This window comes from Silene latifolia, chromosome 8, assembly GCF_048544455.1.
Source record: "Silene latifolia isolate original U9 population chromosome 8, ASM4854445v1, whole genome shotgun sequence".
In the NCBI taxonomy this organism is placed as follows: Eukaryota; Viridiplantae; Streptophyta; class Magnoliopsida; order Caryophyllales; family Caryophyllaceae; genus Silene; species Silene latifolia.
Window position 1 is genome coordinate 106,416,416 of NC_133533.1, and position 72,089 is coordinate 106,488,504.

Genomic DNA, 72,089 nt, shown 5'->3' on the forward strand with positions numbered 1-72,089 from the left:
CTTTTAGGCGTCCTCAACCGTTGAGAAATTTTATCGATGTGATATTCGTATGTATATCCAAGCACCTTTAGAGAGAACACTTCAGGTGACAAGAATCTGTAGTCATGAGAAACGTAGTTCCCCTCAGCGATGTGTGTAAACAGGTACTTGTTACGTTAAATGGAACAAAGAATGTTATTTTCATTGATGATTTAAATAAACATCATAATTCGTAAAACCAAATGACAACTTTTATTAATGAACTTACTTCATCCAAATTAAATTGTGCATAGCATCTAACTCGTCAAGGTCGAGAAACTGACACAGTGATTCCCTATCCATCATAACAACTGTACCTTCGCTCACAACATCCTCTTCGATCTCAATAATGAGTACATCCTCGGTAGCTCCCTTCCTTTCAGCCAGCTGGTGCAAAGCTATGAGCGTTGGAATATTCAATTTTTGCTTATAATCATCGCTCTGATATTTAGCTTTAAGAGGAATATCAGGGTTGTGTGCAGCAAAATTAGATGGCTTATAATATACGTCGTCTGATTTAAGCTCGGTCTACAATTTAGAAAAAAAAAATATATACATTACACGAGACGTCATATATAATTTAAATAACAAAATAAAAAAAACTCACAATCTATTTTTCAAATTATTACTACCTCTTGAATTTTGGGTGGAGAGGCAGTCGAATCAGTGACTTTGGGTGTTGACGTAGTAGTCCTAATTTCAGCCATAATAGCTTCGTGTAATTCCTGCAAATGTAAAAATTAAAATACTTACTATATGTTAGATAAGGTTACCCTAATAAATTTAAAGGCGATCATTATATAAAATGCGTTAGCTTTAGCATAACTACCCCGGAGATGTCAACATTAATGAATGCATCAGGCCATTGCACAATAGAACCCACAACATCTTGCAAACACCAATAATCACTAAGTGATACTATTAAAGTACCATACTTCTCCAGATACAAGTGGGCCACTTCCACTTTCCTCCAATTCTGACGGAGGGCAATGCCTTGAACCTCAACTTCTTGAATCTGGTCGTAATAGAACGCGGATCCCCTAGCAACAAAAATTTTGCTTGATGGTACTATAGGGGCATTGTACTAAAGAACACAAGGCTTCTTGCAAACGCCCTTCACATTTTTAATTAATTAGTATATATACATGCACTACTTTAATTAATAAATTTAATTAACTAGTATATATACATCAATTATAAACTAGTCGTAGTAGCTAATACCTCGTCAAAAGCCGGATTTGGAGATGATAAAACATGTCATCATCAACTACCTCCACCTCCTCTCTCACGGCCTTCATAGCTTCCTCTTCAACTACCCGATCTTGATCCTTTGACATGTCTTTGGCTCCCACCTCATTCTCCTTTGCCATGTCATCCTCAGTTCGCATGCCCGCTTTTTCCTTTTCCTCCTCTTCTTCCTTATGACTTGACGAACCATAACCAAATCTTCTTTAGATGGCTTATCCCCCGTTTCCACCATTCTGAGTATCAACCTGGCCATTGTTAGTAGGTGTGTAGTATAAATTAATATGATGACATTATTCCTTTAACCTTAGCTAAGTCCAACCTGGTGTATGATTCATCAAGTGCGTCTCAAAAGCACCACCATTAAGGCTATGAATCATACAACGCCATAGGAATAGAAGCTTTTAGACCTAGTCAAGTCTCACTCTTGACCTAAGGACTTAAGCCCCATTCCCCTCAACGTATCAAAGACTAGTCTCCTAGCTAGCCCTTTAGTAAAGGGATCAGCAAGATTGTTTTCGGACTTCACATAGTCCAAAGCAATCACTCCGTTGTCTTGGAGTTATCTAACTGCAGCGTGCCTTATTCGAATGTGTCTCTTCTTTGAATTGTAGACACTATTCTTTGCAACACCAATAGCAGCCTGCGACTCACAGTGCAGGGAGACCAGTGTTAGCCGTCCGCCCCACACTGTTATATCAGCTAAAAGGTTTTTCAACCATTCAGCCTCTTGTCCTGCCAACTCAAGAGCTATGAACTCAGATTCCATGGTAGAGCGTGCAATACAAGTCTGTTTAGAAGACTTCCATGATATAGCACCTCCACCCATGGTAAAGACATAACCACTAGTAGAACAGATCTCATCGTTACCTGCAACCCAGTTCGCATCACAATATCCCTCTAACACAGCAGGAAATTTACTATAATGCAAACATAAGTCAACTGTTCCTTTTAGGTATTTTAGTAAACGATGAAGAGCATTCCAGTGTTCATTGCTAGGGTTATGTGTATAACGACTCAGTCTACTAACTGTATAAGCAATATCTGGTCGAGTACAGTTCATTAAAAACATCACACTACCTAGGATTTTAGCATACTCTTCTTGGGAAACACTCTTGCCCAAGTTTTTACACAATGCTACACTAGGATCATAGGGTGTTCTAGCAGGCACATCATCAAAGCAGTTAAACTTTCTCAACACTTTTTCAACATAATGAGATTGACTTAGACAGATTCCATTGGGGTTTCGGATGACCTTAACTCCTAGGATAACATCAGCTTCTCCTAAGTCCTTCATCTCAAAATGTGATGACAAAAATTCTTTGGTTCTAATTATCACCTCTAAATTATTACCAAGTATTAACATGTCATCAACATAAAGGCATATAAGCACACAATCAGATTCTATTACTTTTGAATAAACACATGAATCAGAATTGTTAACCACATAGCCATTACTTATCAAAGTGTTGTTAAATTTCTCATACCACTGTTTAGGTGCTTGTTTCAGTCCATAGAGTGACTTGTTCAGTTTACACACTTTACTCTCTTGACCCTCAATCACAAAACCTTCAGGTTGAGACATATAGATCTCTTCCCTTAGTTCACCATTCAAAAGGCGCTTTTAACATCCATCTGATGTATAATAAGGTTATGAATAGCAGCTAAGGCGACAAGAGTCCTAATAGTCGAAATTTTGGTCACAGGAGAGTAAGTATCAAAATAATCAATACCCTTCTTTTGTGTAAAGCCTCTAACTACAAGTCTAGCTTTGAACCTCTCTATTGTACCGTCAGGTCTCATTTTCTTTTTAAAGATCCATTTACTTGTAATGGGTTTACTACCTTTAGGTAAATCAGTCAACTCCCAAGTCTGATTTGACACAATAGAGTCAAGTTCACTTTAATAGCATCTTTCCAAAAATTAGCATCAATGGATTTCATTGCCTCACTATAGGTTTTTGGGTCATCTTCTATTAAAAAAGCTGAAACAAACTCATCACTAGCACAAACAAGTGTATCCAAGTTCGACAAATAGTTGTATCATAATCATCACCAAAGTTCTTTGGGCATCTAGGTCTTTTACTTCTTCTAGGTTCAACAGTAACATCAATAGAAGTGCTAGTACTAGCATGTGAAGACAAATCAGAAGATGCAACAGATAAACTAGGAGATGGTACAACAGTTTTCTGAAAAGGAAAAACATGCTCAAAAAAATCGGCATCTCTAGCCTCAGATATAGAAGGGTCACTCAAAGACATAAATCTATAAGCAGAGCTATTTTGAGCATAACCTATAAACACACAATCATAGGTCTTAGGTCCAACGGTAGGTCTCCTAAAATCAGGTAAACCCACTTTAGCTAAACACCCCCATACCCTAAGGAAGCTCAGGTTAGGAGGATAACCCTTCCAAATCTCGTAGGGTGTCTTGTCAAGTTTCTTATGAGGTACACGGTTAAGAATGTGACAAGCTGAAAGAATTGCTTCCCCCCACATATCGTCAGATAGGCCAGAACTTAAAAGCATAGCATTCATCATTTCTTTTAAGGTTCTATTTTTACGTTCAGCTACACCATTGGATTGGGGTAAATAAGGTGGACTAGTCTCATGTATTAAACCGTTTGCAGCACAAAAGTCAGCTAGATTGCTGGATTTATACTCACCACCTCTATCAGACCTTACCCTTTTAATTTTTCTGTCAAGTTGATTCTCAACTTCATTCTTAAAGTTTATAAAAGATTGTTTTTCTTCATCTTTAGTCTTAAGCAAATAGACACGGGTGTATCTAGAACAGTCATCTATAAACGTAACATAATAATTTTTGCCACCTCTACTTGCAACATTTTTGAAGTCAGCTAGGTCGGTGTGGATTAACTCAAGAAGACTCGTGTTCCTAGTAGTCACAAGTTTACTAGGCTTCTTTGTAAACTTAGCCTCAACACAGCTAGCACATTTAGAGAATTCTTGACTCGTCATACTCGGAATTAAACTCATTGTTCTAAGTTTTTTAATGTAATCCACATTCACATGACCTAACCTACCATGCCAAACATCAATAGACTCAGCGATATAAGCAGAAGAAGATGCAATATTATTAATAGCAGAATCAGAGTTCAATACAAAAAGACCCCTAGAAAGATAACCCTTGCCCACAAATTCCCCATTACGCGACATTACCACCTTGTCGGCCTCAAAAACAAGTTTCAAACCAGCTTTGTTTAACAAGGCACCAGAGACAAGGTTTTGACGCAATGAGGGTACAAATAAAACATTACTGAGAGCAAGTGTTTTCCCCGAGGTGAGTTTGAGAAAGATCTTGCCTTTGCCTGTGATCTTTGCAGATGAAGAATTACCCATGTAGACGCATTCCCCATCAAAGAACTTCCTCGAACTCGGCAAATAAACCCCTATCAAGACAGAGGTGTCTCGAAGCTCCAGATATCAAGACCCATTCAAAGAACATTACCCACCATATTAGCTTCCACAACCACAAATTTGCAATAACATCATCATCCACAAAGAACATTGGCCTCAGCAGATTTCTTCTCAGAGCATTGGTAGGCTTTGTGCCCAGGTTTTCCGCAAACATAGCAGACAATAGGACCCTTAGAAGCTTTCTGAATCTTAGGAACCGGTTTGGTATGCTTCCCTGGACCATTCTTCTTAGCAGGACCCTAATTCTTACCCTGACCAACCTTGGCCTTACCCTTACCCTTATATTTCTCAGCATAAGACGGACCACCAGACTCAACCAGATTAGCTTTAACAGCAGCAACAGTAGGAGTAATCACAGATTGACTAGCAGGAAGGTCTTTAAGGCGATTAGCCTCCTCGGTCCTCATATGTCCTATAAGTTCCTTAAGGGACATGTCTTTCTTTTTATGCTTAAGTTGGTTTCGGTAATCAGACCAGGAGGGAGGGAATTTCTCTAGCAGAACATTAGCTACGAAAATATCATCAAGTTTCATGCCTTCATTCACAACATCAGCACATAAGTTTTCATAGACATGGACTTGATCCATGATAGGTTTCTCGTCAGCCATTTGAAATCCCAGCCATTTTTCCACAACATACTTCTTTTTCCCCGCATCATCAGCCCCATACTTAGTTTCTAAAGCCTCCCAAATAAACTTAGCCGACTTATTCACAGCAAATAAATCGAACAAGGTGTTTGTCATATTATTCAGAATGTGACACCTAGCAGTTTTGTTGTCCTTTATAAATTTTGCAATATCCTCTTCATTGGACTTAACATCTTTAGAGGGAGGAGGGGTTTTCTCAGCATCAGTAGGAGTGATAGGCTTAGGCGGGTCACTAAATAAAACGTAATCAATTTCTAGCTGCTCGAAATACATCAATAATTTCTGGGACCAACGCTTATAATTGTGACCGTCTAATGACTCCAGTTTCGACATATCAGGAACAATTTTCGACATAACAGACATAGTTACAGCAACTAAATAGTTTTCAAATTGTTATTCGAAACAATGCAGAAACAGAAGAAGAATTGAAATACCAGACGAAGATGAATAATAAGCGATCAGAAGTAAACCCGAATGTAGTGTCGTGGTAGAAGCCACTGCCTTGAAAACTATTTCTCTGGTTCGACCGTGGTGGCGATCAGCTAGTGCCGGTAGTTCCCCAAGGTTAACACTACAGTCTCCACGTAGTTCCGCCCACTCGGAACTGTGAGACTTGGAACGATAAAATCAGCAATACCCAGAAATTATGAGAGAGCAGAGAAGAGAAGAGAGTTTGATTTTTGTTGTGTTTTGATAGAGAGGTCAGGCTCTTATTTATAGCCAAAACCAGAAGCAACAGAAGCAGTTTTGTTTAGTAAAACCCTCCTGTTGACAGTCAGTTGGACTGACCCACAAGAACACAGTCCAAAACAAAACTCGGATGCGGCCCAAAAAGATAGGCACAGCCCGCCGCGGGCGATTGCCAAATCCCAAACCCCGAATCCGGATCCGGGCCGGGCCCGGGCGCGTGAGCTGAATTAAGCACCTCGCAAGGCTTCCACAAAAGCCTCCCTTGACCCACTAGTGATAGTGTAAGGCAAGATGAGATATATAAACACATACATCTTTCTTTTCCTCACCAATGTGGGACAAGATGGAAAAATGACTTTGCTAAATAAAGCCCCTATTTCCAACATTATCCACTCCATGGGATGTTTTTTTTTTTTTTTTTTGGTACGTCCACTCCATGGGATGTAGCAGTAAACAATACACAATATTGATAATTTAAAGCCAATTGATTAGAGAGATCAATAACTAATTTAAAGCCAATTGATTTAATTTCTGAGTGATACAAATGTAAAGTTACTACTAGAACAAAATGATTCATCTAATATTTGTGGCCCGAATCTAACAGTGATCGATTATCGAAGCTTCGATCACATCTAACGTTAATATTTGGCAAATAATTTTGTCAATAAATAACTTTGTTTACCTTTCTACCCCTTGAAATTTGTATTAATTATATTAAATGAACTTTTTAATTAGTAATTTAAATTATTATTTTATTTGGGTGGCACTGAGACTTATGACATCCGGTGGCGTCATATCATCACCCAAATATATAAGACTAATCAAGTTCGGCTTTTGTTATGATTCTTGGTTCCGTAATCAAATTAGAAACTCCCTCCGTGCTGGTCATTTATTTGCCTTTGGTTTTGGCACAAAGACCAAGGAAAGGAAAGGAGCCAATTATTAGATGATAAGTGGATTAAATTGAGTGTGGATGATTCAATTGCCCATCCAAGAAATTCCTAAAATATAAGACACCCTAAAATAAAATAGGCAAACAAATGACGAGACGGAAGAAGTATTTCATTTATTGTTCATAATAATATGATTTTTCAATTTGTGTATAAACCTATCGAGTACATCGATTTATTTAATTAAGGATCGAGCATGCATGTAGAGTATAGTACGCTCTCTATGCCATTTATCAGCAAAGATTACAATATATAATGTGGTGCATATTATTAGTTGTCAAGTCTGGATATCTTCCTTGAGTGTTTCCCCATTTAAGCCCTGCATGAATACAAGAACGCTGGTTAATTTAAATACAATTTTAACCAAACACCAAATTCAAATCAAAATAAAATGGAAAATGAGATGGTGTTATCTCATTTTCCATTTGGTTTATCGCGTTAATATGTTTTGCTTATGGTCCTAAAAAAAAAAGCAAAAACTCTCATATGAAACAGTCTCATGATAATGCTATTGTGAGACTTACATGAGACCATCTTCTAAAAGACTTGCTTGGTCGACATGTGATCGGTGGCCGCCACATACACTTGACAACTACGGAGTAAGTAATTATTTACCTAAAAACCCCCACTAAAATAACTTTCACCAATTACTACTTTCCATTTTCTTCCATAATAAGGGCGTTAAGATCTTTCATTGTATGGTTTTACAATATGATATTGTAAAACCGTTAGCCGGACTACAAAGGCCAACCTAGTTACTTAATTATATATTTAGGGAATAGGAGGGAGAGACTTACGGGGTGTAGTTGATGTTAATCCTACCGGCGTTAGGGTCAGCAATGGCGGAAAAGGCTTGTTGGGAAAGATCGAAGCCATTAGCTGAGCAACCGGGACAAAGATCGACAACCTTGACAGTAACACTACCGCCACGACAAGGCATGGGAACTCCTTGGTTGGTGCCACTGACGCAAGTCACGGTGTACATACTCCCGCAAGCTGCCTTGTTTTGAAATATATCCGCACTTACGGCTGCTATATTCGTACCCATGTCTTGGAACCCATAGCAAGATGATGCTATACACCAAAATACAAATAAAAATTAGTAAAACTTACCGAGTTAAACTATACTTAAATATAGGTTTAAGGACCCGAACTTCAAAAGTTAATTGTTAAGGACCTCACAATCCGTTATTATCAAAATTACTCGTTTATTTTACAATTTGTTTGTGTAAGGTCGTTGCGTTAACTTACGGGTATATGTAGTGTAGTATGTGGCTTGACCAGCAGTACCAAATGCCACAGAAACACACGACGCAAAAACTACCATAATGATCAATGCACGCATAAGAGCTGCCATTTTTCCTTTGATTTTTGAGCTTTTTTTATGAATTTAATTTGTATTGTGGCAGAAGTGTAAGTTGTTACAAAATGTGAGTAAGATTATAGCATATTTATAGTAGAAAATTTTGATGGTCAATTGGATTAAGCCACCGCTTTATTTGCCTAAACTTGGTTGAAATTATGGGAGTGTTAGGCCATGACTTGAATGTTGAAAATTATAGTGAAAGAATTCTAAATAGAGTACAACTTCTAGATTATTACATCGAAGAAAATTCATGTTTATATCGCTATTTGATTTATGTAAATCTTGGACGTAACCGTTGTATTTGACAAATTAGAGACATTAATATGGGTTTGAACATAAAAGCTTGAGGGTTAAGACAATGTTAGGTCATGGATTAAAATAGGCTTTTACAAAAGGTCTTTGAAAAAATCCTAAGAGGGTTATATATATCATATCATTAATATCATAACTCGTAACGACAATATTTTGAGGAATACTGTTCGACCAAGATCTATAACATTTACGCCACGGACTCGTATGTGTAATTGTACAAGCTCATGTGCCACCTTATTACACTTTCTATTAGAAAGGGCGATGGAACATTGGAACCCTGGCCTTTTGTTTTAAGCAATGTTGTTTTGGTTTTTTGAAGGGAAAGTATGGAATAAAGATGAATTGACTAAAACTTAATATGTATGGAATTCAGAAAAATGGAGAGAGTATTAATTAGTCGAGATAAAAAGTCTCTCAGTGATGTTATATCAGATGATCAGGACATTTTCGTACGATGGAAGTATGGTGTATATTTTTGAAAATTCAATAACCAAATCTTGACGGTACGTGGCCCATTTTGTCAAAGGTCGTGCTGGTGTATAATGTTATTGTGTTGTTGACAAACTTGTTGTTGCGCCTATGTTTGAGTGTTTGAGTGTGTTGAGTCGTACTTAGTGGCGGAGGTAGTACACGGGCTATATGAACTTTAGATATTTGTTTTTGTAAGACTAATAATCAAATTTTACTTTCTCATTATTCACCTTATTACTTTCTCATTATTCACCTTATTATTAGCATACTCCACAGCATAAATGAGATTTTGCCTATGTTAGGCCTAAATTCACTAGTTTGTTAGAGTGGAGGTCTCTGAGTTATGTCATCTTAATGTTAAGTTTACTCAATAACTCGGTAATTGTTACCAGTGGATTAATTGCTTAAGAAAATACTAGTTTAGACCACACGGGATATAGAGTTTTTTATTTTTAAATAAATTATCCACTCCCTCCATACCACACCAATGGTAACATTGAGAATCTTGGCACTATTCATTGTCGTAGGGAATCTTCGATATTATTCTTAATCTATAGGACAAAATATAGTCATGTGAGATCTTGTTTGATTTATCGTTATGAATGCTATAAGAATATCAAATTTTTATAATTTTTAATAATGTGTAACGAAAGATATTCACGTTGCAAAACGTGTCTCGACAAGTGTGAAAAGTCTCAATATTACCATTGGTGTGGTATGAAGGAAGTATATAATAGTGTCAATAATTGTTCGTATTTCTTGTCATTATGTTTTGTATAATTTTAAGGAAAAAAAGTTGAAACTAAAATTGATTGAGAGGATTTAGTTATGTGTTGAAAGTTAATCTAAAGAAAATATTTTTTATTCCGTAAAACAAATTATTTCAATTTATCTCAATTCTTTTTCGTGAAAACAAAATTAGTGATTTACGGTTTTGTTTGATACGTAGTATGGGTCAAGTCCTTCTCAAATAATATCATCAATAAAATATTTAACAATTTATAATTTTTTATGAATTTTATTAATATTTAATTAAAAGATTATAGTTTAAAGTTTAGTGAAAAAGATATAATTTGATGAAAAGATATATTTTAATGAAAAGTTATAAATTAATGAAATAAATTATAATATATAAGTAGAATCCTTATTTAGTAAATGAATTTAATTGTGATTAACTTTCTTAATAAGAATATGATTTTTGGATTGAAAAATCATGAGTTCACCGATTCTTTTAGTTGATAAGGGATTACATTAAGATGGTCTCAAAGAATAGCTAATGTTCAATTGGTTGGATATTTTTTCAATCTATTATTTAGCTAAAACTTAAATCATATCATATTTTAATGAATCTTACACTTACTAATGTAAGATCATATTTTGTTAGAAGTTTGATTGGCCTTTCCCTCAAAAAAATGGGGGAGGTGTCAATTCACATGAATTTTAGAACGTAGCCATGTATATATGTTCTAATTTTGGTTCTGCCCCTGATCGTACTAGTGCGATGATACACTGACTCATGTTCCAAACTCACATGCTTTATGGAGTACTCCGATTAGCTATAACCTATAAGTTTGTAACTACGAAATTTCAGTACTTGAATTTGACGAAGAGCCAATAACATATCAGCATATTGTATTATAATTATTATACAATGAGTAACTAGTTTTTATTCGATTATTACATGTTTGTGCAAGGTACAAATTATTATACTTAAACTTGTTAGCTAAAGACCAAATAGATTTTGTATCTATTGCTTGATCGTCCCCGTATTACGTACGTCCTTATATCCTGCAATTAATAAAGTCAAATTAACAAAAATCAAAGTACATACACAACAGAAAAAATGGCTCAAAAGAGTGAAATCTCCATTAAGAGGTTTTCTCTAGATTAACTCAATGCAAAGAAAAAAAAATACTATACGGTTTTTCAAATAGTTAAATACCAGGAAGATGTGTATGAGACGACCTTATACTATTACATGCAGTGGTTGATTGAAAGATTTCATATGTACTATCTACTCATAAAATTCGCGTCAAAATCAATTTTTCATCCTTTAAGTCATACCGAGTAATTACTTCATTCCCGCTATAAATGTATAATTACGATCTAGAATCTAAACAATTTTAAAGCTCTGTATTTAACATTTATTTGAGAGAACGGGGAATAAACTACTTTTTGAGATACGTAATTTTTGTCGTTGTAACGTGTAGATTTATTAATCAATTTAACAACATGATCGATAATATGATACTCCATATATTACAAAATACTCCATATTTGAGTTTTGTATGAGATGAATATACGTAGTCGAAACTTACTGAACGTAATCAATTTTAATGACACCAGCAACGGGATTAGCAATTGTAGAAAATGCTTCTCTTGAGAGATCAATAGAACCTCCACAATTAGGACATTGGTCTACAATTTTCACGGTTACGATCTTTCCTTCGTTGCATGGATGCGGGAATGGGTTAGTTGGCCCCGTGCATGTCACGTTGAACATTTTTCCACATATTTTTCCTCCGTTCCACAATTGGTCACCCGCCGCCGCGATCATTGTACCTTCCGGCTTGTTTCCGTAGCATGCCGATGCTATATTCAACAAATGAAATCAAAATCATAGAATGTCTAAAGTAGAGAAACAAATTAAATTTGATACCTTTAATTTTAGTTTTGTGTAAGACTGTTATTAACCCGATTAGAGTAAATTGATAAATGTGACACATTTATAGAGAGCGATCTATTTTTATAAATTTTTATCAAAGATAATCAATAAAGATACGTAATGAAAAAAATCAAGTTTTTGTTTCATGAAAGATAATTGAAATTCGTCTTTTATTTTATTGTGAATTTATTTTCTTACGTGTAGCACGTTTTAAAATTCATGCGATTAGGATGACATCATTGACATGCGAACAGGTCATGACTCATGAGCATATCACGTATACTTACGAACATAGGAAGTGTAGAAGGTGGCAGTTCCTGGTGTCGCAACCGCAGTCGAAATTAGAGAACCAATTGTTGCCACCAACACAATCAAAAGAGTCATCTTATACGACATTGTCTTTGCCTTAGTTCTACTTGTGTCCTGATCCCTCTTCTAAATGGACTAGTAAGTTTATTAATTGTGTTATTTGGTATATGTACTTATGTATGCTCTATTTCTTGAATGAGTTTAAATAGTAAAACTAAGGCAGTAACGTAAGGGTTTTTTTTTTTTTTTTTTTTTTTTTGCGATACTATATATCTAGTGTTAAATGGGGTACAAGGATTACGGATAGTACATTACAGGGGTGCGGACATTCGAACCTGAAACCTATTGTTCGGGACATATTTTTTGTAAAAAATTAAAACTAACTTGAAAGAAGATCAAAACTAAATAATTAACATTTTTCTTTTGAACTTCATTAACAAATTGGTCCCTAACATGAGCTATTAGTTTTAGGTTAATTCAACAAATTAGTTTTAGGTTATTAGTAGTTCAATTATGAAAATTGGTCAGATAATAAAAGCTAAACGATGATATGTATATTATCGATATGGGATGGCTCAACTGGTTAAACCGAATCATATTAACTTATCAGTCATAGATTTAGTCATTACATAGGCATCCGATTTAAAAAGTATCAGTTACGAACTTTCTCATTATTCGGGAAAAGAAAAAAAGAGTTGGTATAAGGCTCTATCCTTTTTCGTGAAACGAGCTGAACTTAACTAAATTGAATGGAGTTGAATTGAACTGAATGCAGCGGAAGTAATAACTAATTTCTTGACGAGACAAGTTAAACGGAACTGAGTGAAACTGAACAAAACTAAAATAAATATACCTGAACTGAAATGCTAAAAACAACATAGCCTAAATGAAAAAAATCCAATGGGAAAAGAAACTGAACAAATTTTGTATTTATTCCTTTAATGAAGTCCAACAAAATCATATTTGATCAAGGCCGTAAATATGGGTGACGACTACGCGGCACTTGGGAGAATACTTCTCTTCTAAAGGCCGGCAAAACCATGGGCTTAAATTAGTATGTTAGAGGCCAAATCATACCAAATTCGAGTTGTTATTCGTAGTCATTAACAATTTTAATGAACTATTTAGAATATACCCTTTTCATCCCAAACACTTCAAATCTTCAATTAAACAAAATCGATAAATTATGTAAACGATAAATCGAAACCAGCAAGTAAGATTGAATTACTAACAACTTAATCGAATCAACGAATTACTAATCGAACTAAACTAATCAAAACTAACAACTAAGATTGAGCTACCAACAATTTAATGAAACAACGAATTATTAACTGAATTAAAATAATTGAAACTAAAATGAGCTAGTAATAACTTAATCAAAACAACGATTTACTAATCAAATTATACTAATTGGAACAATGTTAAGCTAATTGAATTGCTTGCAAAAATGGGGTCGGGCATGGACTGCCCACGTCCCGTCCTGGATCGCGATGTGGGAGATCCACATCCAAACCTAGGTGGGATGTGGGAGTTCCATGTGAGTTGCACGTTCAAACCTAGGCTTAAACGTGGAACTCTTATGTCTCAACTTAATTTTGTTTATGCGAATTCCATGTACAAACCTAGGTCATTATTTTATTAATAAAATCATTATTTTAAAAAACTATACATTATACAAACTTTTAATCTGATACTTGATGGTTCATAATAATTAAATACGATGTCACTTCATTTACTAATCTCTCTCTCAATGACTATTATATTGTATATCCCATTTTTACCGACTAACCATTTTATTTTCTACTAAATTTACAACCACCTAATCGGTTTAGAGTTAAATGCAAACCTTTGAGAAGTTATAGACCACCAAGAAAATAAAAATGGAGAAACTCCTTATGGCGGTTAAACAAGGGCCCTATTTGGTAATCAGCAGATTGATATTAGCAGAAGCAGATTAGTCAAGCAGATTATAAATGACAGATTGGATTAATAGGTTTGACTAGTATATTTCAATTAGCAGATTTAGTAGAAGTGTTTGGTAATTAGCAGATTTTGGTTAATAGATTGTTGTATCTATGTGTAGATTGTTGACAGATTCATAGTTCACAATCTACTAATGTGAATATGCTGGGTAGAGCAGCATATTGGAAAACAGTAGATTGAGTTCCAATCTACTCTTTCAATATGCCATTTACCAAATACTCAAAATAGTAGATTGATGAGTCAAACATGTTAAAAGTTTTGAATATGCTGAAAATTTCTCAATCCACCGTTTACCAAACACCCCCAAGGTTAAAATGTATCATGTCAGCGCATTCGCTATACACTTAACGACCTTTTTACAAGATACTTATCGACAACCAATTAAACGGTTAAGAGAGAAAAAAAAAAGTACTTTAAATATTATTTCCTATTTTTACTTTAATTTTGATAGTAATTGATTATTTATTTTTAACCTAAATAATATTGTCCTTTTAAAATAGTCATTTCAAGTAGGGATGTTAATCTCACCCGCACGCGCTAAATATCCATCCACCCGATTTAAATGGACGGACGAAAATCTGAAATAAATGGATGATGGATGAAGTTAAATCCAACCCGTCATCCATCCGCCACCCGATATTCTTCCTTTTTTGAAAAAAAATACGGAGTATATATTTATAAAAAACTTTAGCTACCCAATACTAAGCTACTTACTTTTTATATGTTCAAGCAAACATTAAGTTACGAGATTTTTAAAGCACTTAGTCTAATACTAATTTACTTTACATATTTTTGGTTGAAATAAAATTTAATACTTTTTTAGGCTTATAAACATAATTAAATCATCACCCATTTATCACTCGATCCACCCGTTTCATCCGCGGATGATGGATGGACGGGTGATGGATGATAAGTTTTGCGGATGATGGATGGGTTGGATGAGGTTTTTAATGTGATGGATGGATGCGGGTGAAGTTTCACCCGACCTGAACCCGATTCATTGACATATCTAATTTCAAGTCTTTTTTGTTCAATTAGAGTGATGTGTTGTGTTCGGCTAGTTTCGAGCAGGTCATTTCGGGTCGGGTCAGTTTTGGGTGAACAAAGCTCGGTTTCATGTTTGGGCCGGATTGGGTCGTTTCAGGTTTCAGGTCACATCCGAGGATCGTGCTTCAGGTCAATTTCGAGTCTCGGATCAACCTTTTTAGATCGGTCAATCATATAGGGTTGGTTTTGCGAGGTCCATAATCGCTCACTCAGCAAGATACTTATCGACAGCCAACTAAACGATAATCAGTCGCAACCTAGCAAAAGCCCAAAATATTACCTGATCTGATCCGACCCGAATTAGCCATACGCAGCCAACCTCTACCTCCACAGACCGCCCAAAACAACCTCTAATACATCGCAACATATAACCATTCCAAACACTGCAAACAATCGCGTTGTCTTCCTTCAAATAATCCCACGAATCACTCGCCTATCTCTTCTTTTCATTTGGGTCCCCATCCCAAATTCGCACAAATTAAAATTCCCCTTCATATTCCAATCCTTCCCTAATTATTTATTTTCAATAATTTCCTCCATTTTTCATCCAAAAATGCCGAGAAACAATCGCCACCGTCAAGATGTCTCCACAATCAACAATCGCAACCGTCAATTACCACCGGAAAACACCCAAAAACCAAACCCTAAATTCCTTTCCCTTCTCTTACAAGCCCTAATTATGGCATTCGTAATTTCCCTCTTTTTCATCTTCGTCGGTGTCGCCGCAATCATATTCCTTCACTTATGCATCGCCGGCGGCGCGCTTCACCGTCGACGAAATCGACGGCGACCCATTTCAGGTGACGGGGAAATACCATCTGGGTTGTCGGCCGATTCGCTAAAGGCGATACCAATTGAGAGATTGAATGTTTCGGAGATATGCGCAATTTGTTTGGAAAATGTTGAAAAGGGGGAATTTGTTAGGGTTTTATCGGGTTGTAATCATGTGTTTCATTTGGATTGTGTTGATAAATGGCTTATGAAGGTGCCCGCTTGTCCTACTTGTCGGAGCTCCGTTAGTGTTTCGGGTCGTGATATTGTGGAGGAGGTTGATCGTTCGGGTGGGTTTGATTGGGAGCGGTTGTGGGGGGCTTGTGGGTAGGATAGGATAGGGTAAGGGGTTTAGTGTAATGTGAATTTCATGTAATTTTACGGGTTTTATTTTTGCGTCAGCGTCAACAACATTACCCCGGTGCCACAAAGCGTGGGTTAGAGTCTAAGAGGGGTTTTGGGTTTAGGTTTATGCATCCTTTATATATACTCTATGTTAAGATGTTTTGTAGTTTCAAGTAAATTATGCATTTTATTTTGATATTAATGAAATGATTAGTCTTCTTGTATTAATCTTTGTTATTCATATGTTTATAGAATTATAGTAGCTGCTACTGCTATGAATTGCTATGCAATTAGTTTAGCTTTATATTGCTCCTTCATTGAAAACTTTAGTTCTTGATGAATTTGTATGACTTATTGATGTTTTTATGATCATATTTATGCATTGATCAATGTTGGATTGTCCTTTTCTTTTTGTTCTATTATATTCCTTGTTCTTAGGTTAGTTTATATTAACCTTTCCCTTTTCCTAGTAGGAGTACTTGGGACGGAGGTATAAAAAAGAAAGCTTACATCTTATGCATGTGAATCAGTAATAGTAAGGGTTTGCTTGGGACGGAGAAAATAATTATTCGAGAAATAGAGCTCAATATAACTATATAAGGGGAAATCGGAGGAGATTGGCGGTAGATGGTGATAGTGGAAGGTGGAAGAGAAGGAGAGGGATGAACTATTATCTCCTTATGGGGGAGGTGAGTAACGACACCATCCTCGAAAGAGTAATTATTACCCTCGGACCCTCATTTTCACCTTCCATCATCATCACTCTTCTCCATTTTCTAGTTCATTTGAGTTCTATTCCCCAAGTACTTGTAATTTTACTCGCATCCTAAGCAAACCCTAAATGAGGATGATATTCCCTTGTTGATATATGATGTCCAACTTTGTTTGCTTCCTAGTTATGCCTCTTGACTGAAAGCTTGCCTCTTGAGAAAGGTTGAGCTGAGGCAAATTACCCAATGCGTATATAAAACTGTAATTTGATTTCGGATCAAGTTGGGTATAAAATCTAGGTTTCAATAGTTGGTCCTGGCCTGGTGGTGCAACACTGCAATATCCTGCTTGTTCAAGCAGTTGTTTGGTGCTGGTACTTGATACTAGGAGGCAATGGAGGACCATGTACCAAGCACTACTCGAAGATATTGACGAGCATTATTTTCGTTTGCTAGTTAGCCCTGCTGCCGTGCCCTTTTGATTCAGGAGATACAATCTCAAGTTGTCTTTATAAACTTCTGAAAAATGTTCAAAAGTTTAATGTTCCATGGAAGTGTGAATATCATCGTAATGCGTGTTAATGATATCAACAGACGAAGGTTGATTATGGGATAACTGTAGTAGGTATGTAACATTGTTTGGTGAGCTTTGGTCATTGGCCTCTATTTATTTAGTGTACCTGTCTTGGTTCTTCAGTTCCAAGCTACAGATACACTCCGTCAGTTTTCCGTTGAATTTTCTTGTGAAAATGTGTGTGCATTGTTTGGATTCAAAAGCTGGAGCAAATGGGATGGAAAGGACGGCAGTGGATGAGGGAAAAGGGTGAGAATGGGAAGACAGCCTGGAGTTTTCACTCGAATCTTATAATCCGGTGAATGTTTTTGCTTTGCTGGTAAGTATGTCTCCTACTTCCTACATATGTTTGTGTTGGTGTTTTTGGTGTTTTGCCTCTCTCCTTGGGTTGTTCTTGCTTTGGCAATTGGCCGATTTTTCAGATTTGCGTTGGTTGGCCGCTGGGGTGAATTTTGTTTCAGAATGGGCAAGCGATAACATGAGCCACTTCATTGGTTTTGTTCTAGTTAATTTTGCTGTTGTAGATGATGATGTGGGTAGCAAGTCTATCAGATATTTTGAGAAATTATTCAGGCATTGGGAACATATGGAGTCGGTCCCCAACTGGATTACATTGGTGCGAGTTTTTGAGGTGTATAGGTAATGCTCTGTTTGTTGGTTATACTACACAGTTAAAGATTAAAGATTGGATTACATTGGTACGTTTGAACTTTTTTAAATAAGCAAATGTAAAGAATTGATTGGAAGGAGTAATTGGTTTAAGTATACACCAAGTAGAGAGAGATATAGGAGCCTTGAACTAAAATATGACACAATAAAGACAAGAATTGGATTCATGTTAAGCCTCAAGCATGACAACACATTAACGATAATGTTTGGAACTATTCAAGTTCGTATTGACTCGATACATATAACCCGGTCATCACCTCCGGTTTGATTATTTATAGCAACCATGCATATTTTATATACAAAGTAATCGGCAAATGGAATATATGATCATGCTGCGCACAAGACACGATCAAGTCGTCCCTATGCTTGACTTAGCAGGCGGCTAAAGGTGTTATTCCTCCCAAACACGATGCATAAAATAATCCCTACATGATTACATAAATGTTCTTTACAATGTGTAGGACGATGAGTTCTTCATAAACATTCATGCTCCATATAGTATCTCTACAAAATACACAAAACCGCATCGAAAAAATGGAGGAAAACAATGGAGTAACGAAAAGGTTACTACCCTTTATTCCTAATTGTATATCTCCATTAGTACCGATGATCCTAGACTCGTTCAAAATCATCTTCTTAGACTATCCTAAGCTCTTTTTCGTTGTCTACATTGTCGCTGCCCTTCCTACGTCTATTCTCCTCACTTCTCTATCAATTTCGGCTACCCCTCGCCACCTCAAGGCGTACTTGATGAGGCTTGAGTGGCTTAGCCGGGTGGTCCCCACGGAACAAGGAATGAAAAATGTATGGGAAACGTCTCAGGATGAGCTTAGGAAGCTCTATCATTTTAGGGTGTTACACGCAGTTCCTATTTTAGTTTTTTCACTCGTTACAGTGGTTGCAACGGTGACTATAACTTCATTGGCCTATAATAGAAAGAATGAAGTATCCTTAGAAAATAAAAAGAAATGTCCTAACCTGAGCGCAGTTTTTGCTGCGCTTAGGTCAAAGTGGGCATGGCCTTTGTTAGCTGGCGTAGCAAATTCTTTTGTATGGATAATGTGGGGTCATGTGCTCCCCATCTTAAAAATTGTTGGGCAGCCGGGAGCTGTTGTTACGATGACAGTCGCTGAGGTGGTGGTGGAGGTGTATATGATGACCGTACTCAGCCTCTCATTGGTGGTCTCGGTAGAGGAGGAGCGAGCGGGATTGGATTTAATTCGGGCCGGGTTAGGTGTAATGAAGGGAAGGAAGGTTTGTGGGTGGGTATTGTCCGGGTTGATATTGGTGGGCACGAATTGTATAGGGAGGGAAATGGAGATGGTGATGGACGGTCAGGATTCGGAGGTCAATGGGCGGTATACAAATTGGACGGTCGAGATGAGGGTCGTTTTTATGGTTGGGCTTGTGATTTTCTTAGCTTGGATAATATTGTGGAGTAATGTGGTATTTACCGTTTTTTATTGTGATTGGAGAAAAAGAAATGTGGATAGAGATACATTGGAGAAGGATTTAGATGGAGATATTGAAATTCTATGAGCTAATTAAATAGAGAATGTTAGATAAAGTAGCTGAGAAATTGAGATACGGAGTATAATTGTATAAACATATTTTCATACTAATTTAGTGAATATTTTGGTTTGATTATTCAATTACAAGTTTTAATTAAGGTTTCGAGTTGTTCAATTATATTTTGGTATAAACATATTTCCATACTATATTCTTTTAAATTTGTACTCCATTTTAATTAAGGTGCCTTTTAGTGTTCCATGGACCATGGTTAACTTATCAAATAAAAAAGTTAGATAAAGCGTGATGGGAAATCGTCAAATCGATACATACATTTAGATTTAGGTCTGTTCTTTTAAACTGAAACTATCTGAACTAAACTGAATTGAATGAAGCTGAACTCAACTGAGATGAAATTAAGTTCAAAAGAACATGGCTTAAAAATGTTTAATCTTTTCGTCTCGTTCATTTGCTTATTTCTTCTTTGGTAAAGTCTTGCTTACAAATAATCGTCTTTTCTCTCCTTTATCTTTATGACAAAAATAAACAAATAGCTTTATTCTAAGGATCAATTGTTGAAAACTACCTTATATATACACTACTTTGCATACTACTACATTTTATTCTTTTTTTTTTTTTTTTTTTTGTGAAACACTCCCTTAAAGATATGTTTTTATGTAACCAAAATGTAATTTTAGGCAAAAAAAAGTCAAAATACGGCATTGACCACCAGAGGTACGTGATTAAAATTTGTTTTCTTAAACCTAACTGATTTCCGTCTACTTTTTTCCTCCTGATTTAATTTTCCTTTCAAGTTTCTTATCGATTATAAATCTCCTACTATTTCTCTCCTCCTAGTTAACTCCACTTCTTTGCTTCTCTTATTAGTCAAATTCTTACTTTCTCAATTATACTTTCGCAATCTATTTCCGCAGGGACATGTGATTCTTCACATTCAGTGTAAGTTGAGCATTGCTTAAGCTGAACCATTTGTCACAACTACACACACAACCGTCTCCGCCTCAAGTTTAACAACCATTTGCTCCCTTTTAAATTGTCCATGTTTTATTGTATAATATTTGCGAAAGTGAAATCTGACTAATAAGAGAGATAATAAATAGAAGATAAAGAGTGAGATATTTATAATGTATAAGAAATTTGGAAGGAAAAATGAAAAGGGGGCAAAAAAGTAGACAGACTTCTGTTAGGTTTAAGAAAACAAATTTTAATCACGTGCCTCTGGCGGTAAATGCCGGATTTTGACTTTTTTTTTGCTTGAAATAGCATTTTGGTAGTGTTTAACATCAAAACATATTTTTAACGGAATGTTTTACAAAAAAAATGAATAAAAGGTAGCAGTATGCAAAACCGTGTATTTATAAGGTAGTATTCAACAATTGATCCCTATTCTTGTTGAGAATAAAGCTCCGGCCATATGAGTTACGCATGTAAGGATCCCACATTGAAGAATTAGAGAAGAGAATTTCACTTGATAAGGCAATGGGTTACTGCTTTTATTGCCTATTGATTTTTAGTGTGGAACCCTCTCGAGCATGCGTTATGGACTTTTTCTTCTCCGTTTGGGTACGACCCAAGCCCATTGTTAAATTTAACAATTCTAAAGATGTAAAATATAAACGTAGTTGCTCATTCATGTACGAGTTTTACTCATTCATGGACTTTTTTTCATTATATTTCCATTGTATGCCCTTTGCCTAGAAACAGGAAAAAAAAAAAACTCTCTAATTCTCTCCCTCACAAAATTAATCAAATTTATCAAATCCGTCAAATTATACAATTATGAATACTAATTCTCGTATGATCAAGTAATAATTCTAATTCGTAATTTTATTAATTATATTATATCAAATTAAGGAATTGATTTAGACTAATTAAATTAGGGTTTGTTTAAACCTAATTTTCGATAGAGGAAAAACTACATATCTGACCCCTGACCTCGTTGTAGGTGGTAGCATTGGGGTGGTTCCAATATGAAAACGAGGAAGTTTATTCATTACTAGAAGGATAGAGAGCGTAGGGTCACGTTATTGTATCACATTCTCGGACAAGATGTTTCGGATTTGATTATGATCAGGGAGACCTCATTTGAATGCAATTTCACTATTTCAGGGCAGAGGATAGGTACTAGACACAATTGCTGAGATTAATGAAAGGCATGATGCTGTAAAAGACATCGAAAGGAACTTGAGGGAACTACATCAAACATTTCTTGACATGACAGCTTTGGTTCAAGCCCAGGGATAACAGCGAAGCTCATGTCGGTAAAGCCAGCTTCTTTACTAGGGGCGGAACTGAACAATTACACACTGCAAGGAAACACCGGAAGAATATATGGAAGTGGATTGTCTTTGCTATCATTTTGATTCTAATCATTGTATTAATCATTGTCCTATCTTTACGCCCATGGGAAAAAAATCTGAGCCTCCTAAATCTATACAGCTTGTTGTTGAATGAGTACTGCAACAACAAACTTAGTATACAAATGAGTTATGATTTATGACCCTCTCATCTCTATCTTCACAAAGATCAGTGTTGCCTCAAGTAGAAAAATTTATAGAAATTGTCATTGAAATATGCAGAAAAATTTACAGAAATTCTCAATATTCATCGGCATTATCGTAGATGAATAATGCAAAATAACTCAGCAACAGACTGTTTCTTATATCGAACTAATGTCAGTCGACATTCATCAGAATCCCGACGCAAATTTCTGAAACCAGTCTAGTATGACTACCTCCACCCTACCATATAGCCGGGGGAGCCTTCAAAAGATTGGTGAGCAACCTTTTTGAATCTTCAGTCTACCTTATCTTGCACTTGATCTCATTTCCTGAAACTTTATAACCTTCTGCTACATTAACAGTCCCCAATACATTACGTCTTCAAATTCAAAGATGATGATCGAATAAGGAATACTCTGATTATTGGTGTTTGTTGGTGTTCCGGGTGTAATTCCAGAGCAGTTATTTGTACCACCCGTGCTTGTAGAATGACGCCTTTGGTTGAATCTCCCTTGCGGTATCCTGAAACAAGGAACGAACTGAGGGCTCGGCTTTGGGCCGAGCGAACTCACTCCGACGCTCAAGTCAGTAAACTTAAAGGATTAAGTTGTGTGTTACTTGGCTAAGTATGTATTGTAGAGAGATAAGGAAGATATTACCAGATGAATAGTGATTCTTAGGTTAAATCGTGGATCCTTTCCTCAATGAGGGTTGAGGAGTATTTATAGACTTTCGCCTTTTGTCACGTAGTGGCCAAGTGGCTAATAGGCGGAAAGACCGTTCTACCCTCGGCCGATGGACCTATGGCAGGCCGGCCGAGGGGCCTTGGATATGAGTACGCGGATATGTGCCCCGGCCGGTCGGTTGCCGGCGGAGACCCAAGAGACAGCCGATGGGCCGATCGGCTAGGGTCGTCGATATGTCGAATTGTTGTGGATGTCTTTGACCTTGGTCAATATGTTGACTTGTCGGCGGGTGCGAAATATGCCCCATCAATTTGCCCCAGCGTAGTCTATGCCGTGGTATGGGCTCCGATGTATGTTGAGCGTATATTCTCGCGCAAGTAAAAATTTTCTCGCCTCCGCTTCTTCTACCTCGGCTTGGTTACGCTTTAGGCCGTACCATATCCCCCTCCACATGGATGTGTAATGGACATCCGATGTGGAAAAGAGAGAGACGTTGGCCGAGACCAGGGTTGAGAGTGGACCGTTTGGCAAGTAGATACCAAGGAGCGTGTTGAAGAAGATACGTCGATTGGCATTCTGTCAAGGAGCGTGTCCCAACCGCCGCCGTAAACATGTTAGCGTATCGGTCGTTGTGGCCCCGCTTTCCCGGCCTTGGCCGAGGGAATCGGGGTTCTGGCGCGACAAATGTCGTATCTATAGACCATTATTGATTGCGTCCTCGTTCACGCTCGGTCTTAATTTGCCGAGGTGTCAGATTTGTGTCTCAACGGTACTTACACATTCTTAAGCTCGGTCTTAATTAGCCGAGGGCAAGTCGTGGTTCCCTCGTCACTCTCGGTCTTAGTTAGCCGAGGTGATCGAGTTTACGTTCTGACTGCCGTTGTAAATATCTAGGCATATCGGCTCGTTCCCCCGCCGCCCTCGGTTTTAATTAGCCGAGGTGATCGAGGTTTTGGCTTGATTGCATTTACCGGCTCGTTCCCCCGTCACTCCCGGCTTTGGCCGAGGTGATCGAGGTTTTGGCTCGATTGCATTTACCGGCTCGTTCCCCGTCACTCCTGGCTTCGGCCGAGGTGATCGAGGTTTTGGCTCGATTGCATTTACCGGCTCGTTCCCCCGTCACTCCCGGCTTTAGCCGAGGTGATCGAGGTTTTGGCTCGATTGCATTTACCGGCTCGTTCCCCCGTCACTCCCGGCTTTGGCCGAGGTGATCGAGGTTTTGGCTCGATTGCATCTTTCGGCTCGTTCCCCCGTCACTCCCGGCTTTGGCCGAGGTGATCGAGGTTTTGGCTCGATTGCATCTTTCGGCTCGTTCCCCCGTCACTCCCGGCTTCGGCCGAGGTGATCGAGGTTTTGGCTCGATTGCATCTTTCGGCTCGTTCCCCCGTCACTCCCGGCTTCGGCCGAGGTGATCGAGGTTTTGGCTCGATTGCATCTTTGCCGAGGTGATCGAGGTTTTGGCTCGATTGCATCTTTCGGCTCGTTCCCCCGTCACTCCCGGCTTTGGCCGAGGTGATCGAGGTTTTGGCTCGATTGCATCTTTCGGCTCGTTCCCCCGTCACTCCCGGCTTTGGCCGAGGTGATCGAGGTTTTGGCTCGATTGCATTTACCGGCTCGTTCCCCCGTCACTCCCGGCTTTAGCCGAGGTGATCGAGGTTTTGGCTCGATTGCATTTACTGGCTCGTTCCCCCGTCACTCCCGGCTTTGGCCGAGGTGATCGAGGTTTTGGCTCGATTGCATCTTTCGGCTCGTTCCCCGTCACTCCGGCTTTGGCCGAGGTGATCGAGGTTTTGGCTCGATTGCATCTTTCGGCTCGTTCCCCGTCACACTCCCGGCTTCGGCCGAGGTGATCGAGGTTTTGGCTCGATTGCATCTTTCGGCTCGTTCCCCCGTGGCGGGTCGGGCTTCTTCTCCGACTCTGGTGAGTCGGACTTCTTTCACTCCTCCGGGGCATGCCTCGTCGGTCTTTGCGGCGACGACGTCCTTCCGCGAGTGCGGGAAGGACTAAGGTCTACCACTAGCACTCTGGGCTCCCCGGCGTCTTGACAGGTCGGCGTCTCCTAGTGCTCCGTTCAAGTTTCTCGGAGTCACATTTTGGACCCCGGTCTCCTGGACGGGTTCCGCCGCTCTTGTCGGTGTGACAAAGTGTGAGCCGTACTACCAATTAAGTCCAAGAGTAGCTTCGGTTTCTTTGCATCAACCACATGTCCCATGATGGTGACCTGGTTGGCGAGCGTGGCGTATCTGGTATTATTGGCATCCCGTACTCCGGTTGAATTACCCGGCCGGTGGAGGGCTGCGCAACTCACTATGGACGGTATCATCAGGCGAGAATCGGTTTCGTCGATCACGAATACCTCTTGTTCTTTCGACATCTTCTTAGCTTTTTGGGTGGGTTTTTGTTTTGTTTGGGAATGAATGTGACTAGCTTCTAGTATCTATCCCCACAGACGGCGCCAATTGTTCCGGGTGTAATTCCAGAGCAGTTATTTGTACCACCCGTGCTTGTAGAATGACGCCTTTGGTTGAATCTCCCTTGCGGTATCCTGAAACAAGGAACGAATCGAGGGCTCGGCTTTGGGCCGAGCGAACTCACTCCGACGCTCAAGTCGAAAACTTAAAGGATTAAGTTGTGTGTTACTTGGCTAAGTATGTATTGTAGAGAGATAAGGAAGATATTACCAGATGAATAGTGATTCTTAGGTTAAATCGTGGATCCTTTCCTCAATGAGGGTTGAGGAGTATTTATAGACTTTCGCCTTTTGTCACGTAGTGGCCAAGTGGCTAACAGGCGGAAAGACCGTTCTACCCTCGGCCGATGGACCTATGGCAGGCCGGCCGAGGGGCCTTGGATATGAGTACGCGGATATGTGCCCCGGGGTCAAGGTTGCCTACGGAGACCCAAGAGACAAAGCCGATGGGTCGATCGGCTAGGGTCAGTTCTGATATGTCGAATTGTTGTGGATGTCTTTGACCTTGGTCAATATGTTGACTTGGTCAGCGGGTGCAGAATATGCCCTGCTCTACGATACGAGCACCGGTAAGACTGATCTACCCCTAAGAATGACTAGGCAGAGCAGAAGAAGCCGCCACAGAAGGAGCCGATGCAGGAAAATTTTCTACAAACTACTTGCGCAGAATATACGCTCAGACGTACATCGAAGCCCATACCACGGCATGACTACGCTGGGGGCAAATTGATGGGGCATATTCTCGCGCACGACCAAGTCAACATATTGAGCAAGGTCAAAGATGTCCACAAAGAAGTCAACGACCTAGACAAACCTAGCCGATGAGAATCATCACCCGGTCACCGGTCCGTAGGCATGACAACCTTCCAAATGGGACACATACCCGCGTACTCACATCCAAGACCCCTCGGCGGTGAGTCAACAGGGCCCGCCGGCCCGCCATAGAAAGCTCGGCCGAGGGGTAGATCAGTCTTTCCACCTGCTAGCCACTTGGCCACTTGGCCACTACGTGACAAAAGGTGAAGTCTATAAATACTCCTCAACCTTCATTGAGGAGGGGATCCAATCCAAATACACAACTTAACCTAAATACACTATTCATCCTAGATAATCTTCCTTATCTCTCTACAATATATTCCTAGCCAATTAGCATACAACATATACATTTAAGTTTACATCGACTTGGGCGTCGGAGTGAGTACGCTTGGCACAAAGCCAAGCCCTCGCCCGTTCATTGTTGCGGAGAGGCCGAGAGGAACGAATAAGACCAAAGGAGAATCCAACTCAAGACATCATTCTACAAGCCACGGGTGGTAACGATACTTGCTCTGGAATTACACCCGGAACAGTTGGATTAACAAGAATGTCGGGCTCGAAAAGAGAACCGTTGAACAACTTGTCGGATTATGCTCCATATTTATTGCTCTCAAGCATACATGACGGGTCAGGCATTAGTGTCGAGATGACTAGACGGTGGTCGGTCTGAGGAGGTCGTCAAGACCGGCCGGTGTAGCAGGGGGCGGCGTTGACGGTTGTGGATGGTGAATGACGGGTCAAGCATTAATGTGGTGGGCATCGTCGGTCAAGGGAAGCGAGGGAAGAAGGCGGTGGTTGGCGGCTAGCTGAGGCCGAGAAGGGCAGTGGCAAGGTGGTGGCAGGAGTGGGAGAGGGAGGCGGTGGAATTGAAGATAGAGAGAGAAAATTGAAATTGGAAATTGGGGAGTTGAAATAAGAGGGGTAAAATGGTAATTTCTATACATGAAAGAGTAAAACCCGTCCATAAATAAGCACCACCCAATATAAAATACTCCGTATCATACTATCATACTAATAAATCATCCATCTTTAGCAAGAAGAATTTGAGTCCGAGAGTAAATGAGTGACATTGATGCAACTTTCCCAATAGTAAATGCACTTTTCAATTTACCATGACCATTATCCTCAAAGAAGAAAAAAAACCGAAATTTTTTGACTTAAAATATCCAACAACTAGTCAACAAGCATAAATCAGCACCACCTTTGTAAAAAAAAAAAATGTCCCAAGAACCAGAAAACCATGGTGCAGCAAATACTAATAAATCAATCCCTTTTATTCCTAAATGTTTATCTCCATTAATATTCATCTTCTTAGATTCCATTAAACTAATCTTTATCCATAATCCAAAACTCTTCTTAATCATCTACATCGTCGGCGCCCTTCCGCTTTCGCTTCTGGTCGCATCACTTTCTCTTTTATCCACCTCACGGTATCTCAAGTCGCATATCGTGCGACTTGAGTTCCTTTATCAGATCGTTGATATTTGGATTGAAGCTGGTAATGTTAGGGAGACTTCTGAGCTTGATTTGAAACGACTCCACCGTTTTAAGGTGGGCCATGCTGTTCCGATTTTAATTTTCTCGCTTTTTACCACGGTCAGTATAGTGACCGCGGTAACTGCTGCTGTTTCTTCCCCATCTGGGAAGAAACGCAGCAGTAAGCCGACCCTGAGGACCGTATTTACAGCCCTCAGGGTCGGCTGGTACAGGACGCTAATCACGTCCGTGGTTAGCGTCCTGTTCTGGGTGGTGTCGGGCCACGCCCTTCCCGCTCTCATCGCCGCGGTCGGTTATCCAACCTCGATCGCGGTCCTATTCATCTCCGTGGCGATTGATGTCTACGCGATGGCTGTTTTGGGAGTCGCGCTGGTGGTATCCGTGGCAGAAGATCGGTACGGGATCGATGCGATTCGGGTTGGGTCGGGTCTGATGAAAGGAAGACGGATAAGCGGGTGGGTTTTATCCGGATTGATTTTGTTGAGCATGAATTGTATAGGTAAGGAGATAGTGGGGGTGTTGGACGGTAAAGATTGGGGTGAGGTAAATGAGGGTAAAAATTGGATGGTGGAGATGAGAGTTGGTTATGTGATTGGGTTAATGGTTTTGTTAGGGTGGTTAGTGATGTGGTGTTATGTAGTAATCACTGTTTTTTACTGTGATTGTAGAAAAAGACATGCTGTAATTAGACAAGATGAACAAGAATTACTAGATGGTAATTTTGGTATTTGAGTTTTTTTTCTTTAATTACCTTTTTGTCCGTTTAATTAATTAATTAAAGTAAGTTTTACTTTATGATCTTGCCTCTTGCTTACTCCAACTTTTTTTTGTTTGTTTTGGACGTGTTTGAATTGCTTAATGTTTTTCGATACTTATTGCGTAAGATGGTCTAATACGGTGAGAGACTGAGAGTGTGAGACAATTTCATTATATAAAAAACAATTTTTACAAAAACTATAATTTTTATTTTTATTTGCGAAATGATAAATACTTGTGTTGTATTTAAGCATTTAATACTCTCTAAATTTGGTATTAATTAATTTAGAAATTAGCCAATTAGGGAATAAAATACACATGAATCAAGGCAATTAATGTATGTATTAAGTATTTATTTCCTTTTTTAGTTTCTTAAATACTCATCTATCCCGATCATTTGTTGTCATTTTTCATTTTTGAGTTTCTCAGTCAATTGTTATACTTTTTATTTTGAGAATGAACTTAATGAGCAATTTGATCATTCACATCCAATTTATTCCACTGGTCATTTAGTAATTGATCACCTCCTCTTTCCTTAGTCTTTGTGCCAAAACTAAAGGACACCAATTAACCGAGACAAAGTTTTCCTTTTTATTTTTATATTTGGTAGAGTTGTAGTCACTTGTAGAGATAATGGTGGGCTTACGTAAACAACCTAATGATCCCTACACTTCTAATATTCAACCACCACCAAATTGAACGCACCGAAGGGAGAGAGAGGAAAAACCCCCAAAAAAACCTAATTTTCCAACCGCCTCTCCACTACACCCTCTCCTCTCTCGCCGGCGACCTTACCGTACCTTTGTAGGTCGTCGGCGAGAGCCTCCTCGCACCTTTACCTCTTCGATCGGAGTATTTCCTTTTTCTTTTGCAGTCATATGCTATATTCAGGTGGCCGAGTTTTGTTCTGGTGTAGTTGCTGGATCTGTCTTTTCTCTACTTCTATATTCCACCTTCGGCTTCATTTGGGTTAGTGGGTTTGAAATCTCTGTGCTTTCTTTCTCTTTCTCTAATCAATCAGTCACATCTTCAGTCTTTTGTGACTTGATTTCTGTCGAGACTGGATCTAGGTGCGTCTTTCCGTCTCTGGTTCTTTTTAAGCTCTTTTTCAATGGATTATATGTCTCTTCTCTTTAATCTTGCTGAATTGTCGATCTTGGATGATAATGGTTTGGATGATGATGATTTAGTTAAGTGGATTATGAGTATGGGAGCGCCTTCTTTTTACTCTATTCACATGATAAAGGATCGAGGTAATTCTCTTTTCAAAGATGGTAATTTCTCCCTTGCTATTAGTTTTTATAAGTTGGCTCTTGATTTTCTGTGCTGTCTTGCCATTCCGCCCTCTCATAATTAGTCAGAGGCCTCTTCCCTTACCATATCTCTTGTGCTCAACTTGGCTGCTTGTGAGTTAAAGCTGTCTCGGTTTATTGAGGCCCGCTGTTTGTGCAATCTTGTCCTAAACATTGATCCGTGTAATGTGAAAGCCTTATACCGCCGTGGCTCCGCCTTAAAGAAATTAAATTTACTTGCGGAGGCCCTAGATGATTTTGAACATGCCTTCAATCTTGACCCAAAAAACAAGGATGTTGCTCGTGAGTTGAGCTCTGTTTCTGAATGCTTGCTTTTGAATCCCAATGGTAAACGTGTCGCTTATCCTTTTGATCCCTTAGATAGGGACAAAAAAGGTAAGAAACCTCTTCTAAATGCTGAGATGGACAATAAGATTCCTGAGTGAAGCTACTAGTAGTAGTAGTAATATGGAGTTGTTGGATAATTCGGTTTGCTGTGAGCAAGTCGTAAGTAGTGGGAGTTCAGACTTGGTTTTGGACTCAGATACCGTCTCTGTCTCTGAGTCTAACTCACCCTTGCCAGTTCAGTATGATAGTAATTCGTCCCTTTCCTTTACCCCGGAACCTTCAAAATGCAGCTTCTCTAACAAAAAGCAATCCCACAGAAAATTGTCTCTCTGCTAAAGATTACAAAAACTTGATGCTTGGGAGGAATTTGCAATTTTTCCATCCCAAATCGGGGGCTTACATGAAGATTTGCCCCCTCTTCACACAATCTTCTACTTTGGCGGGAACTCCTCTTGAAGGTCCTTCACGGGAAGCAGTAGTTCCCTCTTTTTCTCATTCGCCTATGAATCATTTTACTACTGTGGACATTGGTCCACCTAGTAATTTGGTTACTTTTGATGAAGAAGTTGAATCTCATGAGGTTAAACGACCTCGTTTGTCACATGATAAGTTTTCTGATCACTTTAGGGAGGTTGGCCAAGTTTCTTTGACTGATAGCGCCTTTTTGGAACAACCTGACAAAATGGTTCCTAATTCCTTGCCAAGTCAAAGTGAATTTGTTTTCTCAGCTCTGAAGAAGAATTCAATCAGAGCATGTAGCCGAGCATGTAGCCGAGTTGTGGGAAAGTCTTCTTGCCAACATTGTTCGAGTCATGTTCGAGCTAAGGTAAAGAAAAAGTCTCTGTTATTGGTTAGGCGTTTATCTATTTTTTTTTTGCGGGTTTACTAAACAAAAGCTTTGAAGATGGTTGCGGGTTCTAAGAGAAAGGAGGAAGGCTCGATCCTATTTGACCATCATCCTCCGTTTAAAAAGCGTTGTCTCTCTGTTGTTAATTCTGTTTGTAATATTAGTTACGTTAGTTGTGTTTCTAGTTTAGGGGTTTGTAGTGGCCCTCGGTTTGCTTTGTAACTGGTTTGTATGTACTCGGTTTTTATGCTATCTATAAAAATAGTACATCTTTGTCTAAAAAAAAAACTTAATGATCCCTAGCAAGTAGCAACTTATCTTCATTTAGGGGAGAAGGATAAAGCTTAGAAGGAATTTTGGTAAGATATCACTTTCCCCAAGGAATTATAAATCCTCAATAAGTGTCTTGTACGTCGATTTTTTCCGTATTTTTTTGTATAAAGTTACCATTTTATGGTAAACTAGTTTTAAACCCGTGCAAAATTGCACGGGTATGTATTTGGGCTGGTATTAATGTTTTTGGATATATATTTGTTTTTACATTTCTATTGTACTTATCTACTTGGTCTAAATCAACGGGCTACATAATTAATGTTTAAATTTGTTACAAACACGTGTTGACATGCACTGATTTATGAGGAAATAACGTAATCTACTCTTGTAAATAAAAATTGCATACATAAAAAACTTTACATTCGGATAAAAGAAATATAATCTAATAATCAAGTTTAACATATGCAAGTTATTTTAAAATTTGAAAAATTTCATGATACACTACATTAATAGTGCATAATGACTTGTAAATTAAATTAAAATTTATTTGTTCTTTTAGAGTAAAAAAAAATTAAAATTTGCTTTAAATGCTAGTTGAAGACTAAATTAACCCGGTTGCCTATCATTGTCACCTACCATTTTCGGTGTGCGCGGCTGATAGTTAAGTTGCCGAGTTTTATATTCCAAGTAAATACTCCGTCATGATTGATTTTTTAAACAAAAATTTTTGTACCATGTAGTTTTAAAAATTTATGTTGTGATGTTGTTGCTGCATGGTACAATAATATTAACCAAAATACATGAATATTTTATACTCCAAGTAAATACTCCGTCAAGATTTATTTTTTAAACAAAAATTATTGTAGCATGTAGTTTTAAAAAATTATGTATGTAATTCATTTGCGTTTTATGTTCTATCTCAAATATAAATGTAATTCCTTCTCGTAATTATGTAATTTTATTATTATTTAATTTTGTTTTAGTAATTATGTAATTCAATTTTATTTACTCTCATTTGTATTTCATTCTGCGTATATGTTATTAATTTTATTTACACGGAATGTGTAAAATTATTTCATAATATTAATTCATAGAATTTTTTCATAAAATTATTTCATAGAATTTGTTGCAAGACGGAATTTATCGCATGTTTGAAAAGATGAAAATCTGAAGAAATAAATACATTGCACACTAACGGGTCCCACAATAACATGAATTTCCAAAAAAAAAAAGAGGTTGCATTAATTACGTGACGCGCTGAGGATTGAGTATTGTCTTTTGTATTAATATAGATAAGATAGTGTCCACCTTAAAAAAATAAGTCATTTTTTATCATACAAAGTGTATACTATTTATCAAAAAAATTATCACTATTCATTAAAAAGTGGTCATTTTTTTCTCATCACACGGTACAATCTTACAATAAAATTTGGTGAAAATTGTTAATTACCATCTACTATTTGTCGTATTTTACAAACTACCACCTTATATTTTGTTTATTACGAAGTACAACTTAACGCCTCTACTACATGTTATATATCCAATCTACCACCGTATTTTATTCCCGATCATCATTTAAATTATTTCCCGACTCATTAAGTAAATAAATTGTTAAATGACCAAAACATCCCTACTTTTATTCTCTCCAAACACCCCTACTCACTGCCAACTACACAAACAAAATCAAACACTCTTTGAACCCAGAAATAAAATGAAAATCAAATTATTTTTAAAGAATCAAAATCTAACCACCAAAATTGGGATCGTCTGTCAAGCGAACCAACAACCATTCATAATTAATCTTACACAATCTCAAAGAGGATAGGTTCAAAGAGTTTGATTTTACACAATCTTAATCAAGCCATCTATCTTCTCCAGATCCACAGTCTTCTTCATCTTCTTCATGACTATTCTTAGCAGTTGATGGCGGATAAATGATGGGTTGCTGGAATTGATAAGGTTTGAAGAAATTAACAAAAGATGGCAGAGATAAGGTGTAACACCCCCTTCTTATCGGCCAAGGTAATTGGGGAATGTTACCTTCTCGGTTTCCCGAGGCGGTGAATCGGAGATACAATAAAGGAACATTTATTATAAATAACAAGTTTAGTGATTACAAACCATAACTAATGAATAAAATACAACTCATGGCTACTATACTCATCTAACTAGCTATACTCATCTCGTGACTCATCGAGCTCGTCCCGTCTCCCGCGTACTATCCAACAATCTGTACCTAACTTGCTCCTCATATGAGCAAAGGACATCATATGAATCAACACAGGCCACCCCAAAAAAGACAGGTGACAATGCACAAACACACAAATGTCAGTTTCAATAAACAAATAAAGTGCGACACGACTCAAGTGTGTGAATATGCAACATGACTACTAATATGAATAAACCACTATCAACAACCACCACCACGGTACGGGACACGCCCAGACATACCGACAACCACACTGGTACTGGTACGTGTCGTTAAGCGTATACAAATTAATAATTTATAAAACCTATCTTAACCTCAAAATTAACAACGTAGTAATGGATAAGTAGGGTCGATCCCACGGAGAGACTGGAAAAACTAATTAACTATTGAGTACTTTTATTCACTAACTTACATATATACCATTTATTTACATATTTACGGCTATTGACATTATTTACGATTAGGGGGGAGTTTGGTTGTAGTTTTGAACTAAACTAACAGGACTAAATACTAAAGCTAGGCACGAAGTCAAACATTTAAAACCGAAGTCAAATACCCCATTAAGCACATATTCTACTGGTAATTCTAGTTTGTCAACCGGTTATTGTTTACGTCAAATATCCATATCATTTATAGATTAACTGCGGAATTAGAGATAACAAGAACTCCCTATCTTCTCTTAGATTACAACCGACCTGAACTAAACCTAGACCGATTCTTAACTAACCGACCGATGTAAGTTTGCCGCGCCCTACTAAAGACCGGATTAGAAGCATTATCGAACCAAGAAGACATCATTAATCCAATTAACCGTTTAGTGTCGTCACTGCCTAAAGGTTAACTGACCAAATATTACTCCTAACTTAAACTAACCCCAATTGCAAGAGATTAATCTAAACTAGTTGCTACTCGGATTATGCGACTCGAACTAAGCCAGAATCACACAATTAGCATAGTTAACAATCTCAGGCCATATTAAGATAGCAAATTATAAACTGAAATTGCAACCTTCAATTAAAAACGAGTAAAATTTCGGATACAAATAACTGAAAGATTAACATTTAAACAACCAACGGTTCCAATACTAGAATTAATCAACGAAAATGAACATAAATTGAAAACAAGAGAGGTAGAGAGAACTTAATTTCTGCCCGGAACTTGTAGTCGGATCATCGGATGTCGCACCTCAGAAACCGCCTCAAATTCGCCCTTACTCAACCGTGTGCTAAGACTCCGCCCGAGTACAGTCTCCTACTGCTCTCACGACCCAATTAGGTCTCAAATCGTCACTTTATATTGCTCAATATCTAGAAAATATGTGGGTATTCAGCTTCATTCGCCTCTCTTTTTTTTGAATCTTGACGGAAGCCTTGCTATTTATAGCTTTAGTTGGGATTGATATTTGGAAAGATTCAGGATTAGATTTTGTCAAGTTAAGTGATATATTTTGTGCGTGAAATACGGGAAGAGGATAAAAATTGAGAACTTGTGATGGACTGGTGTTTCCACCGTAGATACTCTTCTGTATTCTTCTCATAGCTTCTATTAGCTATGTTCTTAGGGTTCCTTTATTTTTTTGCTATGTTTATTCTGACCTTTCCTTTCTTTTACTCTTTTTAATTTCCCTTGTGTGCAATGTCCTTGCTTGCTTGGTCCACTTAAATGCACAAAGCCCACTTCTGTAGTTTTGCTCCCATAATTTCATGGTCTTGTAATGCATCGGCCTGTCACCTGTTTATCTGAATTTGGCGTAAATTAATCCATTTAACACTACTATAACATTTTTAATTATTAAACAAGCAAAGTGACAAGAGTATATTATATAACTCAAATAGTACGATAGACGACTATAAAAATATATAATTAAGAGGTATAAACATGGATAAATATCGCTTTATCAGGTACTAGGACACGCCTAGACATACCGACAACCACACTGGTACCGGGACACGCCCAGACATACCAACAATCACAAACAGGTACTAGGACACGCCCAGACGTACTGGGTCCGGAAGCCAACCGGATCCCCTGCCAGACGTCGTGTCTCAACCACACGCGTCCCTCCAAACTCTAGCCATTAATGTGTACATCCCTCTTGGAGTGCGAAGCTCCAAGAGGCGACTCAAGCGTAAGACGGTCTCCCAACCGTCTTACATCTCCTCAATAACCAAGTAACACCACCAATGATCTCCAACACAACACAACAATGACCATACATGGAAAATGAAACACAACACCAATTATATGACTCATCATGAATTCAATCCCAACGTATCATGGATAAAACTTCCTCAAATACCAACATGTTATCCCAATCGACTCGTACATAAAAATGATGATGCAAGACACAAATATGTACACAAAATATTAAAACCGAGTAGGATAAACCTACCTTTTAGCACACTCCATAAGTTAATCCAAGACAACAAGAGTCCATATCATAAAACCATCTCATCCTACAATAATCACATAATAACTATCATAATACATCCTAATCTATTATACAATACAAACCCCCTTATTATTATCCTCTAATTACCCATAAACACATACTAATTGTTAATTAATCAACCCAATTGAAAACCCCCAAAAGTTAGGGTTTATAAGACTAGAAAAGGGTAGATCTTAACTTACAAATCAAGAGAAAGGAAGGAGGAAGGTGAGCAATCCATTAAACCAAGCTTGAATCCCCTAATATGGTGTTTGTGAGGGTTTTAGAGAGAAGGGAGGGAGTTTGGAGAGATAAGGAGGAAGGTGGAAATGATTTTAGGGTTAGGGGGAGAATGGGATAAATCCCGTGTTCTGAAAACAGCGGCACTCGACCGAGTGGACTCGGCACTCGACCGATAACCCACTCGATCCGCAGCAACACCACTCGGTCTAGTCTAGGTCTAGTGTAAGGCTATCCTTCTCTCCCGAGTGATCTCTTATCGTTCTAAACATCCTCTTACGCGTCCCAATGTCTATGTACGGGTCCCACAAAGGCCAAGTATTACATAAGGTTGAAGGTGATGATGATGAAGTGAGTTTTCCACACAAATTTGTAGTGCTTGTTTAGGTATTTTTTACCGAATTGGCTGATTAGGGTCAATGCGGTCTTACTCGTTGGTTGGTCGTATGATTGTTCATTTGTTGATATGTAAATAAAAAAATTAAGTGCCAAGTATAAAGCAACACGTGAGATTTTGTGACGCGGAAAACCCAATGTGGGAACAACCGCGAGAGGGACGGTACCCTTCCAAATATTGCACTATATTTGAATAGGAGGATGATTACAATAGTGACGTAGTGCTAATCTTGCTGGCACGAGGTATCAGGCCTGCAAGATCTTGGGCGGATGTATATGTGAGTATGAGAATATGCTGAGGTCTTCACGTCAATGTGTGAATATGTGGATGTGTTGAATGTCCTTCTTGATTTGCTTCCTTGGCTATTTATAGGGTGAGAACCCTAGACATGTCCTACCTTGACTATGGAAAGGGAATATAATTTCCATAAGAACTCTTTTCATATTCGGCCGTCTTCCCCAATTCTCCCTGATCTCCCTAACTTCTCCCTAACTTCTCCCTGACTCTTCTTTCCTTAATCTGGACGTCTCCTCTGATGGGCCCCTGGTCTTCTTTCCATATACGCCAGCCCGTTCCCCCCTTCTCTAATTACAGGCTTCCTTCCTCCTTATCGCTCCTCCCATAGCCTTTTATTTTATCAAGTGGGCCTTCCCTTTATTGTGCTATTTTTAGCCCAAACAGTGCTATTAGTTGTGTTTATGCCTCAAATTAAAGACATTTATTAGGTTTCTTTCGATTTTGTTTATGAATTTGGGGGTTTTGTGATGCAATTCTCAAATTATTTTTCTTATTTTTTTTCTTTTTGGAGGACGGAGTTGTAATACTACGGTTTTCTATGTCTATGGGTACCCTATCGAGTGGGGCTTACTCTGTCGAGTAAGTATATTTTTATTTCTAAACTGTAGTCTACCTGATGGGTACTCGATCGAGTACGTGTGACACTCGATCGAGTAAGTTGGTCTTACGGGTTATTTTAGCTGGGTTTTGTTAATAACGCGTGATTAGTATTTAAGGGTTCCGTCACCCATCTTAATCGGTTTTAACTTTTCTAAAACCTTTCAAAGAGAAAAAGAAGTTACGTAGCTTTCATTCATCACGTTATTAGAAAATCCCAAGGGCTAGGATCGTCGGATTGTCGTGTTCTTTACACTGTTGAGTTCGTTGCGTCAAGAGTAAGATTATTGTATAATTTTTATACTGTTTCATGGAGTTTGTTTAAAACCCTAATTAGGTAGAATTGGGGGTCTTGGGAGGATTATGTTGATTAGGTGATAATTGTATGAGTATGTGATTATAGGAGGAGGTTTCGTAGAGGAGCACTACTGATTAGCTGCTGTGAGGGTCTTGTGGTTGCTATTCCAGGTAGGGTTTCCCTACTCGGTTATTGTTTACATAGTATTGTTGATGGTTGATCATTGTTGTTGATTAATATCATATTTGAATTGGTAATTGGTGATTGTTGTTGTATAATGTAATTGGTTATGATTGTTTTTCTGTGGTTCTCGAGGTGCGTCCTCGGCTGAGTGGAGTCACTTGCGGGAGTGGCTTCACGCCCTTGATTCGCCCTCTGTGGAATCCGCAACAGAGGGGATGTGCACATTAAGGAACATGGGTTGTCGCTCGAATGAGATGAGCGGGGCTTAGGTGGGAATGGCTGCGGTCCCCCACTGGCGGTGTGGAATACTTGTTGCGATGGGTATTCTGGCAGGACTACATACTTTAGTGTGTAGTCAGGTGTGTGGAGTTATGATGGAGATTGGATGATTGTTGTATTGTTTTGTGTAAACAGTAACTGACCCCGGTTCAAATGTTTTGAAAACTGTGGTGATCCATTCGGGGATGGTGAGCAGTTATTGAGCAGGTATGAGATGATGTGCATGGGATAGCTGGGTTGAGTTGCCACGAGATATCTAGAAGTCTTCCGATGTGTCTTAAACATTCTTTTACATTATTTGGATTATCATTTTTGGGAAATAGTTGTATTTTCTTTATCAGTTTTGGTTTTGGACTTGTATCACTTTAAACATATTTAATAAAGTATGTTTATTTATTGTCTATTTGATATACATTGCCTCGGGTAACCGAGATGGTAGCATTCCCATGCTTTAAGTGGTCCTGGTAAGGCACTTGGAGTATGGGGGTGTTATAAAGTGGTATCAGAGCGAAGATTTTGGAACCTGTAACTAATGAACCCAATGAATCTAGGGAGTCAAATAAAATGAACCCGAGTTGGAGTTTTTAGGAGCTAATACAAAGACTTGGGAGACGTCCCAAAGTCGCGATCTCGCCCTACAACTTTGAACCGGTCACTATGGGGTGTGTCTTGGGATCGTTATGTGTTTATCTAAGTATGTTTCATATCTATATAGAAATGTGTTGTTTGAATTGGTGGATGAATGCATCTGGAGGATGGGGAATGTTGTGGTGAAAGGTGATAAGTAGTATGAGTATATGTGTTAATTGAATAACGAAATTGCATGATGAAAGATTTCTAATGTGGCTTATTAGAAACATGCGAAATAGGATGTTGTTTGTTATATATATATGCGTATGTATATCGAGTTATATATATAGTTGATTGGAAAGTAGTTGAGTTGAATATGCGGGTAGTATACGAGTCAGCATGACTCGATCGAGTGGGGGGCACTCTATCAAGTAGGTGAGGGACTCGATCGAGTGGGTGTGACTCGATCGAGTGGGGTGTATATCGTTTCTGGACAGTGTACTATTTTTGGGCACTCGATCGAGTAAGTAGGGGGACTCGATCGAGCGAGGTCTACTCGATCGAGTAAGTAAGGGGCTCGATCGAGTAAGGTTTTTGATGCTTTCTGGTCAGGTTCTGGAGTCGAGGCACTCGATCGAGTAGGTTGTGTTGCTGAATCGAGTATGTTCTGCACAGGTCATATACGTGTTTAAGTTGTGGGATGTGTGTTTATGTTTACCTCTTCTCTTATATAGTTGAAAGATGTCGCCAAAGAGATCTGCGTTGTATGCTAGGGCCGAGATGATGAGTGTTGATGAGATTGCCAAGATGCTTGAGCATCAAGAGGCGCTGACAGAGGCCTTAAAGAAGTTTGGGAATGATAAAGAGGCTGGGGTGGATTTTGCTAAGATGAGTGTCATCATAGCCCGTTTCAACCCAAAAGAATACAAGGGCACCAGAGCGCCAATTTTGCTCGACAATTTGTATAGGGAGATGGAGAATATACTTAATGTGGTTCATTGCCCCGAGGAATTTAGGGTGGAACAAGCTACGTTCTACTTGAGAGATGTTGCCGGAGAATGGTGGGATAAGGTTAGGGAGAGTGCCTTAGACCTATATGTGAAATAGGGGATGTCGGCTATACCTTGGAGTGAGTTCAAGAGAGCTATGCGCCGAGAGTTCATACCTGAGCATGTCCGTAGTAGGCTGAGAGAGGAGTTTGATGATTTCAAAATGACTCCGGAGATGACTGTGGCTGAGTATTACCACAAATTCAATGAGAAGTCTAGATATGCCGAGGATATGGGGTTGAACCAGGAGAACTTAGCCGTTGAGGTTTTAGAAGGGTTTGATACCTAAGATCATGGAGAAGCTGCCTGTAGGAGTCCTTACTGATGTTAAGGAAGTGTATGAGCAAGCCAGGAGAGATGAGAGGTTGGTCGAGATGGCCAAGAAAAATAGGGAGAGAGGTTCTGAGAAGAGGAAGGCTGAGAGCGAGGGTGGTGGCCAGTCTAGTTACAAGAGGGGCAACCACAACCGGGCTAGGGCTTACTCTTCGGGGTCGGGGTTCAGTGGTGGAGCTTCCTTTGGGCGTGGCCGAGGTGGTGGTAGTAGCAGCTGGGCAATATCTTGTTTTAACTGTGGCGGTATGGGCCACAAGAGACATGAGTGCACCAGTGCTGTGGGCAAGGGTTTTCAGAGGCTATCATAGAGGAGTTTCTCTCAGGGTCCGTCTCAGAGTTATGCTAGTAATAGGCCGGCTGGGTCATGGAACAATCAGGGTGATCAGAACAACAACAACATTGGGGCTAACCGCAATGGCGGTAATTCATATCAGAAACCAGCAACAAACAACAACCAGGGGTCGGTTGCCAAGCCGTCTACTTCTGCTAGTACTGTCCAAGGAGGTGGACAAAAGACCAGTGGCAAGCTTTTCATGATGGGGAAGAAAGCAGCTGAAGATGATGCTCACGTGATCATGCGTACTTTTCTTGTTAATGGTGTCTTTACCTTTGTTTTGTTTGATTCGAGGGCTTCACAATCTTTTGTATCATCGAGTCATGCTAAGCTTTTGGGTTTGGGGAAGTTTGAGTCTGTAAAAGAGGAGGTTTTTATACCGTCGGGTGAGTCTGTAACTTGTGGGAGGTTGTATAAGGGTGTGTCTATGATAGTTGGGCAGGTTGACCTTCCGGTAGATTTATTACAGTTTCCCATGGATGGTTTTGAGATGATAGTTGGCATGGATTGGTTGGGTAAGTACAAAGCTAGAATAGACTGTCACCAAAAGAGGGTCTCTTTGAGAGGTCCTAAGGGAGTTAGTGTGTCTTATCGTGGGTTTGTTGTCACACCCAAAGTTAAAGTGATTGCAGTGGTGACCTTGAAGTCTTATCTGAGGAAGGGGTGTCCTTTGATCGTGTGCCATGTGAGAGACCAAATTATGGTGAGTTCGATAGTTGATCAGATACCAGTGGTGGGAGAGTTTCCTGATGTTTTTCCGGAGGAGATACCGGGTTTACCACTAAAGAGGGAGATAGATTTCAGTGTGGAGCTGAAACCAGGGACGGGACTAATCTCTAAGGCCCCGTACCGCATGGGTCCTAAGGAGTTGGAGGAGCTGAAGAAATAGCTGGATGATTTGATTGATAAGGGATACATTAGACTTAGTGTATCACCGTGGGGAGCACCAGTTCTATTTGTGAAAAAGAAAGATGGGAGTTTGAGGTTGTGCATCGACTACAGAGAGCTGAACAGGATTACAATGAAGAATAAGTATCCTTTGCCAAGGATAGATTATTTGTTTGATCAGTTGAACGGGGCAGCAGTCTTTTCCAAGATTGACTTAAGGTCGGGTTACCATCAGGTGAAGATTCGGGATGAGGACATACCGAAGACAACTTTTACATCGAGGTATGGTCACTATGAGTATGTTGTGATGTCGTTTGGGTTATCTAATACACCTGCAGTGTTTATAGATTTGATGAACCGGGTCTTCAATCAGTTTTTGGATCGGTTTGTGGTGGTCTTTATCGATGATATCTTAGTCTATTATAAGACTAAGTAGGAGCATGATGAGCACTTGAGGTTAGTGTTGCAGACTTTGCGTGACAATCAGCTATATGCAAAGTTGTCTAAGTGTGAGTTCTGGCTTGAGGAGGTTGCTTTTCTGGGGCATGTGATTTCAAAGAAGGGTGTAGCTTTGAATCCGGCGAAGATTGAGGCGGTCAGTTGGTGGGAAGCACCGAAGAATGTGGCAGAGATCAGGAGTTTCTTGGGTTTGGCAGGGTACTACCGTCGGTTTGTGAAAGACTTTTCCAAGATAGCCAGACCTATGACAGCGTGGATGAGGAAAGAAAACATGTTTCGTTGAGATGAAAGTTGTGAGACGGCGTTCCAAATATTAAAGGAGCGTTTGACCACAACTCCAGTCTTAGCATTACCTGAAGGGTGTGAGAACTTTGAGGTATATACAGATGCTTCAAAGAATGGTTTGGTATGTGTGTTGATGCAGAACAGAAAAGTAGTTGCCTATGCTTCTAGGCAATTGAAGCCTTATGAGGAGAACTACCCGACACATGATTTGGAGTTTGGTGCAGTTGTATTTGCTCTCAAAATTTGGAGGCACTATCTTTATGGGGCAACCTTTAAGGTGTTTTCAGATCACAAGAGTCTCAAGTACATCTTCACTCAAAAGGAGCTGAACATGAGACAGAGGAGGTGGATGGAGCTGATATGGGACTATGACATGAATATTATATACCATGAAGGGAAGGCAAACGTGGTTGCAGATGCGCTGAGCAGGAAGAGTGTGCATTCTCTATGCACAGCTATGCCTTTGATGAGGTTTCGAGATGAGGTGGGGAAGATGGGGATTCATATGATACAGAAAGGGGATGCTAGAGGGGACTTGACAGCTGAGCCAGATCTTTATGATGACATTCGCAGGAAACAAGCTTTGGATCCTAAGATTGAGGAGTGGAGAGCTAGAGTAGAGAAAGGGACAGTGTCTCGGTTCTCTATTCATACAGATAGCAGTGTGAGATTTGATGACAGGTAGGGTTACCCTACTCAGTATTGGTTACATAAATTGTTGGTGATTGTTGTTGTGATTGTTGAATAATTATAATGTTGGATTGGTTTTGGTGATGTTGATAGTATATTGTTGATTGATTGTGTAACTGTCTGTGATCTTCGGGGTGCGTCCCTAGCTGAGTGGAGTCACTTGCAGGAGTGGCTTCACGCCCTTGATTCGCCCATTGTGGTTCCCGTCACAAGGGGGATGTGGACATTAATGAATTTGGGTTTATCGCTGGATGGAGATGGGCAGGGATTTGGTGGGTATGGCTGCGGTCCCCCACTGGCGGCGTGGAGTACTGTGGACAATGGGTCCATGGGGGCGCTTGGGAAAGAACAAGCGTTTGCATTTGTGGAGTCGCCGCCAATTTATTGTGGAAAATTGGAAATCGTTCGAATACCTCGTGTCATGTCAAGACACAAAGTAGTGACATGAACACCAAGAACTCATTACCCTTAGCATTCTATGTCTAGAATGACTCTCGTGGATGCCAATGAACACGGATGTTCACAGAGATCTGGAGTAAGGGGTGAGGGTACGTATTAGGAAGCTCTTTTGATCGAACACCTAATCCCGCCCGCCTCGATAGCGGCCTCTACTAATTATTAAGGAAATTGTCTATAGTCGATATATTGTCGGTTATATGCATGCAATGCAACATCCATTAAATTAATCCTAACATGTGAGAATTAAACTAAGTCGGTGAACAAGTAATTTAACATACAATAAATGTCGAAGTAGAGATTTAAGTTCAATTACATATGAATGCATACAAGTGCTACAATAAATATAAATACGATAATAAATACAATAAATATTACAATAATTACATTGGATTTAATGCGAAAATACCTTTAAAACGGATAATTTGAGAAAAAGAATAAACAAATAAACGAACAGAAATTAAGGGTGATAATACGAATAATAGTTAATTAATACGTAACTAATAAACCAAGTCAAGGCAACACAAGAGTTTAGAGACAGAAATCAAACAAGAACAGGCGCAGCAGAGCTGCGTCCTTTGGAAGAGGCGCAGCAGTCGCTGCGTCTGTTCCTTGGCTCAGTTCTGGCTGTGAAGCCAGAATCGCAAGTCGTTAACGTTCGTTGGTGAATTTAATGATTGATTACTAATATTTACTCGGATGGAAGTGATAGCAGATTATTTACATATGATTGACGGTCATGAAAGCAATAAACACGGATGAAACCGATTAATACGAATTATTACAAGGTTAATGAGATATTAATTAACGAATTAACAAACTAATTAGTTTAAATATGATGGACTAATGATGAATATGATAATAAACGGATGGAAATATATCAAAGTTCAAGTTCTAGAAACTCAACATGAACGAATCGAATTTCTACAACCCGGTTTGACTTTAATGACGAAAACCCGCAAATATTGGTTATAAGGGATCTAAGTCGGGAATTTATGACGGATTATATGTTAATGATGAACAATATTGTTAAATATCACGTGAACGAAATAAGAACAAACAAAGACGAGGGAAAGCATAAAGACGAAACCAACAGAGGACGAAGGAAGAAGAAGAGAAGCAGGAACGGCGGCAACCTCAGGAAGAGGTGCAGCAAGTGCTGCATCCTTTCCAAGAGGCGCAGCAGTTGCTGCGTCCCTTCTCGACGTCTGTCTCCTGTTAATCCGTAAAAAAGGTTTAAACAATGGGTTTTAGAAATCGGTTTTAATTGTATTTTCGACATAAACCTTACAATATGATTTCAAAAAATAAAGAACAATAAATAAAAGAGATATTTACACCCTCAGACTTACATGTTTGACGAAATGAGATGAACTAAGTTTATGATTAGTGATGCTCGACTCGAATGTAGCAAAAGTGCCCTCGTAAGAGGAAAACGATTAAGATTGATTAAAGTTGATTATTGTGGAGTTGGTCAAATTGGTCGGTCATGCAAAACGAGGTTGGTACTCAGAAGGATCCGAGCTTACGTGGTCGAAAGTTCAAGCACGTAGACGCCAAAAAGTAAGAACGTGGTCTAGAATGCAAAGGGAGAAGAGAAGGGCGGACACTCACGTGAGAAATATGAGAGACCGAAGGTCTCTATTTATACTAATCACACGGAGGAAGTAGGGTTTTTGGAGAAACTTTGGAAGTGAATCTCGAAAATATATGAAAAAGATACGAACAATACGCAGAAAAGGACTTGGGAAGAGGCGCAGCAGGCACTGCGTCTCTTGGAAGAGGCGCAGCACTTGCTGCGTCCTTTCCCAAGTGGTTTCCTCGTGCGGAAGAAAGATTTCCGTGTTTGGTTTATGGAATAACGGAATAATTTGGTTTTTCTTAATATTTTGTGTGAATATTACGGGAAATTGTTTACCAAAGATTAAAAGATTTATAAAATATGGAATAGAAATATCCGGAACATTCTAGAACATTCTGACTCGGCATTTTAACGGTTATCAGAAAATGAAGACGATTTTAGGCCCGGGCTCCAAATGTACTCTAATTACTGCCAAAACGACCGTATCGACACGTAGATGACAATTAAGAGGTAGACATAAATGTTTGAGCGATCACTTGACGATAAACTTACGAACTGTCACAAATCGTTCCGCGTACCAAACATGCGGCTCAATCATCACCGGGTGGTTTGCGGGAGGTTCAAAAATGAGGTATCTACAGAGCCTCCACTTTGTTTGAGGCTTGGACAAGGTGAAAGTCAAAGTATAGCCATCAGGTCAATCGAAGATTACAACCTGACGACTATGGCGACGCGAGGCGGCTCAAGGGGTCTGAGCCAAGGACTTGTCGTCGGGAACATTTTAGAGTCTGTCGACTATCGGGGAGGGTCGTTTAAAGTCCATTAGACTACGTAAGGAGGCTCGCCGGCCATAAGAAGAGACCATACCTGAAATTATTTGAAACTCCAGGGGAAACAAAACACAATATTGGGAGAAGACAGCAGGACACCGTCTGGAACTGCTACGGGAAATCTGCTTGTGTTCAGCTTCAAACAAACTTCGGAAGAATTTGGGGTCGATGTTGATCTCCATGTCTCGAGAGAGAATGACTGTCGGTCGTGAACTCTCGCTGGGGGAACATAATCGGGAACTGATCTCCATGTCTCGAGAGGGAAAGTCTATCCGTGTACTCTCGCTGGGGGAACAGAATAAAGGCGTGTCGAAACACCTGTCAAAGAAGGAACGCTCGTTGTGACAAGCTAAGTCTTGGATAAGAAAGGCGATAATTTGCTCTTGGCTTGGAATATGTGGATCCGGGTGAAGAATATACGTCAAACGGACCAAATATGTGATATAGCATCAAGGAAGAGGCGCACGAAAGATGGGCCCACAAAATAACGAACTCATAATGAATTTTTGAAAATTCGTATGAAGGGAAGCTGAGAAAGAGGCGCAGCAAGAGCTGCGTCCCCTGGAAGAGGCGCAGCACCTGCTGCGTCTATTCCTGGGTGTGTCTTTTCTGCGTAAAAACCCGATGAAACAGGGGTTTCTTTTCATTTGTTTCGAAACATAAAATCTCAATTACTCTCTCAAATTCCAACCATTTCCATCAAAATTTGATCCAAAAGCTTGCATTTTCCCGGACTAATCGAGATATGTGTATCAATCTTGCATTTATCTTCTGTATTTGACCAAATGGGATCGACAAAATTAGGGTTTTCGACCCTAATTAGTCGAATATTTGGGGCTTTTCCCCCAAACGACTTTGCCTTGCGAAATTGACTTTGTAAATGGCCAATTGGTACTATAAGGATCATAACTATGTATTTGTTTCGAATTTTCGTTGAGTTTCGAGCATTTGAGTGAAATTGAGACGGTTTCACAGCTAAACCGTTAATTGCTTCGAAAATAGCCTTAGGATTGCCCATTTGTGACGAAACTTGATATTTGTAATCCTTGTGTGATGGGTAAACTTCCTACCATCTCGGAATTTTGATTGGTGACGGCTTTTTCAGGACACTTTCTAGGGCATAATCGCCGTTATAACGAAATGCTGCCGAAATTCCGACTCAAACCCATGACTAGGCTTCAACTTAGGCTTGACTTGACTCAAATTACCACATGAGCGGACAGGTTTGTGGGAAAATCGCCAAATATGGCGAGAAAAGAGCGATTTCGGAGCTCCGAAAACTCGGAAATCCCCTAATTAAGGCTTGTCGTCACTTGACGCGGCCTAAATTTACTTTAATTCTGCAGGTGATGAGGCTTCTACGTCGGGGAGGGCTCCCATGGACGTGGACACTGTTGTTGACCCTTCTCAGGTGCTTGAGGAGGCGTTGGAGGAGGCTTTCACCGCTGCGGTGATGGCTGCTGAGGACGAGGTCCTGGATGTGACACCCCGCGATAAAGCGGAAAATATAACTAATAAAATGCGGAGTTTTAGGAAATTTTTTTAAAACTTTTAAAATTTAAAGCGCGGGTTCACAAAAATCTAAAACATAAATAAAGAGTGCGGAAATAAAGATTTTAAATTATTCAAAAGGTGAGGGAAAATATATCTCTCGAATGACAATACAATAGAAGGTAGGTCTAAACAATCCTAATAAACCAACTACTAGGCCGAAGTGCTCGCTAGCTTACACATGTCTTCACCCAATGAATGCACCACTAATACCTGTCATTCATGTAAACATTAACGCCACAGTCAGTGGGGAGTAACTCAAGGTTCTCCCAGCCACAAAATGTCGAAACAAACATAATAAAGAACTAAAACAGGTAAGTCATGTAAGACTCTTACAAAAATATGGGTATTAAATTTATGTTTAAACATGGCAATTAAATGAGATGGAATAAGATAGATCGACATTAGCATGATAACGGTTAAACTATTCATGTGAGACAATTAAATAATATGAAAGGCAAGAATACAGTAATCTATACCAAAGCACGCATTTCAAGGAAATTCAACATAGACGTGAGATTAGAATCCGGATCATGTGAAGCAGTTAAGTAAGGAATCAACCAATGCAATTTACAAGAATAGAAATGGTAGCCATTATTTGGAAAACCATTTAGCAAAATTTGTACGAGACGTGGCTACTAATGTCACATTCATACTTATGGCTTGCATCTCACCATAAGAACGGATGGGATCATCAATCCCGACGATCATATCGCAACTAGAGGGCTTATAGCTCACCCCTAGTATCCGATAGGACCAAGACAAACAACACAAGGCATAACTCTTACCTTGCAAGACAAATACCAATATCTATAACCAAGCAAGACCTTTACTACTCATATATAAATATATAATTCCTCTGGTAGGACGACAATGGTACTCCCAAGACTCAGTCCCAGTCTAAATCTGGCCAGACTCTCGGGGCAGAACGGTCCCCGATTCGACATGCGGCAGAACAGTCCACATCCAAGACTCGAAGACAGATCGGAAATCGAGAACCCACAATCGGCAGGACAGTCCGAAAGAGGCGTAAAGATAAGTCAAGCAATACGGTATAGCATAAAGGCATTATCAAGCGAATGCGACTCAACCAAGCGATACGAATCAACTTGGAAAGAGATTAAGAGACTTCTAATGAAATGAGCCGATGGTAATCCAAGTAAGACATTTCATGCCAAATTATATTCATACACATGAACAAATAACCCATTTATTCAATATTTGTCACGGAAATGAACCATTTATAATAAGCAAAACAAGCATTCAATTATAAATGACTCAATTTAATTAAACAGGTAGAATAATTCACTCATATTTGAGATACGATAAATAAATGGGAATGAACGGATTAAAAACTCATATTATAGGTAAATGAGACATTTCATCAAATTTTGACTTGAATAAATAATAAATTCCACATTTATGATTAATGTGAGGAAAATATATGAATGAACTATATTTAACGAATTATGTCATATAAGGAATGAGACGGAATTTAAATAATTCGAATAACCCGAACTTGGCACCAAGGGTACCCATAGTAAGTTTGGCCCAGTAACAATAGATACCTATGTGGAAGCCCAATTGAGAAACATAACTAACCCAATTAAATAAACATAATAGGCCTAATTATCTAAGGCCTACCAACACCAAAAAGGAAACAAAGGGTTATGGGAATATGGTGTACCCAAGCCTCCCCACCCGAGACCACTTCAAAAACAGCCAAGCCATGGCCACACCAACAGCCTACGGCCAGCCACAACCTGCCAACAGCAGCCCGCCTGACCACCCCTCCACGGCTGCCCCAAACTGACCACCTAGCAAGCTACCCAAAACCCGTATCACAACTCGGATTTACGGTCCGAGCTAGGCCGAAACATACCCCCCCATAAACCGCTCAAGCAACCTGAGAGCTACATCGTTCCGACTCGAAAATTCAGCATCACAACAGCCTAACGCGGCCACGAACAGCCGACACCCGATTACCATTCACACCATCCGACTACCCATGGCCACCCCTCACACCACTTCTTAATCCGACCCAAAAAACAGTCCAAAGCAGAACCAAAAGACGCATAAAAACTGAGCCCGACCCAGTCCTAAGGCGCATAACAGAGACCACCCCAAAACTAAACTCAAGCAACCACAATCACGAGTCCATATGAGCCATAAACCGGGCTTAAACACACAGGGCTCATGACGGAATCTCGGGCTCAAAATAGTCCCATGTCAAACACCATTCAAGACGAGAAACATCATACAAATGCCAAACAATATAAAGGTTTAAACTTTAATAAACAAGAACATTTAAAAGGACGCAAAAGACCAAAATTTCGACGATTGTCGAGTAACCTATCATCGTTACCTGTCTTTGATATCTTAAACGTCCAAGGGGACCGTCCAAGGGTGACACCAAACCCAGAATGGAAGAAGTTAGCTCGGAAACCGCATCCCTGAAAGGCGACCCAAAAGAAACAGGACGAAAGCTTGGTTCTTTATTGCATATAAAGAAGGAGGACGAGACGGGGAAGCTATTGGTGCAAAATTCATGGAATTTGGTTGAAAAACAAGGGAGAAAATGGAGGTTGAAGGAGGCGATAATGGCGTATGGAGTTGTGGTCGCTGCTGCTGCTGTTTAACGCAAGAAAAAGAAGAAGAAAAGAAATGGGGGTGGGGTACACGGCATCACCCAACAACAAAAATTAATAATAATAATAATAATAATATATAATAATAATAATAATAATATATAAAAAAAGATATTTAAAGGTGGGTGTAAGAGGGTAGGTGAACAAGTTGTCGAATCCTGGTTGGTCCGGATTAAAGCAGGCACAAGGTGAAATGTGACGGTCTTGCTAGACGGAAACTAAGACGGGAATTAGTATTATTACTGTCACTATTATTATCCGACCAAAAATACGTATACATATATAATTATATAAATCATGCCTTAAAGATATAATTTAATCGTATGTATTTTTATATAAACGAGCTTTTATATAATACGTTTATAAAAATCGTGTTTGACATAAAATTAATTAAATTGAATAATTCAAAAATATGAAATAAAGTAATCGAACAATTTAATAAATTTAAAATGTCAAAATGGAAAATTCGCGGGTGTTACATTGGAGGAGGAGGAGGCCCCGAGACGGGCCAACGTTGGACGAGGTGGTCGCCAGCTGAGGGGAGCACCCGCGTGGGCTGAGACTTGGGACGAGGGCACCGCTCCTGGGCTCGCGGAGGGTCACCCGTCCTCTGGAGACGGTGAAAAGTTTGGTAAATAGGATTCATAACTCTTCATTCATCTTCTTTCATTTCTGTTTGTCATTCCTTTTCTTCTTCATTTGAGCTAAAGATAGCTTTTGTTTCGAATCAACATAGGAGGCCGGGAACATCAGGTCGTTCTCGGGCTACATGACGGCGATGGGGTGCTACGAGAGGCTGTCGGCTGAGGAGCGAGCCATGATCGAGCGGGGAGCGTTCGACACCTTGGTGCAGGCTTGGAGGGATATTGCGAGGAGGAAGCTTCGGGCTAACCTCAGTCTCGTCTGAGCCTTCTTGGACCGGTTTTGGGACACGACCTCCACGTTTCACATGCCTTTTGGGGAGGTGGGGATCACATTGGAGGACTACGGCATGATTTTTGGTCTGCCGTGTGGGACTGAGGTGGTGGAGTGGCGGAGACAGCCATGAGGATTGACTCGGCGGAGGTTAGGAGGCTGATCGGCTGGAACTTGGCGCCGAAGGCGGCTGCTGTACCTAGCTTGGTGCCTAGTTCTTACGTTCGAGACTACTTCGCGGGGAAGACCCCGGCATTGGTGGTGATCGAGGGGAGGGAGACGGCTTCTCCTCCTTGCACTGCAGAGCAGAGAGTCCGCCTGTGGCTCTGGTGGTTCTTGTCTTCGATTTACCTCGGAGACAAGGGAGAGAGGATTTCGACGAAGCTTCTTCCCTTTATTTCTGACCTGAGCTCCCTAGGCCGTTGGGACTGGGTCACTGCTGGTTTTGCGGTCCTCATCCGCTTCATGAGGGCCATGGTTCATCCGGAGTTGATGGACAAGGGGACTTCTTCTGCTGCTGTCGGCCCTGGACTACTGTTGGAGGTATGAACCTTAACTTCTTCTCATGAAAGATCTTTTCCTTTTCTTGTCAAATATCGTTGTTGATTATCTTGTTTTACAGACGTGGGTGTACTCCTACTTTCCGGGCCTCGCGCCTAAGAGGACGGAGATAGTGGAGAAGGCCTATCCCGTTGTGAGGGATTGGGTGGTGTGCCGCACGAGGAGTCGGCAGTCTTTCCACGACGTCTGTCGGCGGGAGGTGAACGCTCTTCAGCTGGACGACGTGAGTGCTTCACCTTACATTTGTGTGTGTTTCTTTACTTTTAGAACTGATCATAAGAATGACCCTTCGTTTTCTTTTCTAGTGGGTGCCCAGGCCTTGGGAGGAGTACGCTGGCGCTCCTCCTTTCGTGGCTGAGGTCCTTCGACCTAGGAGCTCGAGCCGGCTGCTGCTGAGGATGTCGATGGGTCCTGTGTGGTACTTGGGAGAGCGCCTGACTCGGCAGTGCTCTCGGGACGTCTTGATGGTTCCCATCGATCCTCCTCGGACGATGTTTAGGGAGCCTTCTGAGGCTGAGAGGGAGGCTGACTTGGCTGGCGTCGGCGGTGATGCCCTCCTTCTTCCTGGTGAGGACTACTCGGCGTTCCTCTACGGGAGGTTGGCGTACTGGCCGGTTGTGGTAAGTGCTTTACCCTCTTTCATTTTTGACTGTTTGAGAATATGATGAAAGATCATCGGTTAACGAAAATCATCTGATCTTGTAGGAGGTCGAGGCGGCGTGCATCGAGCCCCAGAGTACCCTGAGAATCTTGAGTAAACAGACACGACGGGGATGACGACGATCTCCGAGCTGCGTGACTTTGACGTGGCGGTGAGAGATGTTGGCCTGGACGAGTGGCAGCATCTCATTCGGAGGGTGAGTCTTCTTACTCGTGTAGTTTCCATGTAAGAACACATTTGCTTAAGTTTGTCCAATTGCTAAACATTTCCCTTTTGAAATGCAGGTCGCGCCATCCCGGTTCGTGGCTTTGTGGAGGGTAGCCAACCGGCTACGAGTTACTGCCGTCGAGGCACTTGCCGGTGACCGAGGACGTCAGGTATGAACCTTCCTCTTACTTCATTTTTGAGTTTTCTAATCTTCCTTTATGTTTGGAGTGATTGACATGAGCCAGTGTTTTGTTTGCAGAGGGAGCGCGAGTTGGAGCGAGAGCTTGCCCAGTCCCGAGAGGAGACGGCTCGCCTGCTGAGGGAGCTCGAGGTCTGCGACGCCGAGGTTGCTGCTCTCGAGGCATAGTTGTTGAGCTCGACGGCGACCAGCAGTAGCTTCCGCGTTGCTTCTTTTTTTTTTGGTTGTATTTTTGTACATTTATACATTTTAGGACCCACTTTTGGACACTTGGATTTTATTTTGGGGCTCGAGCCACCAGTTTGGTGTACATATCCCTCTTTTGCTGTATATATGATGGCCTGCGTGCCTTTGTTGCTGGGTTGCTTTGTTTGTTCCTGCAGGTTAGCTTTGAACAGGTTGGCAGATGACGGTTTACGCCGTCATGCTGCCGAAATTCACACAGAAATCACATAGAACATATATTTGTACACATGGCCTAAATCAGCGCAAAACAATGACTCGAAAATGCAAAATATGACCAACAATGAAAATGCAAAAATTTGGTCGGAAATGACCGGACGGTAGGAAGGGTTACCCCCTAAAAAAAGAAAAAATAAAAACATTTAAGTTTGAAATGGAGAGTGAAGTGATTCCCTAAAAAGAAAAAGTAAAGAGAAATGTACAAGTGTGCTAAAATGACGAAAATGTCGATGTCGTCTCGAGATGCGTGCCCGCGAAATTAGGAAACACGAAATATGGTAACCTGACGCATTTACCAAAATAATAACCCATATGAATAGGAAATTATTCGTTGAGGAATTTAGGAAAGATCCAACGCGGAAAATCACGAAAAAAGAGCTGAGGAAGAGGCGCCGCAAGAGCTGCGTCCCCTCGAAGAGGCGCAGCACCTGCTGCGCCTGTTCCCCAGCGTGTCCGTTCTGACGGACTTTAGGAAACAACTTTTAGTATAAATAGAGTCGTCGAGGGAGGTTTTATTCACACAATTCTTCCGTCTTTCTTCGTCTTATCACACAAAACTCCCAAAATAAGCCGCCATCATGAATACTCTTGAAATTCGTCTAAAAGAATGGACAAACGAGTTCTCTAGTGTGGAGAAGCATGACATGGGTGCTTATAATTTTGGAGCACTTTTGAGCTTGAAATTGATCAAGGTAGTCAAACCGTTCCTAGATGCTTGTCTTGACTACTGGGACCCGAATTATCACGTATTTTCCTTTCCTGGAGGCGACATTTGCCCATTTCCCGAGGAGATTGCTGCGATTGGTGGTTGGGACCCGGAACATTTGCCTGCTATTCCCTCCACTTCTCAGGGGTATAAGAATAAGTTTAGAGACTTGCTTGGATTGGCCAGAGTTGATGTTGACCGTCTTGTGACTTCTAAAGGAGTGCGAATGTTGGATTTCATCGATCGCTTCATCAATAAGGCTGATCCCACTGTCTCTTATGTTGCGAGGCTAAGGGAATTCGGGTTTTGCCTATTGCATGTATATGTCCTTCAAGGGCATGTTGATGAGGACATGAGAGGCGACCCTCGTCTCTTGAGCCTGATTGAGCAAATGGAGCTGCGCAGGAGCCCAGCTTGTCTGTGCTTAGGAGAGATCCTATTGGGCTTGGATAACAGGAAAGCCAATCGCGACCTACCTTACTTGGGAAGTCCCGTTAATTTGCAGGTAAAAGAAACTTTTCTTTCTTCTTTTTTTTTTTTTTTTTTTTTCGTTCTCTTTTTTTTTCTTCGTTTTTTTTTTCTCTCTTTTTTTTAATACCCGCTTTTGGTAGGTGTGACTTATAGAGCGTCTTCGATTGATCGAGCCCCCAGTTTATGTTCCTTCTTATCATGCTCGTTCGATTGCAATGAGGACCAGGCTTTACATGGTGGACTTCACTCGAGTGTGAAATTACTGGGAAAATAGATTGAAAAGTGAAGATGGCCCCTTAATTAGATGGATCGTACCATGGTGGCACCTCAAATCTGTCACTAGAGTATCTTCCCTGGATCCTACCCGATCTGTTTGCGTTCCTGGCTTGGAGTTTATGATATGCATTTTTCCGGAGAGGTTGATGAGGCAGGTTGGATTGAATTAGAGGATCCCGAAGCTTGACATTGTTCCGCAGACTGCCGTGGCGCTTACTACTGAGAGTCGAAGAGAATGGGCCATTAAATGGGCTCAGAGGAACATTTGGTTCTTGAATTCTTCTGTCAGTGCTCAATGGGTGTCAGATTCCTATATGCGGTGGAGGAAAGCTACCACTCCGGAAGAGCGCGAGAGACTGAGGAAGCGTGAACCTGTTGACTACAAGGTTCGCGAGGTGGAAAAGGAGAAGGAGAAACATCTGACTGAGGGAGAGGAAGAAGCCTGGTTTCGAGTTGTTCATCCTTCGAAGAAACCGAAGACTTCTCCTGCCGTCGAGATGGTGGTTGGCAAGAATGGCAAAGGAAGACCACGAGAGAGACCGTTGGTGATTAGGTCGGAAGTGGCGCAAGAGCGTCCGTCTCGAGGTCGTGACAAGAAGTATGATAAGAAGGACAAAGGCAAAGGAAAAATGGAAGAATAGCCTAAGTCTTTATTATTATTTATTATTATTATTATTTTAATAAGGAGGTGGGGTTTTTAGAATCCTAACCTATTTATTTTTATTATGTTTATTATGTAACGTATTATTATTAGGAATGAAATAAAAGAGGTTGATTGGTTATGAAATCGTTGTGATTTTCTTTTCATTATTCTTGTCGAATTTCAAATGCATTTGCAAAGGTCCTTCTATTTACATTTAAGGTGATTAAGTGGGTTGTATCCCGTGAAGGATTGCCTACGTATTCATTAAAAAAATGAAATCAAACCCTTGCGCGTAGTTCGTGTAAATGTAAAAGAATAATTGTTCTAAGCAAGAGCTTGTAATTAACTTTAGAAAATAAGCATGTGCTTTACTTACTCTGAAAATGCAATTTAGTTTATTTGATGATATGAGAATGACAAATTATCAAAATGCAAGAGCAAGATGACATTAGCTTGATTCAGCTTGGCCAGGGGCCGTTTACTTCGTGCCACAAGAGCGACACGTGAGGTCACGCGAGGCGCGTTTTTGCTCCTATTCTAGGCATAATAACGTTTTAATTGGTCAAGGTTTGTTGGGTTGGCAAATTCGTTCCCATCTAGGTCTGTGATCCTAACCGCACCCCCTGGAAGTATGGACTTGACTAGGAATGGCCCGGCCCAATTGGGTTTGAATTTTCCTCGTGGATCGACAAGTAAAAGAGCCCTAATTGATTTGAGGACCAAGTCTCCTTCTTTGATGTTCCTTGGCTTAACCCTTTTGTTGAAGGCCCGTTTGATACGCGCCTGATATGTCTGCACATTATGTAATGCACGCAACCTTCGTTCATCCAGGAGGATGAGTTCTTCCTATCTATCCCTCTTCCACTCGGCTTCGGGTATTTGGCTTTCGAGTAAAATACGCAAGGATGGTATTTCTAGCTCGACTGGTTGTACGGCTTCCATGCCGTAGGTTAAATAGAAAGGAGTAGCCCCAGTGGGCGTCCTAACGGATGTACGGTATCCCCATAAAGCAAAGGGTATCTTGCTTTAGCCAATCTTTATAGTTGTCAATCATTTTCTTGAGAATCATGACAACGTTTTTGTTTGTTGCCTCTACTGCGCCATTAGTTTGTGGTCTATATGGCGAGGAGTGGTGATGTTTGATTTTGTACTTGGCTAGCAATTGTTCAGTCTCAGCTTGGAAATGTGACCCATCGTCACTGATGATCTCATGTGGGCAACCATATCGACAGATGATATTGGTTTGTATGAACCTTGCCACGTTCTTGGCTGTAAGACTGGTGTAGGAAGCCGCTTCTACCCATTTGGTGAAATAATCGATTGCTACTAGAATGAAACAGTGACCTCCTGTTCCGGCTGGAGTTGTAATACTCCGTATTTATGGTCTTGGGGGTACTCTATCGAGTAGCCCTTACTCTGTCGAGTAAGGGTATGTTGCAGAATAAAATAGTTTCTGACCTGTTGGGCACTCGATCGAGTAGCTCGGGCACTCGATCGAGTAGGGGGGTACTCGATCGAGTACCTTGGGTACTCGATCGAGCGCCCGGTTTTACGGGGGAGTTTTCGCGGGTTTTGTTAATTATGCGATTAGGGTATTTAAACCAATTCGTCTTTGTTTTAAAACACTTTTACCAAAACCTAAAACTTGTTTAAGAGAGAAAGGCGATTCTTCTTCCTAATCGCATCCTTAACGATTCCGGAGTTCGAGACGGACGATTCTCGTTGTTTTTCGTGTTGTTGGATTCCTTGCGTCGAGGGTAAGCTTCTAGCATAATTTTTATAATGTTTTGCTAGTTTTGGTCAAACCCTAATTTGGGGTTTGGGGATTTTATGAGTAGGAATTGAATGGTAGTCTTTATGTGTTATGTATGATAGGAGGAGAGTTCGTAGAGGAGCCGTTTTGAGACAAATTTAGATCGTCTGCGTGTTTGCTTTCCAGGTAGGATTTCCTACTCGGTATTAGTCCCATAATGGGATATTGGTGATGTCTTTGTAATTAGGCGATTGATATGATGATTGTAATTGTGATTGTGTTTGTGGTTGTGTTCGTTGATGGCTCTCGAGATGCGTTCTCGGGTGAGTGGGGTCACTTGCGGGAGTGATCTCACGCCCTAGTTTCGCCTTCCGTGGAACCCGCCACGAAGGGATGTGCACATTAATGATACGGGGTTATCGCTCGTACGATGAGCGGGGCTTAGGTGGGAACAGGCTGCGTCCCCCACTGGCGGTGGTCCGTCCAAAGGACGATCGGTGATTGAGACGGTTGGTTGGTGTGTGTGTGTGTGTGGCGGTTCAATTTGTCTGTTTGCCTTATTACTTGTTGTCTATATTGATTGTGTGATTAGTACGACCCGGTGTTGTTTTGTAAAACTGCGGGGATCCATTCGGGGATGGTGAGCGAGATATTGAGCGGTATAGAGATGATGGTGCTGATAGTCAGGGGATGGCCACGACATGACGATAGAGTCTTCCGCTTTGTAGTTTAGTCTTTATTTACATTTCGATTGAGAAATGATAGTTTGAATAATGTATTGCACTTTCGATTTGTTTCGAGGATTGTATTCTTTCATTAAACTATTATAATAAATGTTGTTTCTATTTTGTCTATTTGATTATCATACCTCGGGCAACCGAGATGGTGATGTCTCCATACCTGAGTGGTCCTGGTAAGGCACTTGGAGTATGGGGGTGTTACAAATGGTATCAGAGAGACGATCCTGAAACCTGTAACCAATGAACTTAATGAACATAGGGAGTCAATTAAAATGAACCCGGGGTAAAAGTTGTAGGAGCTAGTGCAAAGGCTTGGGAGACGTCCTAAAGTCGCTGGGGTCGCCCTACAAACTTTGAACCGGTCACATGGGGGAAATGTGTGTTGAGTCATGTGTGTGCTTAGTAACTTGTGCAACAAAGTGATGAAATGTGTTGATTGTTTGGTGTTGAAGTAGGAGATTGAGCATGTGAAAGAAAAGTAATGTATGGTTGGAATAACATGTTGAGTGTTTACAATGTGGCTTTCATAGCATGATGAATTGATTTTTTTTTTTGCTGATAAGTAGAATAAATGCGTAGTATATAATTTATGATATCATGCGATTTTTATAAAGTTAGCAATGCTAGTATGTGACGTAATATGCGGGTAGCCATTACGTATTAGTGGTACTTGATCGAGTAAGACTGACTCGATCGGATAGGTTTTTGGCGAAATTGAGTCCAGAATCGCGTTTTGGGGCACTCGATCGAGTAACTAGGGGTACTCGATCGAGTAGGGGGTCACTCGATCGAGTAGCCTATATACTCGATCGAGTGGGTTAGAGATCAGAAGGTCTGTTTGGTTCTGGAGTTTGGGTACTCGATCGAGTACATAGGGGCACTCGATCGAGTAACCCGTCACTCGATCGAGTGGGTTTGGATACTCGATCGAGTAGGTTCTGGGCAGCGAGTTTTCGTGTTTTGAAGTTTAGTACGCATGTTCATGTTTACCCTTTCTTGTATACGTATAGTTTCAAGATGCCGCCCAAGAAAAATGCCTTGTACGCTAGAGCAGAGCTTATGACTATGGATGACATCGTTAAGATGTTAGAGCACCAGGACGCTCTTCGAGACCCCGAAGAAAGTGAACGAGGACAAGAATAAGGAAAAGGAGAAGGAAGTTGACCATGCTAAAGTCAGCCTTTATATTGCAAGGTTCAACCCAAAAGAGTACAAGGGAGTTGAGGAGCCTAACCTTCTCGATAGTTGGGTGAGGGAGATGGAAAACATCTTGGACTTAGTCCATTGTCCGGATGAGATGAGAGTGGACCAGGCTGCATTTTATCTGAGGGAGGCAGCTGGCAAGTGGTGGGATTCGGTGAAGGTGAGTGCTAAGGAGTTGTATACCAACCAAGGATTACCTGCTATACCTTGGGAGGAGTTTCGTAGGGTCATGAGGAAGGAGTTCGTATTCGAACATGTGAGGAGTAAGTTGAGGGAGGAGTTCGACAAGTTTAAGATGACTTACGAGATGTCCGTGGCTGAATACTACGACAGTTCAATGAGAAATCTAGATATCTTTTGAGGACATGGGTTTGAGTGACGAGAATTTGGCTTTGAGGTTTGAGAGTGGACTAACCACGAAGATTATGGATAAGTTACCCGTGGGAGTCCTCACTGATGTGAAGGAGGCGTATGAGAGGGCTGGGAGAGCTGAGAGACTAGTGGAGATGGCTCAGGAGAGGTCTGGTGGTGAGAAGAGGAAGTCGGAGAGCGAGGGTGGTGGCCAATCTAATTACAAGAAGGGCAACCACAATCGGTCTAAGGGGTTTTCTTACGGATCCGGGTTTAGTCTTTGGAGCTTCCTTTGGGAGAGGTCGTGGGAGTGTGAGCAATAGCTGGGGAGTGACTGCTTTGGTTGTGGTGGCGTAGGCCACAAGAGACATGAGTGCACGAGTGCACCGGATCTTTCCGGAGACTGCGCGAGCTTTGCGAGCAACAGACCGGCGGGATCATGGCCAAACCGGGAAGTCGAGCTACCAGAGTGGAGGCAACCGCAACGGCGGTAATTCTTATGCGAAGACACCGATGAACAACAACAACAATCAAGGGTCGGGTGCTAAGCCGACCGCATCGCTAGTACTTGTCCGGGAGGTGGGCGGAAGACCGATGGCAAGTTGTTCATGATGGAGAAGAAGGCGGTGAGGAGGATGCGCACGTTATCACCGGTACATTCCTTGTTAATGGTATTCCTACGTTTGTTTTGTTTGATTCGGGGGCTTCTCAATCGTTTGTGTCTTCGAGTCATGTAAAGCAGTTGGGTTTGGGAGTATATGAGTCTGTTAAAGAGCAAGTTTTCATACCTTCGGGTGAGTCTGTATCGTGTGGGAGGTTGTTTAGAGATGTATCTTTAATAGTTGGGCAAGTCGATTTCCCTGTAGACTTGCTAGAGTTTCCTTTTAATGGTTTTGAGGTGATAGTTGGGATGGATTGGTTAGGAAAGTATAAGGCTAAGATAGATTGTCATCAAAAGAAAGTGTCCCTAAGAGGTCCTAAGGGTGTAAGTGTGTCTTATCGTGGGTTTCTAGTCAAACCCAAAGTTAAGTTGATTGCAGCTGTCACCTTGAAGTCGTATCTGAGGAAGGGATGTCCTCTGGTTTTGTGCCATGTGAGAGATGACCGGATAGGGAGCCCGGCAGTTGACGAGATACCAGTGGTGGGAGAGTTTGCAGATGTTTTTCCAGAGGAGATTCCGGGGTTGCCACCGAAGAGGGAGATAGATTTCACCGTTGAGTTGAAGCCAGGGACGGGGCCAATCTCTAAGGCACCGTACCGTATGGGTCCTAAGGAGATGGAGGAGCTTAGGAAGCAGTTGGATGATCTGATAGATAAGGGATACATTAGGCCAAGTGTATCGCCTTGGGGAGCACCAGTTCTGTTCGTAAAGAAGAAAGATGGGAGTATGAGGCTATGCATAGATTACCGGGAGTTGAACCGTGTGACGATAAAGAACAAGTATCCTTTGCCAAGGATAGATGACCTGTTTGATCAGTTGAGTGGTGCAACGGTCTTTTCTAAGATCGATTTGAGGTCGGGTACCATCGGGTAAAGATTAGAGATGTGGACATACCGAAGACAACTTTCACGTCGAGGTATGGCCATTATGAGTATGTGGTGATGCCATTTGGGTTGTCTAATGCGCCGGCGGTGTTTATGGACTTGATGAATAGGATCTTGAGACGTTCTTGGATCGATTCGTAGTGGTATTTATAGATGATATCTTAGTCTACTCTAAGACTAAGGAGGAGCATGAGGAGCATCGAGGATCGTGTTGCGACTTTGAGAGATCATGAGTTGTATGCTAAAATTTGTCTAAGTGTGAGTTTTGGTTGGAGAAAGTTGCTTTTCTAGGGCATGTAATTTCTAAAGATGGAGTAGCTGTGGATCCGGCGAAGATTGAGGCAGTGACAAAATGGGAAGCACCAAAGAATGTTGCGGAGGTTAGAAGTTTCTTGGGTTTAGCTGGATACTACAGAGGGTTCGTGAAAGATTTCTCCAAGATAGCTAGACCGATGACAGCGTTGATGAGGAAAGAGAACAGGTTTCGTTGGGATGAGGGTTGTGAGACGGCGTTCCAAACATTAAAGGAGCGTTTGACCACGGCTCCCGTCTTAGCATTGCTGAAGGAAGCGAGAATTTTGAGGTTTATACAGATGCCTCGAAGAATGGGTTGGGATGTGTGTTGATGGAGAATGGTAAAGTGATTGCCTATGCTTCTAGGCAATTGAAGCCTTATGAGGAGAACTACCCTACTCATGACCTGGAGTTGGGTCTTTGTGGTGTTTGCTCTCAAGATTTGGAGACATTACCTGTATGGAGCAATCTTTAAGGTATTTTCGGATCACAAGAGTCTCAAGTACATCTTCACGCAGAAGGAGTTGAACATGAGACAGAGGAGGTGGATGGAGTTGATTGGCGACTACGACATGGAAATCATCTACCATGAAGGGAAGGCCAATGTAGTTGCTGATGCTTTGAGTAGAAAGAGTGTACATTCCTTGTGTACAGCTCTATCTTTGATGAGGCTGAGGGATGAGGTAGCGAGCTTTGGGATTCATATGATGCAGAAAGGAGATGCTATGGGAGATATGACAGTGCACATGGAGTTTTATGATGATATTCGAGGTAAACAGGCTTTGGATCCTAAGATGGTGGAGTGGAGAGCTGGGGTGGAGAAAGGGACAGTGTCCCGCTTTTCCATTCATACAGATGGTAGCTTGAGGTTTGATGGTAGGTGGTGTGTCCCTAATGACGAGGAATTGAAAAAGACAATCATGACAGAAGCGCATTGCACACCATATTCAGTTCATCCGGGTGGAGACAAGCTTTACAAGGATTTGAAGAAAACGTTTTGGTGGCCTGGGATGAAGAAAGAGACAGCTGAGTTTGTGTCCCGTTGTTTGACATGCCAAAGGGTTAAAGGGGAACAGAGAAGACCACAAGGTAAGGTTCAGTCTTTGGAGGTGCCTGAGTGGAAGTGGGAATCCATTTCCATGGATTTCATTGTGGGTTTACCTAAGAGTCAACAAGGTAACAATATGATTTGGGTGATAGTGGATCGTTTGACCAAGTCAGCTCACTTTGTTCCAATGAAAGATACATGGACTAAGGCACAATTGGCTATGGCCTATCGAAAGAACGTCTTTGAAGTTACATGGAGTCCCTAAGGACATAGTGTCCGGCGAGATGCGAGGTTTATATCGAGGTTTTGGAAGGAGTTGCAGGAATCGTTGGGAACAGCTTTGAAGATGAGTACAGCATTTCATCCTGCGACAGATGGGCAGACTGAGAGAACAATCAAGACTTTGGAGGACATGTTGAGAGCTTGTGTGATGGATTTTGGTGGTAGGCTGGGAGCGAGAGGTTGGACTTGATAGAGTTTTCTTACAACAACGTTATCACACCAAGTATAGGTATGGCACCGTTTGAGGCGTTGTATGGGAGGAGATGTAGGAGTCCGATCTGTTGGGACGATAGTCTTTGAGGCGGTTTTAGGACCAGAGATGGTACATGGGATGGTAGAAACAGATTAAGATGATCGAGAACGGATGAGAGCGACCCAGGGATCGACGGAAGAATTATGCGGATCTACATCGTCGGGACATCGAGTTTCAGGTTGGGGACAAGGTTCTTCTGAAAGTGTCCCCTATGCGTGGAGTTATGAGGTTTGGGAAGAAAGGCAAGTTAAGTCAGAAGTTTATAGGGCCTTATGAGATCTTAGAGCGAGTTGGGGAAGTGGCTTATCGGTTGGCTTTACCGGCTGCATTGGAGAGGGTGCATAATGTGTTTCATGTATCGCAGCTGCGGAAGTATGTGAGTGACCCGTCACATGTGTTAGAGGCAGAGAGCTTGGAGCTGGATGAGTCTTTATCATATCTTGAGGTACCTAAGCAGATCCTAGACCGAAAAGTTAGAAAGACTAGGAGTGGTGAGACAGTTTTGCTTAAGATCCTGTGGTCTAACCACGAGACCGAGGAAGCTACATGGGAGGCCGAGGACATAATGAAAGAGCGCTACCCTTTCCTTTTTGATCAGGTAAGTATGGTTACGGGGACGTAACCTTGTTTCTTTTAGGGGGGTAGGAGATGATCGCGAGAGTTTTTAGGATTCTATACACCTTTTATATGTTGTGTCGGGATGTTTGGCTTGGGTTTGTATCATGTTTTTGTTTGATGGTTGAGTCGGGAATGTTGAGGGAGTACCTTTGTTTTTGTTGTGGTTTGAACTTCGGGGACGAAGTTCCTTTTAAGGAGGGAAGACTGTAATACTCCGTATTTATGGTCTTGGGGGTACTCTATCGAGTAGCCCTTACTCTGTCGAGTAAGGGTATGTTGCGAGAATAAAATAGTTTCGACTGTTGGGCACTCGATCGAGTAGCTCGGGCACTCGATCGAGTAGGGGGGTACTCGATCGAGTACCTTGGGTACTCGATCGAGCGCCCGGTTTTACGGGGGGAGTTTTTTCGCGGGTTTTGTTAATTATGCGATTAGGGTATTTAAACCAATTCGTCTTTGTTTTAAAACACTTTTACCAAAACCTAAAACTTGTTTAAGAGAGAAAGCAGCAGTTCTTCTTCCTAATCGCATCCTTAACGATTCCCGGAGTTCAGACGGACGATTCTCGTTGTTTTTCGTGTTGTTGGATTCCTTGCGTCGAGGGTAAGCTTCTAGCATAATTTTTATAATGTTTTGCTAGTTTTGGTCAAACCCTAATTTGGGGTTTGGGGATTTTATGAGTAGGAATTGAATGGTAGTCTTTATGTGTTATGTATGATAGGAGGAGAGTTCGTAGAGGAGCCGTTTTGAGACAGCTGTTTAGATCGTCTGCGTGTTTGCTTTCCAGGTAGGATTTCCTACTCGGTATTAGTCCCATAATGGGATATTGGTGATGTGCTGTAATTAGCTGATTGATATGATGATTGTAATTGTGATTGTGTTTGTGGTTGTGTTCGTTGATGGCTCTCGAGATGCGTTCTCGGTGAGGGGTCACTTGCGGGAGTGATCTCACGCCCTAGTTTCGCCTTCATGGAACCCGCCACGAAAGGGATGTGCACATTAATGATACCGGGTTATCGCTCGTACGATGAGCGGGGCTTAGGTGGGAACAGTGCGGTCCCCCATCGGCGGGGTCCAAATGGACGATCGATGATTGAGACGGTTGGTTGGTGTGTGTGTGTGTGTGGCGGTTCAATTTGTCTGTTTGCCTTATTACTTGTTGTCTATATTGATTGTGTGATTAGTGCGACCCGGTGTTGTTTTGTAAAACTGCGGGGATCCATTCGGGATGGTGAGCGGATATTGAGCGGTATAGAGATGGTACTTGGATAGTTGGGGATGGCCACGACATGACGATAGAGTCTTCCGCTGTAGTTTAGTCTTTATTTACATTTCGATTGAGAAAGACGAGTTTGAATAATGTATTGCACTTTCAGTTTGGTTTCGAGGATTGTATTCTTTCATTAAACTATTATAATAAATGTTGTTTCTATTTTGTCTATTTGATTATCATACCTCGGGCAACCGAGATGGTGATGTCTCCATACCTGAGTGGTCCTGGTAAGGCACTTGGAGTATGGGGGTGTTACAGGAGTGATCTTGCCGATGATGTCAATTCCCCAAGCAGAAAATGGCCAGGGAGATGTCATGGTGTAAAGCAATGAGGGGGGAACATGTTGCACATTCCCGAAGATTTGACAATTATGGCAATGTCTCACATATTTGATGCAATCAGATTCCATCGTGGTCCAATAATATCCTAAACGTGTGATTTTCTTTGCCATCATGGGTCCACTCATGTGAGGACCACATTCTCCATCATGGACTTCTTCTATCACTTTCCGTGCCTGTGAATGATCAAGGCAACGTAGGATGACACCAAGAGATGTTCTTTTGTATAACTCTCCTTGCATGAGGACGTATTGGGAAGCTAGCAAACGGATAGCGCGTTGTCCCCTTTTGTCCATTTGTGGTGGATAGGTGCCGTTGAGTTTGAAATTTAGGATTGCTTGGAACCAAGGCTCTTCTGTAATTTCCTCTTCATCGGTGATTTGGTGCACATAAGCTGGCTCTGATCGTCGTTCGATGCATAAAGGCATTTCTACCATACTATCCGGCATGTTAATCAAAGATGCGAGTTTTGCAAGAGCATCCGCAAATTGATTTTCTTCTCGAGGTAGGTGTAAGTAGGTTACTTGATCGAAGAATTGGGCTACTTGGTCTATTCTGGCTTGATAAGATGCCATGCTTTCGCTTCGGATTTTCCAAGATCCCGTAATTTGATTGATGATCAAAGAGGAATCCCCATGTACTCGAAGATTCTTGATGCCTAAACCTACTTCCGCTTGCAATCCCATGAGACGGGCTTCGTATTCTGCAGCGCTATTTGTCACCTCGAAGTCGAGTTTGACAGAGATTGGTGTATGCTCGCCTTCAGGAGAAATGAGCAACACTCCTATTCCAAATCCTCTTAAGTTCGATGCTCCATCAAAATAGAGGTCCCAGGAGTCTACATCTGTTTGGAGTATATCCTCATCCGGAAATGACCAGGTGTCTATCGTTTGTGTATCATTGATGGGATTTTCTGCGAAGAATTCGGCAACGGCGCGCCCTTTTATGACTTTCAAAGGTACATATTTGAGATTGAGCTCAAAGAGCATAAAAGTCCATCTCGCTAGACGTCCATTGAGAACAGGTTTCTCGAAGAGGTATTTGACAGGATCCATTTTGGAGAATATTTTAACGGAGTAGCTAAGCATGTAGTGGCGTAGCGTCTTCGTTGCCCACACAAGAGCGAGGCATGTCTTCTCGAGTGGCGTGTATTTGAGCTCCTACTCCAAGAACTTCTTACTAAGGTAGTAGATGGCTCTTTCTTCTTTTCCAATGGTTTGAGCTAGCATGGCGCCCATGGCCGTTTCAGTTACCGTGAGATATAAACCAAGAGGTTGATCTCGCTGGGGTGGCATGAGCACTGGCGGTTTGGCTAGTATTTCCTTGATTCGGTCGAAAGCCTTCTGATAGTCATCATCCCACACGGTGTGATCTGTTTTCTTTAACTTCTTGAATATGGGTTCGCAGATCATAGTAAGCTTCGATATGAATCGACTTATGTATTGTACCTTGCCCAGGAATCCCCTAACTTCTTTCTATGTTTGAGGTTGCGGCATATCGATTAAAGCTTTGATCTTTGAAGGGTTTATTTCTATATCTCGTTGGCTAACCACGTATCCCAGGAGTTTGCCAGATGTTACTCCGAATGCGCATTTCTGAGGATTGACCCTCATGTTGTACTTCCGTAGCCTCGAGAAGAATTTGCGAAGGTTCGCGATATGTCCCTTTCTTTCCTTGGACCTGACAATCATGTCGTCTACGTATACCTTAACTTCTTTATGCATCATGTGTGACACCCTCATACTTAGCGTTAAATAAACATGTAAATTCTACAGAAAAACTGACAGGATTTGTTTGTAATTGGTTCAACTAGACAAAACCTGTAATTTTAAAAACTTTTCTAAACCATTCACAAACATTTCCAAATGTAGAGTGCCAAAACCTGCAAATACTAACAAACTAATTTACATAACTATGCTAAAGCTGCGAGAATAAAGTGATACAAACCAAAGAAAAATAGGGAGACATATGTCCCTTCAAAATAAAAACACAACCAAATATTTAAAGGTATACTACAAAATATAACCAAACTAGGTCCAAGGTTCTTTTGCTCACTAGCTCGTCCATGTACCTCATCTAATCATCTTCAACCTGTCAATCGCATTTTATACAAACATGAAAGCCACAATTCAGTGGGGAGTAACTTCGAGTCCTCCCAGCCACGAAATGTCATATTTAATGTAACATGTAGTGTAACATGTAAACAACATGATAAATAATTCAATTATCATGTATTCTAACATATGAACACTAAACTGACCAAATTAAACTATCATGTGAAACATATAACAAATAGTAATCCAAACTTTATCAATTGTAACCGGCTTACATCTCACCTATTACAATTCATAAAATCACCATACAAGAAAGGGCAATATATCAAAGACAGGCATAAGTTCTTAGCACGGTCAATAGTCACTCTGTAACTCGAGTCTATACCACGAGGTAGGGAAGGTAATCGAACCGGTATCTTGGCTCAGAGGTTCTATCAAAACATGGCCAAGACACAACACAACCCTAGCCTAAAATCTGCGCAGACCTAGACATGCGGATACACACCACCGCACCCAAGACCCACAATTTTTCTAAAACAAAGTGAGTACCCTAAGGAGTCCACCAAAGGGTTGGCTAGTACTTAAGCTGACCACTTACCCTCAAAATAAGTAACGAGTTCATGCCCCAACTTGGATATAAACCCACCAAGTCAGGAACACAAAGGCTATTAAGCAGTGAACATATACTCGTCAGAGACTATAAAGACCTATCTATGACAAACACAACAACCTGCAAGAAGTATTCAATACCAATTCCATTTCTAGCAATATTAACAATTTTAAAGGTTTCAGGGAATCTAGGGCCATTTCTACAATATAAGAAACTATTAAATTCAACCAACAACATATGTAAACTAAAAACTTAATAAATGGCCTAAAACAAGAATAAGGCCAATTATCCAATTCATACAAAATTTCATCCAACCGAATTTTTACCCGCCACCCCAGTCCTGCGACAGGTACGGGTTAAATTGCGGCTGACCAATCACACAATTGACTGACATCGATTCAGTCAAAGGGACCAAGGCTCAGTTTTCGGCTTAATCATCAAAACATTGCAATTATCGCTATAAAATTCATTTTAAGCCTATTCATTACAATTTCATATCATAACCTATCCTAACATGTGCAAACTACCAATATAAGAATAATTTTTCCAACCTCATTATAATTACTACTAACATTATTCATTTCAAAAGTGTACCCATATGTTACTTATACTAACTATAACATTAATGAACCCGAAACGACAAATAATGCATGAAAAACCGCGAAACAAGCAACGGGCCAACCCGGGCCAACCCAGGGCCTGCCGTGGGCCTGCCTGGGCCTGCCGGGCCTGCTGGGCCTGCTGGCCGCCACCCCCAATCCTCCATTTTTCCGTTTTTGTTCATTTTAACACCGTTTTAAGCATTACTAAATCGTTCCCATTTCATTTTCATACTAATATGTGAACTTAAACTAACAAAAGACATGAATTAGACATGCATTTAACCCATATTATCATGTGAAATAAACCACTCAATTAACAATCACAAAATCAAACAAAAAGCAAAGAATGTGACGATTATTCGTCGAGTAACTCGAAATATGTTACCTTTAGCAACAAAATGAGCAATTAGCACCTTGAACACCAACACTAATCTGCCAACTAACCCCTATCTTCAACTATATACGAGTCTCCAAACTCGTCTTCTAAATCTTCACCTAAATAAACAATAAAAACACAACAATAAGCACAAAAATCGAAATTATACCCAAAATCGTCTTAAATAGACATCAAGAAAACTGAAATTAAAATATACTAGGATGTAGATCTTGAAAAGAGGATTCCGAAAATATAAATTTTGCGAAAATCGGACTAGAAATGAGTGAATTATGATGAAATTTGGCTTAGAAAAGCTTAGGTTTGTATAGAAATGGTGTTTTGTTGCTAGAAGGTTCAAGGAGAGTGTAGGTGGAAAAGAAAAATCAGAAGAAAAGGGGGAAAGGGAGGTGTGTCGCGGAAAAGGGAGAGGAGGAGCGGGATTTGTCGTAATTTCATGAGTCGGTTTTGGCTCGTTACGACGATCATTAGAACCGCTTGTCAATTGCAAATTCCGACAAGGCCAAAGTTCTTAAACACGAGATTACAAGAAGATTGAGTACTCATACGACCCATTTCCAAAATCGTTTGCCCAATTTTCAAAAGAGTTGTCATTTTTTTCCCGATATGCCCTTATTTCGAAATAAAAGGTTTTTACACGGTTTAAACTATTTTTAAACATTTCGAAACTATCAAAATAAATACTTTACTTCAAAATGTAATAGAATTATATTTCTTTGAATTATTTTTACTTCAAATACATTAATATCAAATTTTACTTGATTAATAAATTACTTCCGCAATATAATAATGGTCCGAAATTGCGGGGTGTTACATCATGTAATGTAAGAGCGTAGTTGCGGTGCGTTGGTATGTAACTCCGGCGTTGATTAACCTAAACGACATAACCATGTAGCAGTAGGTTCCCCATTGAGTGACAAAAGCGGTCTTATTCATGTCCTCTAAGGCCATCGTGATCTGGTTATATTCTGCGTATCCGTCCATGAAGGATAGTAACGCGTGATCCGCCGTATTGTCCACTAATATGTCGATATGTGGTAGAGGAAAGTCATCCTTAGGGCTTGATTTGTTTAAGTCTCTAAAATCAACACAAACACGGATTCTCCCATCCTTTTTGGGTACGGGTACTATGTTAGCTACCCAGTCTGAGTACTCGGAAACTTTGATGAACCCAGCTTTCAATTGTTTATTAACTTCTTCTTTGATCTTGAGAGCCCATTCTGTCCTCATTCGACGAAGCTTCTGTTTCACGGGTTTGAAACCTGGTTTGATTGGGATTCTATGCTCTGCAATATCCCTGTCGATCCCTGGCATATCTTTGTAGGACCAAGCAAAAACGTCTTTGAACTCGTGTAGGAGGTCTATGAAATTGGCCCTTTCTGTGGGGCTCAGGGTTGTCCCTATCCTAGTTCTTGGGGTTCTAGTTCAGTTCCTACGTTGATGGGTTCAGTATCTTCTATCACTGGTCTCCCTTCCCCCTCTTGTAGTATTTCTTTGGCTATGTAGGGAGGTATTTCTATTGAGTCAGGGTCTGGGTCATTCTCATTATCATCGTAAACAGAATTGCATTCAAGATAACACGGAGAGTAAGCAGAACCTGATTTATTCATATTAAGATTTGAGAAAAGTTGGAACAAAGAAGCCATCTGATATGTGGTCAGTGGCGGTAAAGGGACAGCGGTTGGGACATTTCCCGAACTACTGTTGCTATTAAACACTAGGCTAGGAGAAACGAGGGGAGTGGGAATGACGACAGGAAGAGACTCTCTAGGAACTTCTCTAGACTCCGACTCTGACTCCGACTCTGACTCTGACTCGAATTCATCGTCTTCTGGTTCTCCTTTGAATATCTCTCCTTCTTCAGTAGTGAGCTTGAAGAGTCTGCCTTGATTGTTTGTCCACTTGATCGATTTTCTCCATCCTTTCTGCTGATTGGTGTTGATTTCTGTGTCCAGTGTGGCAATGATCTCATCTATGATGCTTTCGGCGCTCTTTATTAAGGGAAGATCTTGGAGGTAGACATCTTCCTCGTGGTCCGTCCATATCCCGTTGATCACCTCTTCTTTTGGGGAGATAAGATGTGAGCAATCTAAGATAGATTCATCACTTGTAATCATCAGAACTCCAAGAGGATTCTGAGTGTTGTTAGGCTTACCTCCAGGCGGTATTGGTAGGCGACTGTCTTCAATCATGTCTTGAAGTACATTTTTCAATTTGTAGCATTTCTCTGTATCATGTCCCTTACCTCTATGGTATTCACAGTACGAATTCTCATATCCCAGAACTTGGATTTCTTTTCTGGTTCGGGTGTAGGGCCTATGGGTTGAAGTTTCCCAAGTTTCATCAATCTTTGCAGAGCGTTGGAATACGTGTCCCCTAGATTTGTGAATTTCCTTGGAGGGGTACTCTTCTTAGATGGCTCAAGGAGGTTAACTTCATCAGTCTTGTTAGTAGAGCCGTAAGAACGACTTGTTGAGCCTTGATATCCACGACCTATCGTTTTGGACAAGAGCCCTTTACGAATGTCATCTTCGATCCTTGTCCCTAGTACGGTCAAATCTTTGAAAGTCTTGATGTTTTGATACCTCAAATGATTAGCGTAGATGGGCTTTAGGTTGTCCACGAATTTCTCCACAAGGGTAGCCTCATCTGGACGTTCAACAAGTTGAGTACTAGTCTTCCTCCACCGACTTAGGAAATCGGTGAAACCTTCTTTGTCATTTTGGGTAAGAACCTCTAAAGTGCGCATTATGACTTGGATTTCAGCATTATCCGCATATTGTTTAGCAAACTCGATTGCGGCATCGTCCCAAGTAGCGATTTTCTTGTGCTCTAGAGAATAGAACCATTGTTTTGGGATGGTGTCAAGAGATGAAGGAAAGATCCTTAAGAACATCTCGGGTTTAATGCCTTTGATAGACATGTAATCCTTAAAGGCACGGATATGGTTCAAAGGGTTTTCATGCCCCTTGAATTTAGGGATATCCGTCATGTTGAAGTTGGTTGGCAACTTGGAACTTACAGCCTCATACTTGCGATTATTCTCCCTATAAATGTCATCCCCTTTGAGATACATCAATTGCTCCTCTAAGTACTGGAGTCGTTTCTCAGCTGCAGTTATGCCATGGGAGGGTTTTCGTCCCCGAAGTCGTTCACGAAGTCATCAGCGATCTCACTTTCTCGAGGAGTCATCCTCGTTTCTACGGCATATATTCGGCCCTCAATGGTGTCAAGGCGATCATACACTTGGTCTTGAGTAACTTGGATACGAGCTAGCGCGGCTAGGATTTGATCATTACCATTGTGGAGTTGGTTGAAGTTCACGTCGCTTGTTTCAAGCATCTTGGAAACTGGATAAGAGATCGACGACGAATCAAAACACGATCGACCACTCTAGCACACTTACTCGAAAAGAAATGTTTTGACTCGTGAAGTGGGAGTGTGCCACTTGTGTCAAGTGAGTTTTGAAGAAATGACAAAGTTTGAAAAATGTTGGTCCTAGTCAACTTTAGTGTAGTTGTAGAAGTGGACTCGAAGTGAGGCTTTGAAATGGGTTTTGAGGCCCGAATTTTGACTCGACAATTGGACAGAGTTCCGACTTGTTTTGCGCTAATATTAGGCCCGAGCTCGAAATTTTACATTTTAAAGAAGGATTTTGAATTTACAAAAATCGTCATGGTTTTGTTTAGAAAAAAAGGGTGATCACGTATGGTACAAACAATATACAAGCATTATAACGGGATGCTGAGTGCATTTAAATGGGTTTTGGTTTAAAGGGTGGGTTGCCATACCGAACAAT

General features: G+C 40.7%; 4 protein-coding genes across 4 annotated transcripts; 2 read left to right on the forward strand and 2 right to left on the reverse strand.

Moving 5' to 3' along the window:
• Positions 1-7,080: 7,080 nt before the first annotated feature.
• Positions 7,081-8,409, reverse strand: LOC141595826 (EG45-like domain containing protein). Its single transcript, XM_074415789.1, has 3 exons — positions 8,238-8,409; positions 7,784-8,060; positions 7,081-7,305 (listed from the first exon to the last, which is right to left on the reverse strand). The coding sequence occupies exons 1-3, from the start codon at positions 8,341-8,343 to the stop codon at positions 7,299-7,301; spliced, it is 390 nt and encodes a 129-aa protein (XP_074271890.1). The 5' UTR covers positions 8,344-8,409; the 3' UTR covers positions 7,081-7,298.
• Positions 8,410-10,916: 2,507 nt separating this feature from the next.
• LOC141595659 (putative EG45-like domain containing protein 1) lies at positions 10,917-12,184 on the reverse strand. The gene is made up of 3 exons (XM_074415623.1): positions 12,088-12,184; positions 11,454-11,727; positions 10,917-10,923 (listed from the first exon to the last, which is right to left on the reverse strand). Exons 1-3 carry the CDS (start codon positions 12,182-12,184, stop codon positions 10,917-10,919), a joined length of 378 nt encoding a protein of 125 aa, XP_074271724.1.
• Positions 12,185-18,742: 6,558 nt separating this feature from the next.
• On the forward strand, positions 18,743-19,747 carry LOC141595660 (uncharacterized). Its single transcript, XM_074415624.1, has one exon. It carries the CDS (start codon positions 18,743-18,745, stop codon positions 19,745-19,747), a length of 1,005 nt encoding a protein of 334 aa, XP_074271725.1.
• A 7,631-nt stretch (positions 19,748-27,378) lies between these two features.
• On the forward strand, positions 27,379-28,505 carry LOC141597208 (uncharacterized). The gene has a single exon (XM_074417579.1). The coding sequence runs from the start codon at positions 27,431-27,433 to the stop codon at positions 28,439-28,441; it is 1,011 nt and encodes a 336-aa protein (XP_074273680.1). The 5' UTR covers positions 27,379-27,430; the 3' UTR covers positions 28,442-28,505.
• Positions 28,506-72,089: the final 43,584 nt, after the last annotated feature.

Excerpts from the sequence above, each read along its gene's own strand:
- LOC141597208 (XM_074417579.1), top strand. The coding sequence starts at position 27,431 with ATGTCCCAAGAACCAGAAAACCATGGTGCAGCAAATACTAATAAATCA.
- LOC141595826 (XM_074415789.1), bottom strand. The coding sequence starts at position 8,343 with ATGGCAGCTCTTATGCGTGCATTGATCATTATGGTAGTTTTTGCGTCG. Across the intron at positions 8,061-8,237 it reads ATACTACACTACATATACCC|CATCATCTTGCTATGGGTTC; the intron begins GTAAGTTAACGC and ends TTTGGTGTATAG.
- LOC141595659 (XM_074415623.1), bottom strand. The coding sequence starts at position 12,184 with ATGACTCTTTTGATTGTGTTGGTGGCAACAATTGGTTCTCTAATTTCG. Across the intron at positions 11,728-12,087 it reads CTTCTACACTTCCTATGTTC|CATCGGCATGCTACGGAAAC; the intron begins GTAAGTATACGT and ends TGTTGAATATAG.
- LOC141595660 (XM_074415624.1), top strand. The coding sequence starts at position 18,743 with ATGGAGGAAAACAATGGAGTAACGAAAAGGTTACTACCCTTTATTCCT.